Here is a 72,089-nt window from a genome sequence, read left to right on the forward strand (position 1 = left end):
AAATTTGCTACTCGGGGGTTTTTGGAGTCGCTGAACACGAATATCGCCACGGCAACCGTCTCCGAGGTACCTGGTGCTCAGGGTGGACAGTATCAACGTCTTCTCCTAGAGTTTTGGCGAAAATTGTGATCGAATTTGTGATTGAATTAAGAACAATATACTTTAATTGAGGTAAAAATGATAATACTCAAGATAATTCCAGAAAAAGACGTTGAAACGTTCACCCTGGGCACCACGTACCTCGGAGACGGTTGCCGTATCGATATTCGTATTCAGTGACCCCAAAAACCCCCAAGCAACGAGTTTCGACAAATTCGATCACAATTTTCGCCAAAACTCTAGGAGAAGACGTTGATACTGTCCACCCTGGGCACCAGGTACCTCGGAGACGGTTGCCGTGGCGATATTCGTGTTCAGCGACCCCAAAAACCCCCGAGTAGCAAATTTTTTATTTAGTGTCTCTTGGAAGTGCACTTGCAAAATGCATATTATTAATGCCATAATGCATTTTCAAAAAATTAATTAATCAATTTAGTTCACAAAGTTTGTAGGCGCTCTTACGAATCGAATGCAAAAAACCGCATTAAAATCCGTCTTACTGCTCAAAAAATCGACAGTTGGGCCGTTTTTAGTGCTTTATTTCCTCGACTAACAGGCGCGTATTTTCAGTTCGCTTCTGCAGGCTGGGCAACGAGAGGAGCGAAAAGCGGCGCCCTTCGGACAAACAACTGCGACAGCTGACCCACGCGCGTGCCGGGTTGACCCACACTTATGGTTCATCTGCTAACTGCGTTGCGGGAGCTCAGCGCCCCTCTTTTCCTAGATTTTTCCACTTTTCAATCCGCCTTCCTGCCCTCCACCCTGACACGGACCTTTTTTTTATTGCATTGTACTTCTTGGCACGTTCCAAGTTAGGTTAGGTTGGTTTGATTCAAGTTCATTTAGGTTAGGTTACCTGCCCTAGCGAATATCATTTTCACCGACCTTCGTAAATTTTTACAACGAATTTAATCGTGGCACATGATTTTCTGACGGTTGAAAAGATCTTACGAAATTTTTCTCACGTGTTCTCATTAAATTCGAAGGATTTTCTGGAAATGTCATCTTAATTTTTATATTTGCCGGAAATGATTTTCGGTAGATTTAGTCGAAAAACACGACGATTGATTGAAAATTACTGTATCAAAATATTCATAATTATGTTGTACTTTTGTTGTTCATGAGATTTTTCTACAGACGTATCCGAATCTTTTTAACTACATTTTGGAAAATTTAGCGTCATTTGGTTTTTAAAAAGGACTGGAAAACTTTCAATGCAATTTCATGTGACGTCAGACGATAATGTCAGAAAAACGCAGGTACAACAAAATTCTTACTTACTTACAACTTACTAAACAACAGATTATAGGTTTTGAAAAAATACAAGTTATTCGTATAAATTGGTTTGATTTTTATTTTTAACTCGACTTGGTCAGAAATAATCAGAACTAAATATTCTTGGAAAATTATCCTGTCCTCTTTATCGTAGAGAAATCGGTTTGTATCTAATTGCATATTTTTCCAATAAAGTCTTCATGAGTTGTTGCAGTCGTGCAAAACGATATTTTCCGTATAACAATCCAATTTTATCGAAAAATTGTATTTTTTTATTCGTGATAAATATTGACTGATTTTTTGTGTTTGACGAAAGTTGGAAAAGTGTGAAAGGTCGTTTCAATCAAGACAAGCTGTCTATTTCGCCTCATTTTTATTATCTGACACATTTTTGTCCGTCGAAAATTAGCGAGCGGAGCAGATTCAGATAAAATTTGGTTCATCCATTTGCTTTCAATGAATTTGATATTTTCACAAGATTAGGACCCAAGTCCATCGAACCACTTCTGGGTTATTTGTAAAAACGAAAATCCTATTGCCTAAGATTTTCGTTTCTTTAAATAAAAGTTTTGCACCTACATTTTTTGCCTCCTTGTTTTTATACATTACAATATTCGATATTCAGCGTCTTTAAGGTACCGTTTTCTCTTTTTTTTTACTCCCTCTTTTCCCTCATTCTCTGCTAGACGGGAGCGGCTAATTTTTTTCCGAGACTCCGTAAGGATTACAAGACTTTTTAGTTACGCCTGGTACAGAAGGTGCAGATAATTATCAAAAAATCGATAAAAAGAAGTGCAAAAAAAAACTCTAAAACATCGTAAGAGACCCTAAACCAACGTTTAGGAACGTTTATTCAAATCTGTTTTATTGGCCCACCCATAATATCTGACTGATTGCCGGAGACGATGAAGAAGAAATGGGTCGTAAAATTTTACCCACGGTACTTTTCTTTACATTTTTTGTTGCTTTTCGCTCATTCTTTTTTTGCGGTTTTTTGGGTTTTCCAAACACTTAATATTACCTATAATCTTATGTTACTGCCTGTGTAATTTCCGAAATACTTTCGATACATTTTCGCTGATCCCTTCTTTCCCGAATTGTTCGTTCGTTTTTTGTATTTTTTTCAATTTATTGTGTATTTCCTGTACAGCTTGAGGCACAAAGTAAAAATGTTGCTGTCTAATTGTAAATTCAAAAATTTCTCAGAGCCGAGTGTCTCAATTTTCTCCGTGACATTGGATGTGTGCGTAACAATTACATAATATTCGACTTTCTTCGTTTATACACACTTCAATACGTATACAATTGTATCTATTATTCGAAAGTAAGGATATTTTCGCGACTAGAAAATTGTAGAGGTGATACTTCGGTGAAATTTTGTACAAAAATTGGTTTTTCAATTACTACACGATTAAAAAAAGTCGTATAAAAAGACCTTCTCCCAATTCTTAGATTATGACGTTATATGTATTGAAAAAAGTTGCAACCACCCGCGATGAAAGTCTATCCGTAAGGAACCTTTCGAGAAAGATTCCACCCATCGCTGCGAAAAATTTCTTGCGTATATGTACTTTCATCGCGAGAGGTTGAAACTTTGTTTCACGGTCTATACTTCCAAAATTTGTAAATTGGTGAAAGGTTTTTTTTTCCACACGACTTCTAGTAACGATTTTTAAAATTTCACCGAAGTCTCGCCTTAAGAATAAAAATGATGTAACTTAAGACAGAAAAAAGAAGAATGAATAACTGATTGTAAGCAATCGCCGACCAAACTGTGAGTGAAAAATTAAAGCGCAACAATGTCCGAAGTTGAACTATAAAATTCTGTAACTAATTTTTTTCAATTCCCCAAGTTTTCACCCGAATTGTGACATAATTTCTTGCCCGTGTTCATTTTTCACAGTACCGTCTTTTTTTTCTTGCCAATTAACTTTCGATTTTTCGACTGCTTTTGTCGTACGTTGATATTTTTCTGGACTGAAAACGTATGTAGTTATACTTATGAAAAGTGTAAAATTAACCGTATGAAAATACAGATAACACAAGTAAACTCGCGTCTTTCCAGTGTGTGGAATTAGGTGTGAGTCAGTATTTCGTCAAACGGTCAAACCACAGTTTCGTTATCACCGATAGCAATCGTATATTATCCCATCCGATACTAAAATATACTTACTTCTTTTTCCAAATCGTCAGCAGGCCAACGAATGTCTTGAGTGTGAACAGCGAGAGAGAAAGAGCGAGCCTTGTACTTTTATCTATAAGACCAGAGTCTAACCCGCGGCAATCGTATAGGTTTGTGTTTTTCCCTCTAGGCGAGGACAAAAAAATGGACAACAAAAGTAATGAACAAGGAAAAACGACGAGAGGAAGAATAAAGAGTAAACTAAAAATAATTCAACAAGACTGTAATATCCAGATATAGAAATTTAATTGTAATTTTAGTGTAATGCAATTATTATTTTCCGGAAATAGTGAAAATATCGAAATTATTTATGGGGACTATATTTTAAACTTTTTTTATTCTACTCAAGATTGTTATCGTTGGATAAATTTCGATTCCCAGATGTTTCAGAATTTTTTCAGCTAATAGATGTTACTTTTTTTTCAAAAAAACCTGAGCATTCACCGAGTTTAAAAAATTAAGAAGGCTAAACTGAAATTAGGCTGTGAATTCCAGTTGTGCCGAATTGTGAAAAGTAAAATCATCGCGCAAATAATGACGTGTTGCTTCTCGAATGGTTCAAAGAAGTTTCTCCGTAATACGCATTCTTTTATTTCAAGTTTCGATGTTTTTCTTTCCTGTATAGATCATGTGTAATACTAAACACACTTTCAACCGATGTATGCAACCGTGCATCTACGGAAGTCGAGTAAATTTGAACAAGAAATCTAAGAATAACTTAAAGATAACTTCTTTAAACCGAATGTAAATTTATATTTTATCAATTGTTTATTCCAGCATTGACTTCTCCGGAAACAAGATAAAGAAAAAGAACGGCGTGCACAGTTTGTGTCAATTTCATAAAAAAACAAAAAAAGCCCGTACACACAAAGATTCACTGCATTTCGATATTAAATCTAGATCTAGATCTTGAAGATCCGTTTCGCGATGAATGCGAAATCATTTCCTTCCTTTGTTTCTGTTTTTTACATTGTTTCTCAACCTATGGGACTGAATGTCGATTTGGATTTGGTCGCAAACCGAGCTCCCTAAATTTCACGAGACTTTAACGTCAACTTGTTCCGGGTTAAAACTAATCAACGAGACTATCACTTTTTTCAGATCTGGAATCTTGGCATCATTTAGAGCGAAGGTGTGAAACTAGCCATTTAATTAGTCAAAACAAGGATATTTCGATACGTGTCGATACTTATCGGCCATTTATACAAAGTGAGAAAGAGGGGGCGCGTTGGTCATCCAGTTTCCCCCCCTGAATTAGGGTGCGAGTAGTTTTCGAGGCTGCAGCAGCTCCGAGCGAGTGAACGTAACCCGATAAATAAGAATCGCAGGGGTCACCGCGAGGCGAAGGGTCAGTTTTCCGAACAATGAAAATGGCCGGCCTTTGCTCCCCAGGTTAATATGCGGGCAACTAAACATTGCCGGGGACAATGCAAGATTTATAGTTTTCGCCAATCGAGCTTTGTCAGTCCTCCATGGTCAAGCGTCCGGCGAGCCGGCAGGCCGGTCAAATTTTACAAATATCAATCCTCGAGGAAGCAGTTGGCCCATTACGATATTCCGAATGGGTATCAGATTTTATTGTGTGAAATCCAAAGTCCCGCGATTCATCCCTCGCTATTTCCTCTCCCTCTCCCCCTCGTTCGATCCCTCTTATGCGTCTAAATCCGTAACGAAACGAAACGGACGAAATCCAGTTGCAAGGATTTTTCTCACCCTGCTCGATCCGTCCATTTTTAAATCGGCATTAAAACGCGACGCGGCAAAGACTTCGCGAGTCGTTTATTATTCATACGGCGGGGTCAGAATAGTGTTTTTAACGAATTGACGCGATACGATCAAAATTCCGAAAGTCTCGATAACAAGGTTAGCCGTTGAGTCTTCGTGACTGCGTGAAAAGAGCAGTAAAAAAAAAAAAAAATAAAGTTTAAATACCGAATTTTAACTAGTATTACCAAAATCAGAAGAATCACGCTGCTCTACCATTTTTCCAAGGAAAAAACCATTTTGCTAAAGGCCGATTTCGGTGAGACATAGTTCGTCTGATTCGTTAATGAATTATTCAGAAATCTTGACCAAAACGAATTTGAGTGAGTAAGTTTTTTCTTGACTAATTTTCAAAGAATTCATCAGTTTTGCGCCACAAATTTTTTCAGAAAATATCCGCAATGCTTGAAAAGAAAAACACGCGAATTAATAATTGATTCGGATATACTTTCGAATTTCACAATGGTTTGTCAATTTCTCGCAGTTACAGTGGGACATTTTTTTGTAATTCATCACGATTACATTCACGTTATAATAACGTTCGGTCATTACTCACTCCGAAAATATTCAGAATTCACACTTGATATGAATATACGCGTGTTCCGTAACTCGAAAGTAATAATTACAAGAAATGTATGGAAACAGCTGTACGAGTGACGATTTTAATTCCTGTGGATTGAATAGATTGAAAACATTTTTTGTGGTTCAAGTTATTCGAAGGCAACGAAGAAATCTGAACAGCAGGAGAAGAGAAGGAAAAATTTGAAGAATTAACTACACTCGAGCTGTTTCAACGTGAATACCGTTCAAAAAAATATCTGTTTCAATGATTTATAAATAATCTCTGAAAAAACCTCCATTTTGGAAACAAGCCTACATATCGGTCAAAAATGAAAATCTACGAATGCATTTACAGTGGACTCTCTAAAGCATTCCTTCCCCGCTTTCGTCTTGGTTTTTGTCTCCCACTGCCTGGCCCAAGTTTATTTCCGAAATACAACTTTCTCAATATGGCCGCGCAGCAAAACGCAATGGCTCTGTAATTTCTATTACCACACGAAGAAACTTATTTCCATCGAAGCACACAATCTTGCGGTATCTTTGAAGAGGTTACTCGCAAGTTTGGCCCAAACAAAATCCCACAAGAGTTCGTATTACAACGAATAATATTTATCAATGGATAATAGTCTTTTACATTTCTTCATATTCCGCGTCTCGTTACGAACTGACGCTGGTTGGTGTCGGTTAGGTATAGAAGATTGTTTATTTAGAGAGGACGTCCAACTTGTCCATCGAACCTTGGCCTGTGTACTTTTAATATTTCAATAATTCCGTTGTCGCTCTTTTTTGTTTTTTGTCACTGGTAGTCTAAATTCCAAATGGCGATCAAATCCGTCTTTCGCTTATGTCCGCCATTTTATATTTTATGAAAAACTTTTTTTCTTGAATAACTCGGCCGTTTTCAATTCAAAGCTTCAACTTTAAATTCAATTTCGTACAATTTTAGTCTTTACGAATTTTCGTTAAGATTGAAAATGGCCGAGTTAGTCAAGAATAACGGTTCTTCATCAAATTCAAAATGGCGGACGTAAGGGAAAGCCGGATTAGGTCGCCATTTTAAATGTAGACTACCAGTGACCCCCCCTCCTCCCCCCTCTTCGCTCAACGGTTAAAACAAGAAATAGCGACAACGAAATTATTGTTATTTCAGGTCGATTTTTTGGACATACTGACTGGGTTAAACTATTTTGGATTCAAACGTTTACATGAATGATTTTGTATAAAAAAAAAAAAACCGGATGTGTTGATGAAATATCGATACACAAGTATTTCGTGAGGCTTAAATAAAAGGAAATGAGTGTCTAACCGACGTAAACTTCAAAGGCTCATTCTGCCGAGAGAGTTTGCGACTCTTTCGTGACGCGACGTTCGCGGAAATGTGACTTTTTTGCCTTAAAATTTTTTTACGTTAAATTCGCGGGGGCCTCGGATTCCTGTAAAATCGTTTCCCCTCTTGTACTGTTGCTGCCCTATTGAGAGAATGCACTGTATTCGTAAGTAAATCGTAGGAATTCGTACAGAATGTAATATCGCGTCCGTTCAAAAAAGAAAATCGGCTTTCACTGGACACGGCACGCTAATTATAAACTTTTACTTACCCCGTTACAATGTTAAAGAATGCAACGAATTGCAGGAAATTGAATGTAATGTACTGCGGTAATTAGTCTCGACTTTAGGAACGGCTTTCGAGCTAACAGCTATACGTATTAGTACCTATAATGAGTTAATTTTTGGTAGAAAATCACTTTGACGAGCTAGATTTTTGCCTACGATGAATTTTTCTTTTAATTATGTATACAAGTCCGTTAATCCATTTGCACGACACTTATAAAAGTTCGAGTATCGGTTTACCGTTATTACTTATTTTGAGAATTGTATTAGATGGACATTTTTCTTTCCTCGACCGAAGACGGAGAATTTTAGGAATGTTATATTTGAAACCGACATTTATATCATGGTATTGGATCTTTGAAGAATCGAGAAAGCTTCTAACATACGCTTCAAAGTTTACTTACTAAAGTTTGTAATTCGAGGGATTACGTGGGTTTTGAACTTTCAAAAAATCCATTTTTCCTATAATTTAAAAAATATGTAATAAAAGAATTCTTTCAATCAAACGTACGGTATATGAAAGAACAATATTTCAACTAAGTTTCGTAAAAATTTTTACCCAAAAATCTGGCTTTCGGAAACCCAGTATTTCCGCGGTGGAGACGATAACTCGTGCTAGCTTCATGTGAAATCAAAAAACCAGATATTTTCTGTTGGTAGGTGAATTGATAGTTAGCGAATGAACGAAGGATTTTTTTTTCTTGGATCACAACTCATTTTACAAGGCAATTTACATGGTGTAAAGTGCATCGAAAATTGTACTTTTTTTGCAACAAGCTCCGCCAAAAATTCAAATTTCAGTTTTTTCAAAAATCCTTCTTTCCTTTACTAGCTATACTCACCTATTGACAGTAAATACTTAGTTTTTGGATTCAGAATCAGTAATCATTTGTAATCGGAACGTCTAAAATGCTCAAATTCTCCTGTCTTTTTATCCGATTCTGATATTTCACGGCTCATTATTGCGATTTTTCAGTCAGTTTATTCCTCTACTCCCAAGTTTAGATTCGTCAAAATTTGAGTTTGAGTTTAGAAAACCCCGTTCAGAAACTGCCAAAAATTCCCGGTATTGACAGCAGGCGCAATAACTGATCCCCGGTTCGCACGAAATGACTCATAATTCAAAGACGGTCACCTAAAGTCAGAGTGGTATAAAAACGGCACAGTTATTGAACAGAAGGTTTGATAAAAGTAAACGGCAACGCCGTTGTACCTTTGAACTGTCACTTGCCGGTAATTAAACGAAATATGAGATTCATTGTGCACAAAAACCCGCTCTGCTTAAGCAAAGCAATTCAGTAATCCGGTACCTCCTTCGAATGGAGTTAATTTGCTGAACGTAGGCGGGCGTCTAGTTCTATCCCTTAAAAGTTGAAACGCCGTGTAACTTTCCTCACGAACGCACTATACAAGGTACAGCGTACTCTTACCATGCTGAAATACCCTCCGACTCGCCATTGCTCTCCCGACGTAATCGTCATGTAGCGTTTTGGAGAAAGTTGCATTATAGCAGTAGGTCTATTCGAGAACGTTATCAACGTGGTATTTATATGTAGATAATCGTAGATTGAGCATTACATTGTCGTTTGTTCGTATGAGGCTGAGAAGGTCTCGTCGTAATTTAGACACTAATACGTTATTTTAGATCGTTTGAAGATTGTCAACGATCCACTCAAATCGTTAGATTTCATATCTTAGGACGTGCATATGTGTGTGATAAATTTTTTTCAATTACTTTGTTTTCAACCGACGCGGTTTTTTCAAATTTAGAACTGATTAGATTTTGGCTCTGATCGATTCGATACTTTTTCAATTATTTGAACAACAGAATACCAAAAAAAAATAATAATAATAATAATGGCGATATTCTGAGAATAGATAAACGAATTCGAATGAAAATTGGTACCCTCGAGTTTTTTTGGTGCTGATCACGAATCTAAAGTCAGATTTGCAAAATTTGGCGTATTCAATGTGCAGCAAAAGAAAAAAAAAGAAAACTAAAACCATTTGGATTTTGATGAAAATTCGTACTCAGAGGTTTATTGGGTCGCTAATGTCGAATTTGAAATCGGATTTACGAGTTCCAAAATGGTGAATCCAGTATGGTAAAAAAACAAAAAAATTAAAAATATTCGGATTTATCGGTCACCGATAAAAAATCGAAGGTCAGACTTCCAAGATTTGTAACGACAGATCCATTATGATCGTTCAAATTGAAAAAAACATCGTACTGTCATGTAACATGGTACCCGAGTGCTTTAGAATCGTTAATCAAGAATCGGACTATGTAATTTGAAATTCAAATTGAACAGCCATATTGTTTTTGTAGACTTGGAACCTGTAGCTTGGAAACGGGAAGTTTTTAGTCCTGAGCGGCTTGTTTCAGTTGAACAAGACCTTAAAATCATTTTATTCCTGCGTCATAATCGGTTCTGATGAGTAATGAAAATAGTTACGAGAAGCGTATCGACCGTAACTAGAAATTCGCAAATTCTTCGCAAATGGGCGTGTTCACATCAAATTCGCACATCGCATGGAGTTTTGGGATCCTCTGCAGACGTGCAGCAGGGATCTACGTGTCTTTGTGTGTGTGTGTGTGTGTGTGAAGCGTGGGGAGCAGGAAAACATCCCTTGCAATCACCCTCCGTTAGGGATTCCTGGCAGATTTAAAGGGTTGCTTGCCGACCGACCGCCTGCTTCTGCTACGCGTAGGTGTATTGACACGTCAATCTCTTGACAGCCAACCACCTGGCTCGTACCTTTCTCTTATAGGCGACGCCTAGCATTGAGCCAGGCAGCTAGGTGGGGCCGAAACAGGCCCTGACTGTTTTTCGGCATCAAGTTTCTTTTTTTCCGAATTACCACCAGTTTTTCCGGATTAATCTCGCTTTCACGAGTTTTACTGCATTACGTAGAGTTTTTTCAAATTAATTTCCATTTTCCACGTCAATTCTTAGCTGGAACACGCTACCAGAATGACGTAACTGCCACACTGGGGCGTTAAAGACCCCAACCACTGAAATGCATATCAAGAGTCAGTTAGTGGTTATTTTAATTTGCAAAAATTACCAACGAAATCTTCGTCGTATCTTTTAAAAGATCGTAGAGGTGAGTTTGAGAAAAAAATTAAAGACTCGAAAAAAAAAACAAAAAAATTACTATTTTTTTCTCCATCTTCGGCAAGGTCTCAAAAATTTCGAATGTCACAGGAAAATTACGGTAAAAGTTTAATAAAAATCGAAGGTGGCCTACGCCGTGGAAATCGCGATCTTCTACTGCGTTTGCAAAAAAATATACATTAATATATCAAATCTACGTGTATTAGGGAACGTGGTCTCATTTTGAAGAGTTAGTCAGTTTGTGACTTTGAGTCACGCATCATTATGCTGAGTCAACGCTTATAACAAGACAGTATTTTACGGTTATTAGGGTCGCTTACAAATCTGAAATCTAATTACAAAAATTCTAGTCGGTGGATCTAACGCGGTCGATCCAATGTGGCGGACAAAAATATCAAATTTGATTGAATCCGCTCAAACAATTCTATGCAGAATTTTTCAGGATCCTTGATTGGATTTGCCGTACTGAGTTTTCAAAATCTGATTTCAGATTTGTAGTCAGCGACGTCAAAAATCCCTGGACAGACTTTTTTCTCCGGATTCGTTCGAATTTGAACTTTTCGCCTGCTATATCGGGTCCGAAATCTTAAATTTCCTAAATCCGATTTCAGGTTCGTCATCAGCGACTTCAAAAACTTAAAACATGTGTATTCGCAGAGAGGTAACTATCTCGGAAACGAATGAATCCTTCAATTTTCACGGTGTTTCTAAATCGATTTGTTTCTAACAATAAGAATTTATATTACACCGCTGCAATTACACTCGAGTGTTTACAACTATGACTCAGAAGGTTTCTACCCGTTTACCAAAAAGGGAACAGTAACGAAACTCTCGAGCGAATCCCTAATTTAATGTAACTGTAAAAGTAATAAACAACGTGGACGCGGTGAGGCATGGAAGAATATTGGATTATTATGTGCAACGTAAAAGTCACGTCGGCACATTTTATTTTCTTTCCCTCGTTTTTTCCCCGTCTTTTTCCCGCTCGCCCGCTTTCGCCAGATTTTCAACGTCATTGCCGCACCATTCGAAGGAAAGGGTTGAGAGTTTTCATTTTTATTGTTATATGTTCTCCAATATTATCCGCAGAAGGTTTGTCCGCTGTCATCGGTCACTCAACTGGTCGGGTTCAAAGGCTTAAGCAGAATTCGTTGTTGCGGCGTCGAAGAGCCGAAACCAGAAATTTTCCCAAATTCACATGTTGCATAAACGACGTATCCAAAAATTTTACTGCGCTTGCCGTATTTTCGACGTTTTTTACGTACTTCAATGCGCAAAACTAGAATTTGCCTTGAGAAATTATACATCGAAAAATGTAAACAGTTCGCGATTGGGCCATATTTCGGAGAAAATTTCTGTTCCCCTTTTCTTTCGTCAATAATAAAGTACACTCGTGCATGTAAAATATTTTTGGTTCAATAAAAGTGCAATTCATCCCTCATTACCTGCCAACATTTCTATAGAATCTGAAGCAATTTCAGAAAAGGGGTCCTGTAAAGTTATATTGGGTAATTAAATACAAATCCCTTTTTTTGTTCGTTCGTCTAGAAAAATCTAAAAACAATTCATTACTCACATCTCAGAGTTTCGTCGGTACGATTGAAATCGTCGATATTCCAAACTTGGTTTTAGTTTTCGTTAGAATACGAACCTCATTTTTATTATTCAATAAAATTTGCCGTCCGACATATCTTTATAATTCTTATTCTATTCTTCTCATTCAATAAACTAATAAGAAATAGAACGGAAAATTTGACGAAACCCGCATTCTATAGACTTGTTCACTCTGATATTGTGAAACGGTTAATTGAACCGAATGCGCGGCTTTATAACTATTTATATAATATGAGCACATAAACTGTCGCTTAGAAAATAGAACCAACGGTTTAAGAACGGTGTAAAAAACTTCGAATCAAAGGACAAGATATCTGGTACATTAATATACATGTATATGACGTGTATGCGTACATTAAAATATTTATATAACTTTGGCATACTCTAACTTATTGGCTCGACCCTTATAGTATCGCACTGGGCGCATTTATAATCCTTTCGTTTTAAGACATCGCCGTTTCGATTTTATTCGGTAAAATGAATTCGCGGAAAGAAAAGAGTTAAGGGTGGCTTGGCAGACTTTTGCAGCTGCACGGTTAATTGCCGCTATATATACATGTACATATACATATGGTGATGTATATTCTGTGGGTATATATATATATATACATACATATAGTTCGATACGTAGACATACCGCAGCCATGAAAAAATGAGAGCGATCCTAGGCATTCTTCGTTTTGAAGCGAGGAATCCCGAAAAAAATCGATGCGACAGCCTTGCTCGAAAGACAAAAAGATCGGGACGTTTGGAACCTATAAAAGACGGCACTGAGAAAAATTTCATGCGTTATAGTAACTAGAAAAATTCAGTAAAACAGGTATCGTGAACAAAAACGTTTTAATATTGTTGGAATTACGAAAAACGAGGTACGCGTAACCATTTTGCGGTATTGTCGATCCTTTTTTGGTAATTGCAACGCAAAATCAGTTTTTTCGGTTTGCTCTAATTTTTTACTTAAATAAGGCTTTAACGTCAATTTATTGTTGCAAAAGCGTTAAATTTTCGCAACGGTTACAAGAAAGTATAGTAACAGTGATCGTAATGAGAAAGAATAGTAACGGATACTAAACTTTCCGGCAACAGCTACAAAACTAATTTTCATTTCGTACCTAGAACTATATTTTTCGACTGTGGTACGAATGAAAATAGTTAAGAACTGAGCGGTAAACGGAACTAAAAATTTCTCTCAATGCGGAACACGCATTACAAAAAATATTTTTTCGGTTTTGAGATGGTTGCTCGTGGTTTTTAAAGTCTAAAAACAAGCAGCCTGACGCGCGTTTAATTCTATCGAAAAATGCCGGACTTTGTAATTTCACCTTGAGTACTAGAAATTGTAGACAACGAATTGAATAGTTGTGCAATTATTTTTTCCTGAGTACATTCTATAGGTTTTACCATTACCAATTGTTTCTCTTAAAATTTTAACAGGTTTCTTTAACCGTACGACAAACGAAAATATTGGAGTCTCAGTGAAATAAAACAAAAAAAAAAAAATAGATACTGATGTTTCATTTGAAATCTCTTCAGATTTGTAAGAAAATAATATAGATTCGTTTTTTTTTTTTTTAAAGTTATTGAAACGCATCTAATTTTTTTCATTAATCGGTTCAATATTGCCATTTGTTGATCAGAATCGGCAGTATCGGTGCACTGTTGTAAATTTGAATGCTTGGCAGCGCCAGCAACTGAAGAAAGAAAAAAATTTATAGATTTCGATGATTTTGCAGAAGATAGTCTTCTGAATGAAATTAGCTATCGTAGAGTGAAATAGAACGAATTTCCAAATTTTCAATCGTAATCAAGCGAATTGAAATGAAGCACTGGTATCGATGCATTTGTTTATAATAGCGGTAGTTTCTATTTTTGTATGTTTACTAAAATCTCTGCAGCTTACAAATATAATAATTCGATAAATATTCATCTGTTAATAAAATAAATAAAAAGTATCCATATTTCGCCAAATTAACAAATAACTTATTCAGCATCAAAATCTGGTTAAAACTCTTTCTCAAGTTTTAACGATTCGTCACTCGGTCGGAAAAATTCGGATCAACATAAACCTCAACAAACTCAAAAAAAAAAAGAAAAAGTGAACAAGTTTGTACAATCAAGAATTCATTTCATAAAAATTCATAAAAAAAAATATCGCCAACGTTGTTATAATTGAAATCGAGCCGATCTGCAGAACAACTGTGCATAACAAAATATCCGCCTATCTATGAGAAAAATTTTTAGTTCCGGTTGCCGCTCAGTCCTTAACTACTTTAATTTTTTACCACAATCGAAAAATATAGTTCTAGGTAGAAAATGAAAATTAGTTTTCTAGCTGTTACCGGAAAGTCTAGTATCCGTTACTATTATTTCTTATTACGATCACTGTAGCTATATTTTCTTGTAACTGTTGCGAAAATTTAATGCTTGTGCAACAATAAATTGACGTTAAGGCCTTATTTAACTAAAAAAGTAGAGTAAACCGAAGAAACTGATTTTGCGTTGCAATTACCAAAAAAGGATCGACAATAGCGCAAAATGGTTAGGCGCACCTCGTTTTTCGTAATTCCAACAACATTCAAACAGTTCTTTCAACGATACCTATTTTACCGAATTTTCCTAGCTACTGTAACAAATGAAATTTTTCTCACTATAGAAGAGAAACCTGTTCAAACTCGCCAATGTCTCGTTTCATCAACACGTAATGCTGTACAATATCGCGCGTACACATGTGATAAGTTGAACTTGTAATATTATCGTAGACACTACAGAATTCCACGAAAACGTAGAAAAAAAAAATATATATATATATATATAAACCAAATAGATAAAGAGAAATAGAGAAAGAGGGAAATCGGAATACGTATAAATACGTAGAAAAATAAAAGGGCTCCGCTGTGCGCCGTCTGATGACTAAACGGAGTGTGTGAGTGTGAGAGAGAGAGAGAGAGAGAGATATGGAGGGGAGGAGAGTGAGAGAGACGGAGAGAGGGAAATAGCGAATCTCCCCCGCCATCGACGGGTCACCCTCTGCTAGTAGTGGGGCGAAGGGGCAGGGAGGGGGAGGGGAGAGATCCCGGTTGCCAAAAACATCTATGAATATACCGTCAATTGTCGGGCGGCGATTGGGCAGTTTTTGAGGGAGAGGGAGAGGGTGAGAACGGCCGGCATTGCCCCTTGGAAAGCCCAAAGTAAACCGATGCGGTATTCCAGTCCGAGACTTGGTCAAGTGACAGTCGCGCTTCTACGCTTTGCAGTAATCTGAAGTATCGGCTGAGCTCGGAAAGTGCGCGACAAGTCAAAGGAGGAGAATCAAAATAAGGCATACGTTTGTCAAAGTTCGACAGCGGTGGTAGACAATTTTTCACCACCGTACATTTCTCATTTCTTATACAATAAAATAACAATTATATTGTGATCAAAATTGCGATAGTTGTTCCGCGTCGATGTGCGTGAAAACAATAACGAACTGAAAATAAACTGAAAACTGTTGTTGTGTTTTTCTTTTTTCTTTTTTTTTCAAAATTTCCCAACTTTTCAACGAGGTTTCTTCGATCACGAAGTACTGCCGCTGGTGCTGCTGTTGCGCTGATCAAATCGAGTGAACGGATCGAAACAGGTAAGATTTACGATTTTTTTTTTAATATCCAATGTTGGGCATGCGGAACGTTTTTTTTTTTTTTACGCCGTGAAGCTTTCTTGATATTGCGTTTCACCGATTGGCACTGGTCACCTGGTTCGATTGTATAGTTAGCCTTGTTTTTGCCGGTCGCAACTTTGTGTTTTGTTTCTGTGTTTAAAACCGTTGATGGAACATGATTGTCGCTCTTGGCGAATTTTAAAATTTCTACATTCGTATTATAGGTAGGTATAGTTGTTTTTGCTAATACGAGCAACTCTTCTTTTTCTTCTTCTTTTTCTTCTCATTCGCGTTTATCATTGTTTCTTCTCTAATTCTTGTCCGTTTGGTACAACATATATACAAATATTCCACATTATACCTGTTCATATCAAAATAAACATAATCCGTGTGTGTGTTGTGTACTTTGCGTCTAGAGAGAAAGTGAGAAAGAGAGATAGAGAAAGAGTTTTTCGAAATGTATCCTTTATGTCACTCGTCGCGACCGTTGTTTCTGGACGAATTTAATTTATTTATTTCCAGAGTTCGTCGGGCGATTGTCCGACTTTTCGTTTCACGGTCCGAGTTTTTTTTTAGTTTGTTTCTTTATTGTTGTTGTTGTTGTTTTTTTTTTTTGTCTCTCTTTTTTTCTCCCCCGTCTCTGTAACCAAAATTTTCATCTTTGCAAATAAAAAAGTCGTTGGATACTTGTGCCGCGTTTAATACCGTGTGAAAATTGTATATATTATCGAGAAAACGAAGAGAGACGCGATCAAGTAATCGGAGACGAGAGAACAGAGTAGGAGAAAGACGGAGAGGGAGAAAAAACTGATGGTGGGAAAAAAATACAAACTTGGATGTGTGATTGCTGGTTTGATAAACACTTTTTTTTGGTCCCATTCGCTATGGATACTGTGGTGCCGGGAATTCTTGTATTGTGTCTTTCCAATTTTCGAATCGGTATACATATATATAAATATATATGCGTGTGTGTATGTGTATACATGTATGGAAGATGGTGTAATAATCATAATAACAATAATACGGCGGTTATAGTTAAAATAACATAAAGGATATAATGGTTGTTTTTTTTTTTTTTTTTCACTATGATCGTTGTAGTCACACTTTAATTAATTTTTTTATTGCAGTGTCAACTATTGTCGATTATTTGGAAAAAGGCAGCGTTACTATCTGTATTTTTTTTTTTTACGTTCTGTTTAGTTTTTACAAAAATATTCGTGTTCTACGTATTAACACTTTTATCTCCGGTTTTCTATGTAGATTTAATTAAACGCTGTACGAATTATTTTCCATTGAATTTTTGCGAATTTCTGGAAAAATTTTAATAATTTTATTTCTATAAACTACTCCGTTACTTTTTTTCAAAGATAAAAAAAAAAAAAAAAAAAAAAAACCGTTATACCCAAAACTTGGCGCAATATTTCGCTGAAATATTTTGACCGATGTATTTTTTCTTCGGGAATCGTTAATTTTCCTTAAGATCTTGAAGCGGCTGCAGTGAGAAAAAATGCTCATTTTGATGTTTGGAAAAAAAAATAAAAATAAATGTCTACGAAAAGGAAGAATCAAATTCATAGAATCGTATTATCTAGCACCGGTAGAAGTACAATATTTCATTACATTCAACCCGTAAAATCGGCAGCGGCAAGAGTTTGCTTTTCGGATACTAAAGATCTACCACACTTTCTAGAAAATCGAAAGCGAGGCGAAAGTTGAGTGTGAAAAATGACTTAATGATTGTTGGGAAAGTTTGGAAATACGACAGATCCTTGTAAAAATTATTCATTCGCAATGTGTTTCAATATCGTAGATATCGGCTCGTTTCGGGAAAGGTAAATTCTCATCGATGAAGAGAATGAGCATAAAAAAATGGACGAATTGAAATAAAATTTTTGGAAAGAATCGATATCGAATTCGATTCCAATGAATCAGTATGTAATTATTTTTTAGTAATTCGAGTAATTTCTCTCTGATTTCGCAATAATCACCGCAGTATTGAAAATTGAATAAAATGTTGAAATTTTGACTTAATACTTCAATTTTCGAGTAGTTATATTCATTTATGAGACTTAAAAAAATGATCGGACTTTCGTCAATTTTCATACACCTTGTGAATTGAATTCGAAGTTTTTTCTCACAATTCTCCGAGAATCTATTTCTATACACAAAGATTGGCGCTTTTTACAGATAGTTATTACACAATTTTCAAAGCGATAAAATTTCTGAACGCAGAACTCTCAACAAAATCTCGATAGCATCGTATGTTATACAGAAATTTCACGACTATTCCTAACCGTTCAATCACAGTGCAACAGTAGCAGCGGTTCTTGGAAATTTTCACGTTCTCTCATGCTTGACAAAAACAACCTTATATATAACATCTTGTTTTTATTGCCTTAATTGCCTTAATTGCCTAAAAATTGCTAAATCAAATATTCCAATTCTAACGATTTTCTCGCACCGACTATAAATATCAAACATTTTTTTATCTCTCAGTTTATCCCAAATTTTGAATAAGAATTATAATTTATATTTGCGCTAAGTTCGGTAGAAATGATTTTTATCAATTTTTCGTTTCATATGTTGGACAAGAAAATTTCCTACTTGTGCATTTTTAACAAATATTCTCGGTAATAAGGATTTTCAGCAATTCTTGTTACGTATATTATCTAATTTTATATTCATTCGTCTATACAATTTTATTCCTTCTGAAGTTTTTTCCCATGAATTTATTTCACGAGCTATATTTGCACCAGTGAGAGGAATATTTATTTAATTTATTTATAGATTGTATTTTTTAGAATCAGTGAAAGGATTTCGGCACTCTGAATTTTTCGCTTTGAAAAGGCGAAGAGACTTTTTACGAAAAGAAACTTATTCCTCATTCTTTCCGGGATTGCGCGAATTATCTTAGCTATGCACTTTTTGGCCCCTGAAATGCGGGAAATGTGGGAACACTAACACAAGTCAAAAAATCCGAAATGTCTTAACGATTTTCGGGATACGATTAGCTTTCTAAAATTCGCTACAAAAGAGCGACGCACCGTTGAAATTCGAACCCCTTCCGTTCATTTGTTCATTTAGTAAAGCAAGAAGCCGGGTGAGTTTGCTCGGTCGGTAAAGGTAGGAGTACTCCATGAATTTAAACGAAAATTTTCCGAGTCGCCGTTGGCAATACCGCGGACCATGTTGCTCAGCTCCGATTGTAACGAGAATGATTTATTTCCACGAATACAGTACAGTACAGGGCTGTATAATATCTAGGTCGATAATCCGTTAAGTCAATTTCCGAAAAACACATGGTCGCAGGCAGTTGCAGTTTCCTTAGTTATGTCGGGTCGTCGACTGGATTATATATTTGTAGGTACTTGCCCGCCCCGCGCGCCCTCCTCAAGTGCAAATTGCTCTGGTTCAGTAAATCAAAGACAACCCTGCCAGTAGGAAGAGTTTTACCACCCTGCTGCCAAGATTGTAATTCAGTAATCCTACTCGAGGTCGCGACTCCTTCCGAGGACGAGGTACAAGAAGGTGAAGAGGTAAAGAGAAAACGAGAGAGGCGATAGGGTAGTTAGAACCCGACCTGCGGACCCACGCACCCATTTCTCCGTACCGCATTGTTGGTAAGAGCCGCAGGCTTTGGGCCCATTTTGCCTCCCCCGTTACCCGCCCGCCCCCGTCTCAACCCTTTAGAAATTTGCCTGCGGGAGGCCCGTTTTTGCATACCGAACGGCCGCTGCTCAGGTATGCAAAGCGCCTTTCTTTCGACTTCCCCCTCTTCTTACTTTTGTAACCATGTATTAAAACTGGGTACGAAACATTGCTGGAAACAGTTCTCTTCTTGCAGCATTCCAAGGTAGATAAGCTTCCAGTTGTCGTTGTTACCGTGTACGGATCCTAACTATTTTCACTTTTTATCGCGAACGAAAAACTTATCACGCGTATAGTTCCAGGTTGAGAATGTAAATTAATATTGTAGCTTTTTATTTCAACTATCGGGATAATCTTAAGCCGATGTTAGGCAACTAAACAACTGTTATCAGATTTAACCCTGCGGTAATCAGAAAAATTAGTATTGAATATCATAATCACACTAAATATTAGTTACTGATTACATATTTTCTGGTAATTCTGACGATGTTTGAACCGTTGAATCTCAGCAATACCCGTCTCGCGATAACATCTAATAGTCACTGCCACAAATGAAATTTCTTCTCTGGAAAACCGGAAAATGTCGGGTAATCTTAATGAACATTTTGCAATGCAGTCGTTTTTGAATGTTTCGCGAAATAGGGTGATCAATTTTTTTTAACCATTACTAACAAATTGTACTACATATTCGGGTTTCCTCCTCGAAAATTCTTATTTCACGTGCTGCGCTCGCTCGATTATCGATAAGATCATTTACGAAGAAGGTAATGTTGTAACGAATAACAATGGGAATTAAATGTATCTAAATTTGAAATTTACTAGTACTTGACAAGATTTTTTTTTTTTTTGTTATCTAACTGTATTCAATTTCAACGTTTTTAAAAACAAACAGAAAAATCGGGAATAAAAATCGTTATTTCAGTCGTGGAAACTGGGAAAAGTCGGAAAATTTTCAAGGAATGAAATAAAAGTGCCAGCTCTGAGAATTTCTGCACTGCACACTTTCGTTTCGGCTCTATTTTTGTAGGCTTCTACTGCCGGTTGACGCATCAGCTGCAGTCTGCGTTTGCACCCTCTTGACTCGATCACGCTGCCGTAGCTCAGGAAAGTACATAGAAAATTGTCAGAATTTCTTACACCCTTTTTCACTTCCTGTGTGTTTGATAGACGAGCTCGTTCCTTTTTTTTTTTATACTCACGAGTATAAGTTTTCAGTTATTGGTTTGATTTATAATGTGTTTTGTATACCTACGCTTTGAACTTCGTCTCGCGTCATTGAAAATGACGAAGCTGCAGGGTTGAAAGAAAGTAAATGGAAAAAAACGGCTAGTTGAGCGGATCTGTATTTGGATTCTGCACAAATTTTTTGAAATTAGTAATTTTTCTGATTCTCCCATACCTATGTTTGAATTTTTAATCGATCAAAGCTTGATAGAAAAGTATAAAATTTACTACACCAATAGTGCGATTTGATGATGAATTTATGAATAGTGAATAAATATTGAAGTTCATCTATTCATTTGTTATTTAAACTATTTTCGATTAATCTTGACCGATCGAAACTCCGGTACACATTTTCCGCAGAACGAATTATCTAGACAAAGGCAAGTTTCATTCTAGATTATGAATTTCAGAATTTTCTAGAAATTCGTGATCGATTATACATTCAATGCGTATGAAAAATGTATAACTGATCGTACCTTAAAGACAATGAAGTATAGTACAATGGTATCGAAACTTGGAAATAAGATTGCCTTTTTTTAAACTGAAAATCGTAAATTTCTGTTTTTCTTCTGCTAACCTAATTGGTACGATTTTTAGTAAGAAAAAAGCATTATGGCGGCTGTCCGGTGGCTGTAAAATAAATACTAACAAATGTGTTGTTTTATAATAGCTACAAATTTGAACATATTCTCATTTGACACAAAACAGTATCTTGCTCACTCTTCCTTGTTTCAAATAAATAAAACGGTTATTTGTTTTTGCAAAACGCATCCCATATTTAGTCGATTTCTTTTCTCAAAGAAAACAATCAAATTACTCTTTCCGCGACTAAAAATCAGTCAAGTCAACTAATTATATTTATCTACGGTGAATGAATTTCACATTCCTCAGCCTGTGTTCGTACAGATTTAGTTGACACAATCGAAGCTTTTTCCGCAACTGAACATCAGTTAACTCAACAAATGTTCGGTTGCTGTGACTAGATTTATTATTCATCGGCCTGTGTTGGCGGATCAAGTTGAGATATCAATTATTATTTTTTTTCTTCTCACCACGGAAGTTGGGTTTCCTTTTTTCACAATTTTGAGCGAGTGTTTTTTGTTTATCTTCACTTAGCGGTCTGCATAGGTGTGCAAGATGAAAGGTAAACGGATCGTGGAAGACCCGGTCACGGGTCCTCCAGTTCATCAGCAGCAGAGAAACGGCGAGTTCAACTATTCGCCAACCACGCCCGCTTGGAACATCACCGACACAATCGTGGTGAGTAACCCCCGAGACGCCCCTGCATCATCCCCCTAATCAAGCCCCGCGATGCGAAGGAGAGGCCAGCCTCTCTGTAGCGAAATTCGTCATTTGCCGAGCCCCGCCATCACTGAGTTCCCCCTTTTTCCCGAACGAAACTTGCGATCGGTGCAATCGATACGCCCGCGCTCTTTTTTTTTATTTTTATGTTTTTTTTATTCTTTGTTTCATTTTTTTTCCTTGTTACCGTAATCTTTATTGCAATTATACATATATATATATGTAGATAAATAGATAAGAAGATGGAACGTGCAGAGTTGTATTATGTTTATTAACCTGCGTTTTGTATAAACTGAGTACCTAACATTTTATTTGTTGTTTATACTTATTGCAGAGACTTTCCAATTAAATTGGTATTCTTACGATTCGACAGGTCTGCAAATATTGCTTTGAATTGCAGAAAAATTTGATGCAAGTAACTATTTAATATTATATATTTAGTATTAACAGTATGTTGGATTTTTTGATTATGGTATGGTAGAAAACGCAGATTTCTTACGAATGTATAGTAACTATAAGTGTAAGACTTTGTTTCGGTGGAGAGCATGAGTAGAAAATTAGACAAGATTGAAGTTACCGCACTGAGAGAAATTTCATGCGTTATAGTAACTAGAAGAATTCAGTAAAACAGGTATCGTTAAAAAAACTGTTTGAATATTGTCGGAATTACGAAAAACGAAGTGCGCGTAACGATTTTGAGCTATTGTCGATCCTTTTTTGGTAACTGCAACGCAAAATCAGTTTGCTCGGTTTACTCTACTTTTTTTAGCTAAACAAGGGTTTAACGTCAATTCATTATTGCACAAGCGTTAAATTTTCGCAACAGTTACAAGAAAATATAGCAACAATGGTCGTAATGAGAAAGAATAGTAACGGATACTAGACTTTCTGGTAACAGCTTGAAAACTAATTTTCATTTTTTACCTAGAACTATATTTTTCGATTGTGGTAAAAAATAAAAATAGTTAAGGACTGAGCGGCAACCGGAACTAAAAATTTCTCTCAGTGTACAGTTAATCTAAAAAAACGTGAAATCCAAAATATCTTTTTCCAATTTTTCACTTCGATATTAAATAACTTTGACAGAGTTGGATTTTTAAAACGTTAGTAACATATGGCATGCTTTATTGGTGTTTATCGAATTCTGGACAAGACTGAAGTGTGCGAATCGCCGATTTTTTTCAAAAATCACATCGTTACATTAACGTCATTATGAAAGTCAACCTTACGAAAATATATCTTTCTTTTATTGGTGAATGCTGAATGTTTTCTGCTACGATGTTCGCAATTTTTTTAGTTCGCGGAAATCGAAAGTATAGTTGCGAGTTTAAGATTCGATGATTTTTTTTTTCATTCGTCAATCTCGCGGTCGTTTTGGAAATGTTAATTTTTATTTCTGCGATGAATCAATTCGGTATCAAATTGATTTACCTCTGATTTCAAAAATTTTCCTTTCACGTGAAAAAGTGTTTACGCACTGCAAAAAATCAGTTTTTCTCCGTTCATGTAGCTGCTATAACCTTATCTTTGAGTTCTTTTGAAGAAACGAGTTATTATTTCTTGAAATTAGTTTTCATACTTAGATTTCTTCGTATAAAATTATTAAATCAGTTTTTAAAGTTGAAATAGTTTTTTTTTCCTCAACACGTTGTTGGCTACTAAACAACATCTGAATCGTCTTCGTTAAATCACGGCAGAAATTGCACGGAAATCTAACAACATTTGTGCATGGAAACAATAGTACCGTACAAAAAAATCTGAATATTTTCCAAGACACGAAAAATGCGCAAAAGATTGACGTGAATTTTTGAATTTTAATTTTGGAACATTTTAGTACGGTAGATAAAAGTCCAACGTTCGAATTCAAACAACACACACAATTGGCAATGGTGACTTTCCGTTTGACAAACCTCTTTTCTTAATCTTGCAGTCAGGTTTTTTCCATATCCTTACATATTGTGACGAAAGTAAAGGTATTGTGTTTGCATTGTGTATGCCTGTGTAAATAAATATCTATATTTTATGCCTGCGATTGGTATGTATACATACATAGATGTATAGACAGATGGTATATACGTTAGGAGAGGGGTGGTCTACATAAGCTTTGTTTCATAAAGTATAACATGAAAAATATTTACATTTCAAATGACTCGTCGCCGGACTCGCTATCTTGGTAAATAAAAATTTTTCTACATTAACTGGCCTGGACATCCGAAGGTCGCCGGGTCCCTGATTAGCTGACAGCAAAAAATGGGAAAGAAGGATAATAATAAACGTTTCGAAAATTTCCATTTTACATAAGTCGAGTTAGCAAAATACGAGTCGAATACAATCGGTATTAAGTATAAACAAGGCTCGATAGGCCAAATATTGCGTAAATACGTCGCGTCCTTCGCCATCTTTTCTGTCCTACCCGTGCGTTCGATTGTTTCATTCCAGATCATCCACATTCCTACTCCGTTCCATTCGTTTCAATCCTGTTATACTGCCTGCGGTTCCAAAAAAAAATTAATCGAACTTTATTATAATTTACTAAATTTTGGACAATGCTAGTGTTCCCGAACAAAGAAATTTTCTGTAAAAAAATGCATCGTTACGATGACGTCACAAACTTCAAACTCGTGATATAGCTAACAGAAATATTAAACCCCGAAAGAGAACAAATAATAACCTTGAATAACCGTAAACATAACCCCGAATTAGGATGAAAATAACCCTGGGTATCGATGAACATAACTCCGAATAAGAATAAAAATGATCCTGAACGAGGATGAAAATAACTTTGAAGAACAATAACGTAGCTCTGGATAGAGGTGAAAACAACCTTGAATAACGACGAACGTAACCTCAAATAAGGATGAGAACAACTCCAAGGACAAAATTAGCTGGATAACCTTGATTTTCAGAAATCGGAGTCGCCGGAGGATACAAACAATGACTCCGGGGTGTCTCCGGGTCACTACACGAGCAACTCGGTGTCACCAAGTAGTCGGAGTTCGTCTTCAATGGCGAACGGAAGTCTGTCACCTGCGAGCGCGACGTCACAGGATTCGAGCGCTACGCTGTACGAATACAGCCCCCAGAGTGTATCCAATTCGAGTTATTCCGGCGTTGGTTTTCCCCACGCCAAAGGCGCAAGGTCGTCCAAGTCGTCCGCGGCCTACAAGCCCAAAACCAAGCAACGAAAGAAGAGCAGCGCGCGGGCTAAGCAACCCGTTGACATGGTGTCCAGCACCATGAAACCCGAGAACGATCAGCCACGCGTCATGCAGTGCCCGATTTGCCCCTTCGTTACCGTTAACAGGTGAGTTTATGACGTCATTATTGACGAATGGACTTGTAAGACAAACTTCATTTTTCACAAACTCGGAGTATGGACAATTTTTATGCGTGCTGTAAGTATTAAGTAATTAAGTAATTAAGTGTGTCAAACTTGGAGTTGAAATGTGTTGGGTTTCGATTTCATTCTTTTTTTTTTCGTCGTACCCGAAAAAAAAAAAACGCTTTGCCTTTATGAGGTACATTTTCTGCAGTTTAGTTTTGTAAAGACTGTCACTAAATTACGAACCTTTCTACTCTGTGGTGGTTAGATTACAATTTGTGGGTGGAACGACCTCTTCAAATATGACACAGCCTCAAAGCTTTAAACGCGTTTTACGACCAGTTTCTAGCCCGGTCAAGAGCAGACTTCACGAACCTTGTTCAATGCATTAATGCTGTAATTTTACATTGTAAACTAGCATTGTGAATTTGGTATGACCAATTCTTTGTAGACCTCAAAAATTCTGAACATTATACACAGAGGTAAAAATGTGCCGGATTCAAAGGACTATTCGACAGTCGCAATTTGTTTGAGTTAGAACCAAATATTTCACAGAGAGAAGTCATAATTTCGTCAATCCATCTGAAATTTTTTTTTCATTACCTAGTTACAAGCAAACGTTTATTTCGGTAAAATCAAATCGGGTTTTACAGTGGCTCATTTCATTCCAGAGAACAAATTTTTTCGCCTGGTAAGTCTGATACGCGGAAAATTGTCCACTTCGGGAATTGACGATTGTTTAAATTTCGAAGTAATTGAATGTTTAACTTCTTTATTTGTCGTTATCCAGTATGTCAAGTGCCGTACGGAACTTGACTTTTTCTTATCGAACACGAAGTATTCGTATCACAAATGAGTAAACACTACACAGAAGGATGTGAAGCTATTTTTGTGTGGCGATTAAGATGGTTTTCAGTTCTCTATACCATATACGAGGGGTTCTCCGTCAACTCGGTCATTTTTTTTCGACCATCTCAGATCTGCCCCATAATTGGTTATATCAAAGTACTACTAAAATGTACTACTAAAATGTGAATTTTTTCAGATTTTGCATAAAAAAATATTTTTTCAGAAATTCCTCTCAAAATCTAACCAAAAACTACAACTTTTATGTAGAGTCATTTTTTTTCAGTCACTTCAAGTTTCCGAGATATATTCATTTGAAAAAAACGAGAATTTCTCAAATAATGAATTAAAAAATCTGAAAAATCCACATAGAGTACCTTTTGGTAGTACTTTGATACAACCAATTATGGGGTAGATCTGAGATGGTCGAAAAAAAAATGGCCGAGTTGACGGAGAATCCCTCATATTCGTCTTACACTTTGCTACAATTTTAATACGTGTATTATATTACAATTTTATAATGGTTATATGAGAAAAGTATCTGTTTCGGACAGAAATGATTTTATCTTTTTGCAAAATTATTCAAACTCTCAAACATTCTGTGAAGTATTTTTAAACTCTTCGAAATTTCTGAAATCTTCGAAGTCGCGTCAAATCTCTGAAATTCTGTAAAATTCTATAAAATCCTTTGAACCTTCAGCTTAAAAACGTCTCTGAAATCACCTCACATCTCTAAAATTCTGTGAAATCTTTTAAAATCCTCTGGAATTTCTAAAATATTTGACGTGTCACGAAACCCCAGAAACTTCTGGGACCCCATGCGATATTTCCAAGTCTTTTGAAATCCTTTAAAATCTTATGACAAGTTACCGAAGCCTGTGAAATCATCCGAAACATTTGAAATCTTTGAAACCAAAAATACAAGCTCTGAAATTCATTGAAATCCTTGGATTATTTTATATCACGATGAAACCAATCTCGAAATTCGGTGTTGGTACAGGAAAAGTAAATAGTCGTTAACCCCTGACACGATCTTTCTTTAGCGATTGGATCGATTGTATACAACAAGGTGACTCAAAGTACCCCAAAAAACATGGCTCTCACGACCTGTCAAATTCCTTCCAGATTGCACTTCACCGAACACCTGACAACCCACTCTTCATCAAAATCCAGCACGCCGGAGGTTCCCAACACTTCGTCTTACGCACCCACGAGTTCAGTATCCGAGGACGGTGCGCGAGCTTCTCCAAGTCAGGGCGAACGGTCCGAGCAAGAGTCTGACGAGGTTGAAGAGCCAGGCATGCGAGTGCCGCGAATAAACTGCCAAGGCAAGGTGAAGACTTTCAGATGCAAGCAGTGTAACTACGTGGCGATAACGAAGCTCGAATTTTGGGATCACAGCAGGGGCCACATTAAGGCCGAGAAGTTGCTGACCTGCCCGAAGTGTCCCTTCGTAACGGAGTACAAACACCACCTCGAGTATCACCTCAGGAACCATTTTGGCTCAAAGCCGTTCAAGTGCGACAAGTGCCCGTATTCCTGTGTCAACAAGTCGATGCTCAACAGCCATCTCAAGTCCCACTCAAACATCTATCAGTACCGATGCGCCGAGTGTTCATACGCCAGTAAATACTGCCACTCGCTGAAGCTCCACCTGCGAAAGTATGCCCACCAACCGGCAATGGTTCTGAACCCTGACGGTTCTCCGAATCCGCTGCCCATAATCGATATCTACGGAACTAGACGTGGACCGAAACAGAAGGCTTCGAAGACGGCGGGCAGCTCTGGGAAGAAAATGGCCGGCGTAAGCTCAGCACAGATTCAGGTAAATCCGTTCGTCGTTGAGCAGCATCGTCATCAGCAGGTGCAGATGGGACTGCAGCAGTTGAATTACGGGCAGTTGCTCTCGGCTGTTAATCTGCCGGTCAACTTCCTCCAGCAGTTCCACGGCAACAAAAACGAGATGCTGAAATCGGAGGGGTTAAAACCCTTCGAATTTTTCGCCCGGGACAACCAGCAAAATTTCGGAGCTCAGAGGGACGCGATGGTGATCTCACCGAGCAGTTCTTCCGCCGGGAGTTCGACGAGCCCCGAGCCTCCGGCGGAAGAGGCTCCTCTGGATCTCAGCAAACCGGAAGTGGCACAGAGTTCAAAGACAAAGCCTGCCAAAAACGGACGCACCAGCAGGCGCAAGGGGAAGGCCTTTAAATTGGACAAATTGATGGTCGCTGACGAGTCGGACGGTGAGTCTTCCGACTCCGTTTCAAATCCTGCGATCGAATCACCAGTAGATCCGATTCTCAACGCTCAGCAGCCGATGGTCAGTCAGGAAAACACTTTAGGTGGCGCTGCTTTGGAATGCTATTGCCCGTATTGCGAACTCGGCTTTGGCAATGTCGTTATGTACACGGTGCACATGGGATATCATGGTTACAAGAATCCCTACGAGTGCAACCTGTGCGGATACGAATGCTTCGACAAGGTTTCGTTCTTTTTGCACATCGCGAAATCTTCCCACTTGTAAATGTCGCTCGAAATCATTGCCTTCTCTTCTCGAATGTTCCTTTTTTTTTTTTTTTTATTTCGTTCCATTTTCATTTGAATTTTTTTGGTGTTTTTTTTTCTTCCTTCTTCCATTTGTTTATTTACTGTCGCGTGTATCTAATCAGAGCAAGTTTCGTGTCTGAATGTTAATTAAAAATACCTGCCTTGAAGAAAAACATGTGTTCCCAAATTTAAATCGACCGAAACGTCATCTGAAAATAATGGCGAAGAAAACTTTTTAAACGATCATTGTGTCCGAGTGAATAACGATTGGTTTACACTCAACTATTGCATTGTCCGAAACTAGCTTGACTTTGATTCTCTAAAATTTCAAATTGTCTTCAAAGTACAGAACCACAAGGAACCTAAAACGAAGAGCAAGAAACAAACAGCGAATGAATGAAGGAATAAATGATTGATAATATTGTTCTACATGATTATGTATGTAGAACTTTGGTGAAATCATAAAATAATAGCACAGAGTTCAACGCGTGTGATCTATGAGAAAAACTTACACCTTAGAGCTGAAAGATTGGGTTGAAAATTGAGATATACGTCATAAACTGTGACAGAAATTAATTCAAAATCCTAAAAAAAAGTACCAAGAAACAAACAGCGAATGAATGAATGATTGATGATATCGTTCTACATGATGATGCGTGTATACATGTTTAATTGTTCTACATGATTATTTCTGTATACATGTTTAAATGATGAATGAAAAACATGAGTATGAACACTTATAATGAGTTCATAATATTGCAAGAGATATTTAAATGTTGAGAGTAAGTTTAATTATCTGAGATCAAATATCTCAAAATGAAAATCTCTATAGTTTTGTACACTTATATATAATAATCTTAATATATACGATCAGTGAAAAAAATTTAACATAAAGAGGAGAACCACTAACAGAAAATGCCTTGCACAATAGTAATGATCAAAATTAAGGTATCCAATGATTCCTTTCTTATCAGTTTGCGTTCATTTTTTTTTTCTCTTATCCAAAGACTATTCGGAATTATATTACATAAAAGAAATATATTATATCATATCTATCATACATGTACTATAAGAAGACTGACAAAACGTGATAACTATCATCCTACATATGGGAATTGAAAAAATAAAGTCCATAATTCGCGGCGTCGTTTCAAAAACGTTATGTATCGACAATCTGGATAACAAGTTACAATACAATTATTGTAAACGCGGGATTGACAAATCCATAAAACATGTTTAATAATATTTATTCACTTGATTATGCGCGTTTATTACTTTGCTTTATCAACGTAAAACATTTACACACATAGCTTAAAGTTTATTTACTTTTCCCTCTTTCTTTTCATTTTCTAGTTTTTAATTTCATCGACTTGGATTTGAAGTCATAATGATATTTTATTTATTATCTCGCAATATTAGTTTTTTTTTTTTTGTTTTTGTTCGCGTCTTAAATAAAACGTGACTGACATGTTTCGTTAACGGTAAACAGACGGTTTTGAATAGACGCGTTTGGACTAAAGTATAAATACAACTATATTTTATAATATTCTTATAATAGTAACATTTGATTGCAATTACGTCTATATATAATAGTATTATTTATCATTCGAAAAAATCAATGTGGAACAATGTGATTTTTTTTTCTAATTTTTCCTTGTATTTCCAAGATGTGTACATTATAAATATTTGTGTTATCAACATGGACATGATGATATATATAAAAAATTCTTTTGCTACAATTTAATTATGGTAATGATAACTGACATTCCATTCTGTATGGAGCATTCCACGTCAAATTAGTAGCCCATGTACCTCACCCACTATGATTTTAATCATTTTTTAGTATGATGTTCTTACCGACTCAAGTGAATCTCAGAAATTTTATCAGATATTTTTAGCCACCGGTGAAATTTGAAAAAATGAAAAAACAATTCCGAACACACTATTTTTGAAAATCATCAGCTGCTAATTTGATGTGGAATGCCCCATATAAATATTATATGTATAATCTTGAAAATATATAAGTTATTTATGTGCAAATATTCAATCTTTGAATTATTCTTCGATCAATTTTTCGCATGTTTTCTTCCATTGAAGCAACCTGGTGTAAAAAACGTTTTTTCCAGTCATTTTTTCCCCTACATAACCATTAGTATCTTGATTAAAGATTCAAAAAAGGCATGTTATTTTTAAGAAAAGAGCCTTCAGGTGTCTGAAAATTTTTAACCCCGCGATGCCAAAATCTTGGTGAATTTTTTTGATAAATATCAGACACTCGTTATAAGTATGACAATTGAAGCGATGTTATTGAAGTAAGATCATTAATGAAAATTACTCGCAAGCTTCTCGCCTGTTGTTAAAGGTAATACGAAAGGTTTTAACCTTCACAATCAGTTAAAAAATGCAAGGTAAGTTGACATCGCAATAAAACAAAGCATATTTAACGTATCGACGCGAGTATTGAGTGTCTGGTTTCAAAAACAGAGCAAACAAATATATACACAGCAATAAGAATAATCGTATAGTGTGTATTAAAACGAAAAAAACTCGTGCTTCCAGGAGAACGTTGGAGAAATCCTAGCAAAGTTAGCTATCAGGAAGAAAACAGCCCCAGATGGAGGGCTGAATTTTTCGCCCCAGTTTTCAAAGAGATAACGCAAAGCTTACCAGAGGCAAGTTTTTTCATTTATCCACGTTGGGTAACAGATTGCAAATCGAGTACCCATTGAGAAATCAATGCAATATTTTTGACAGAAGATACAAAAATTTCTGAAACAGCGACGAACTCGCGTTGATTCGCAGATTAAGGTACTCGGAGTGTATCGTAATAATACCAATATACTTACTTAAAAACTGTCGAATGGATTGCATAGTTACGAATTGAAATTATTTCGGAACGTGAAATATCCTTTCAAGCATTTCAAACCTTGGACATTTTTTGAAAAAAATCTTGCTATTTGCCAGATAATTTTAAGCTCGACAAATATTTTGGATTCACGTCAAAGTTTTAACAGAAAACATGAAACTATTGAGATACTTAGAAAGTATTACCTAAAATTTTTGCGATTCTTGCAATTTCATTAAATCTATCGACATCGTATGGGAACCTCCTGAACGCTTTTAAGATTTTTCGAGATAGGTAAAATTTTCTGAAAATATTCGGTTTGAAATATCTGAGATTGTGTAAAACATTTAGCGACATCTAAGTTCTATCAAATTGGCTGTTTTTTAATGAAATGTTTGTAACTCTTTTCAAGCCAGGAACAAGAACTTTCAGGAAAATACGTTAAAATTATTGAAAATTCGGAAACGATATGAAATCCTTAAAAATCTAGAAATCCGGTTTGACTACAAATAGAGCAGTACGTACGGGTTGACTGTAAAATAACTCTTAAGGGAATACTATACACGATTTTTACATGGACTGAGTTATCTCTTAATATCCGGTGCACGGATCATGAACACAAAAAAATTAATATCAACCGGATTTTATATGCAATTCGGAATAATAACACACCAAAAATGATGATTTTGCGCAAAAATAAAGGTATGACATGAAAAATACTTAACCATGATCGAAATTTCTTATTGTTTCATACTGGGGTAAAAATAAAATGAATAGGTGTGTTTTTGTTCAGAATTGTATTTAGAATACGGTTTTTATACCCCTTTTACGTTGCGATACGTAGCCTTTGATAATTATAATCGGACACAATATAAGACGTTTGACGCCGTCGTGTTAGGACTAATTACAGCAAACGTGATATTTTGCTTCAATAATGAGTTCTAAAAATCTAAAAAAGTATCCAGGTATTGTTTAAGGATCGCAGAAGAAGCTCGCAGTTTTTCCAACCTAAATTGATTATTTAAATATTGTAAAACATCGGTAAAGCTAAAGAAAGTGCCAAATGTGTCAAAACAAAGACTTTATTTCACATGAAGAATGGTGCCCAGAGGCCCATTTCCACGATCAAAGGACTCTACGAGCAGTTTGAAAAATGTTCAAGGTGAAATTCGAGCTCAGTGACTCATTAGCGTTAAAGGCAATTTCTTCTTCCGAATCGAGTGTTAATTTTTAGTTCTGAGTTATTTATTAGCAGCGAACTAATTTTCAAGTAACCATTCACAGGTAATGGAGATTCAGTCGCAAAACAGACGGATTAGACTCCTGGCAACAATGGTGCCTGATAAATTGGTGAATACAGCCAATCTTCTTAAAAAGGATCCCAGGACATTTATCGGGATAGTTTTGTTGGCTGATGTTTCCGGTTAGTTTAAAGAGGTTGGTTCGCCAAACATCCGTACTTTTCATCAATTTTATCATAAGACACTTTTACATAACATATTTATTAAACTAATGTATTCGTTATTTGCGGAGATATCTTTGTAAATCAAGAAACGAAAGTATTGGAATTATAAACAAAGGCTTAGATATCGATAATTTGTTTCAAATCGCTTCAAAATTGCTTGAAAAAAAAACTAGCAGATTCGTTTGATTTCAGTTTTTGAACAATTTTGAAGCACTTGGAAATGAAGCATCGATATCAAAGCCTTTGTTCATAATTTCAGGATTTTCTATGACTCTATTTTGGAAGAGATCTCGGTAGATCACGAATATGACATTAATTTGATGAATTACATTCAACGTACGACGATCTTATAATAAAATTCATAAAAATTATTGATGTTTAACCAATCAATCTATCGAAAATCCGACCCTTATTGTTTTCATCGATTTATATGATACAGTACTGATTTTTTAATTATTCAGGATTGACGATGCTTTGTGAAATGTATAAACACGCTGGCCAAGGTGGCTCCATCAGTCTAAACGCAACTCTAAATGCCTACTTCGGTTACATTGTCCAAGCTGTTTATTCCTACGGCGGTGATGTCATCAAAATTACAGGTGAATTGTGGAAAATGAGTTTGACGTATAGATGTTAGTAAATCTACCGAACTTGTTCATATTCTCAAAGAAAGTGAGTTGTGGAAATTGTCCAAACGCATATAGACACGTACAGAAACTGTGTTAAAAACCGTTAGAAAACAGGCAGAATCGGTTTTCTGTCTGTTTTTTCACTGTTTTGATACATTTTTTGTGCGTATCTATTCGCGTCGAACGGAATTCTTGTCAGGGATAATATTAGCGAAATATTACGACCTTTTAGTCTTTGTATTCTAAGGTGATTTAAACCTATGTCATAACATTTTCGCTGTTGCACTACATTTTACGACATTCCCGATCCTATATCCTTCAATTTGAAAAATGATAAGTAAATATCGCTTAGTTTACCGTGAAGTTATAAGCGAATAATCCAAGCGTGAAATACTACCGTCAACCATTATTTCGAAACTATTCAGTCCTGGCACTTTTTCAATTGGCCTGTGGACTTGAAAATCTACTGAAAGTCGACGTCAAGATTAGAGTTTCCACTTGATTTATCTTTAATTTCATTTTTTGTATCAATCTGCGTGAAAGTCCGCACCCTTTTATTATATGAACTCAGAGCCTTCCTTGAACAGGAACCGGACTATTGGCAATCTGGAGTGTACGAAAGGATCAATTGATATTCAACATCCTGCACGAGGTTATAACCTGCGGTTTGAGGATCCAGGAAGCAGTCGGGAATTTCCAGACAGTCGTAAACGTTACTCTGAAACGTCAGTGCTTTTTCGTCTTATTCGATCTAAATCATTTCTTTAATTATCGATGTCAATTTCTCTTTGTTGTATTTCTTTTATTTTCATTGGTATACCAGTGAGGTTTACTGTCTCCGCTGGAAACCTGACTTTCATGGTAATCGGCGGGAATGGCAGTTATCACTATCTTTTGGCTGGTCCACCGCTGGAAGAAGTCAAACTGGCTAAAAAGGTTTGCCTTCCTGGCGATCTGGTGCTGGCTGGAAGTGCCTGGGGACATTGCAATCCTTCAACCTACGAATACGTGATTAAGGACACTTACAACGTGAAGGTAACGCTTACATTTTCCAATGGAAAGCGTTGAAACTTACCAGACTGAGTCACCTACTGCGCATGGGCAAAATGAATGGGTTCTATTGAAACGTGAGATCGTGGCGCGGTAACATTTTCATCTCTATCGCAGGGGAGCCAACTTACTCGAAACGAGACATGAGATGTCAAACTTACCATCACTTATTAGTCAGTTCACAATACAAAATTGCCAAGCATTCGCGAATAAATAAATCTACTATTCCAGGTCTGTTTAACCTGAAAACAATAGCATCGCCCATATAACCTCTGCAAGCTGCGTTTGACGACTAAAGTTTAAGGTGGCCAGCCTGCATAAAAATCTGACACAGCTTGCGCATGCGGAGTTGAATGTTGAATTTGACAAATTTTACCATTTCATTTAGACATCTGTAATATAAATGCAAAACGCATACTTCCGAATCCTGCCGATCAGGAGATATGCTGCAGTTACTAATTATTAAAATTTCAGTAGTTGTGCTTATTAAAATGTTCCGCAAAAACTTGATGTAACTATGAAACTTGCAGTTTGACGCTGAATCGAAGTAAAATGAAGTTCTTGCAAGTTTATAGATTCTAATAAATCAGCTGAATGTTTACTTCATTGAAGTGAAAGCACGGGCTGATTGTAAGAAAAAATGCGTGAATATTACGTTAATACATTTTTAGATACTCAAACTAAAATATTTTAAACTTGACATATCTCTTGATATATAAATAAATTTCAGTCAAATTCGAGTTCTTTTTATCACTGACCGTAGAATTAAATTTTTAAAGTTGTGAGAATGCATTCACGTCTGTCTCGTAATTACATACAATAGTTGTTTTTTGGGCCTACTTCTAGATACAGAGTTTAAAAACGTCTGCCAGGCAAGCTGCGAAAAGAACAACCATACTTGGGAAATCGGACAGCTCAACGAGGACGAAATTGTTTACAGTTGACGAGAATTTTTCGGTATATTGGGAGAGAATCGATCCTTACGACGATTTGATCATTGGTGAGATTTTTACAATTAATAGCAATTACTAGATTAAATGACAACAGAAAAATATATTACTAAATCCTACAAATTATTGTCTAATAATTTCAGCTGCTCGGCCGGCGATCACCGAGGCCGTACTTCGTCAAATTGGTAAACAGCTAAGGACATTCGTCGTCGAATCAGTACTTCGTCTGGTGAGATTAAATAAACCAGTGCACTGTGAATAATACATAACACCGTGTCACAAAACCATAAATCATTATTGTAATAGGATATTTTAATCTCTTTACCTCAATTATTTCAGACAGATACTGATCAGCCCTTGGAATATTTGACAGAATTTCGCCAAGTAACAGCGATGTACGTAAATGTTATACCGATGAAATGTTCTGTTCAAGATCTACTTAGATTGGTCGATGACATCTTTGTACACTTAGTTGGGTGAGAATACGGTTTTCCCATTCTGGACAATTTGCCTTGTTGATGCTTAAAAGCGCTGTACGTCCTTGCATGCTGAATAGAGATTCCAGGGCGACCAACCGTCATCAATTTAGACAGCATTTCGCCGCGATGTATGTACCGGGACAATCTCTTGAAACTTGAAAATCAACCGCGCATGCGCGAGTTTTATCGGCTGTTCGTGCAGGCTGACCATCCCGAGTTTTCAGCTGTCAAACTGTTTCTGCCGGCGATGTAGTTGATACGAAATTTCGAGGTTAGAATCTCAAATAATTAACGTAGTGACTCGGAAAGGTTTGGGAAGCATTTGGTATTGGGTCGAAAAGTTGATTCTTCAAAGAACGGTCGGAATTTAATGCTTACGCTCTTTGAAAATTCAAGCGTACACATATTGCGTACGTTGGCCGGCCTGCATCGCAGACAAGAATGTCGCTGCGGGAAGATTTCGCCGACCAATAAGATTGAATTATTTGGCGCATGCGAAGTTGATTTTCAAGTTTCAAGAGATTGTTCCGGTATGTAACCTCAAAAATTTTAACCTCTGTCGGTGTTCAATACAACTACCAGCGACAACTGTCAAATTTTTGAGGTTACGTTCACGACGGTTGGTCCCCCTGGCAAATAATTGCTGTTCGATAGTAGCGCATGCGCATTATTCTGTAGTACACAACGGATCACTCTATCGTTAGGATCGTTAGCACGGTCATCAACACAGGTCCGAACACTCCGTCTCTAAAAGCGTGACCTGAAAATGTGGCAGATGCCGCTAGTGACGGGGAGGCTTTTATATATTCCTCTTTCTCGCACGCCCCGCACACCCCGGCCGCCGGGATTGCAGCGTTTTCAGTATAATACGGTCACGACCGTGATTCTTAGGAATTCACCATGTATAATAAGGCTGTATATCGGTCGATAACGTAGCGCTCAAGGTCGGCTTAATCATTCAACAAGTTCACTTACTGTTTATTGGTAATTGATACCGACAGTGAAAAGCTGTTGTGAAATTACTCTAATTAAGCTGAAAATTGATTTGGCATAATTTTAATCAATTTCAAAACTTTGAAAAGTGTTACTTACAAGACTGGCACTTATTCTATATTCGTTTTTCTTTTTCGTCTTTGTATACGTAAATAAAATTTTGCTGCTGTTTTTGTTTCAAATTCTCTAGCTGACTCAGAATTTGAACAAGAGAAAATATACACTCGATATTTAGAGTTGCTGAAGACGATGCTGTTGCTTAATATTTGTAGCATGATCAAGGATCGGGGAGGATGCGTAATCAGAGTGTGGTTATTTCACAAGGACATCAGTTTTCTCACTGTGTTCGGGCTCGAGAAAAATTCGAATGAATCCGTTAGCAAGACTGCTTTGCAAACTGGTGTCGAAGTGCGAAATTTAATAAAAAATTTCTACGGTGTGCAAAAAGTTTCCGTCAGCATTACAACCGGTAAGATGACATAGTGGAAACCAAATTGTCTATAAGTATAACCATGATTTATCCTTTTAAAGGACCCCGCAGAATCCTTGTGGAAATTGGCTTTCGATTGAATTTGCTTGAATTTCAGTATATTTATGGTACATGTCCTCTCGATTAAAAATTCTCCCGGACACAAGTACAAAAAATCAGTAGTTTCCGAGATATAGGCTTTGGAAGAGGGATGTATGGATTTTTTTAATATCTGTGGATTACGTGATTTTTACGAATTACGAAGCTTTAAGGGGGATTTAAAATTAAATATATCATTCAAAAACTACACAGCCGATTCGCAGAGGCTCCGCACAAGGACAAGTCGATTATTGCAAGAGTCGCAGGGTCTCGTTTTTCACGCGAAATCTGACGTGCACCTTTTTCCAGTAAACCAGCGAGTTCATGGATCGAATCAATGTGTTGATCAAATTAATCACAGCTTCCTGCCTATATTTGAGAATCGATCGTGCGATTCCTTGAGTGATTTGTTAGATTTCAAGCCTCCTTGAAGCTTTGTAGTTCATGAAAATCACAAAATCCATAAATATCAAAAAATCTTTCTTCCGAAGTCTGTATCTCGGAAACTACTGATTTTTGGGACTTGCGTCCATGAGAGCTTTTGATTGGGAGGATATATACTATAACATACTGAAAATCCAGCCGATTTCACCGGAAGCCAATTTCTATTAGGATTCTGCGGGGTCCATTACTGATTTTATTTTTGATAACTCACGTACGTCATGTTTAATTTTCATGATTTTTGATCCTGTTATCGAAATACTTTGCGACGTATGTTATTGTGATACAGGAATGGCGCACTGCGGAATCGTTGGACACACCTTACGGCGCGAATATATCGTGATCGGTTCACCTTTGCAGAAAGCGATGGAGCTGGGAACCACGTGCATAGAAAAGGTGAAAGATATTCCTACTTTTTGCCGTATTGTTTCATGAAAATTTTTGACACCATTTTGTATAATTCTCTTTCATTGTCTTGAATTCATTTTGAGATTAAGTTTAAGATCTCGATTTCCTATTTTTTCTCCATATTAGGATAAAACGATAATATTCTTATAAACAAACAGGTCCTCAAGTGAAAAGCCAAACTGTAAAACATTATCAATTTTCCCAATGAAGTTAAAGTTGAACAAAAATCGGCCTGCAAACTTCAGAAGTGAAAAGTTCTGTTAATCAATGAGTGTTACAGATTCTGGATTTTTTTCATTTTTTCTTATTGACAGCACAGGTCACCTGTGATCTGACAACATTACTGCGCAGCGACTTGCCGTGGGACAGATTCATTCAGCAAGACAGCAAGATGCTTAAGGGTGTCGGATTTAGCGTAATCTACGAATATATCGATGATGTCGCGTAAGAATGCATAAATATGTAACACTTTAATAACGTACAAATAACAATAATAATAATAATAATAATCTCGGTTTAAATCTATCTTAGAAATTTCTCGAAGCTTGCGCGTTTCAGAAGTTCAGTTTTCTGTATAATATAACCCAACATTAATTTCATGATGAGAATCGAAGATGAATTACTGATTATATGACGTTTTGAAGAATTCAGATGTTCAGGTTTTCGGGAAATTTGGTACTGTTGTTCAGTTTCAGATCCAAAATCAATTTTTATCAACAATTTTCGCATGTTGATTTATTTTTGCAGATAATTGTTAGTATAATATATAGTCAAATAAAAAATTTGTTTGGTTATGAAATTCAAAATGGCAGACGCAACATAGTGAATTTGTATATGTATTAGGAAGGAATTAAGAAATCCTTCGATCTTCTTTACAGATTGTTAAGTACACTGAGAAAAATTTCATTTGTTGTAGTAACTAGAAAAATTCAGTAAAACCGGTATTGTTAAACAAACTGTTTGAATGTTGTTGGGATTACACAAAACGAGGTACACGTAACCATTTTGCGATATTGTCGATCCTTTTTTGGTACTTGCAACGCAAAATCAGTTTGTTCGGTTTACTCTACTTTTACACTTAAATTATTTTACTACAAATTACCCGTATCCTGATCATAACAGTTATGGATACTCTAACTGACTCCTTTAGCGAAATATATTGAGACCCCGAGTTCCATAAAACCACGTTTCGCAATAAGCAAATATTCGGAAAAACTTTAATATAGTCAATTGTGAGACCATTACTGGATAATGTGAAATTGGTACAGGAATTTCGGGAAAACGGACCCCGAGCTGCTTACCGGATACCCGATTTTAGGCCGGAAAGTCGAGATGAATATTCTGAGTCTCTCATTGGACGACATCGGGCTAGCAAACCGGGAACATGCTGGAATTTTGGTGAAAGTATAAACGGTTATATTTAAAGTTTTAGTAGCACAGTAATATTCGGGTTAAGTCAGGCGACAAAGAAATAATTATGAAGTGATAAGATCCTTTTATGAGAGCTCTGAGTTCATTCTCTATTCTTTAAGTTGTTTGAATCGATGTGGAACGGATTTATTTTTTTTCACACTTTGTAAATTACGATTTTTTCGGTATCACCAATTTGAAAAGCCACTTTTTCGAGTGATTCAGGCTAACACAAAATCTTCCAAGTATTTTAGACGATTTTTGGAAAAGTCATCGTTCCTTATATTTTTCATAATAAACACATAAGTCAGCGAGGTTTCTGCAATGAATACAAATTTTTTGAAAAAGCTCAAAAAATCGGATAGCGGGTCTGGTTCTCGATGCGACAATCGATGTCTTTACGGAATTGATCTAGAATCCAAAAACTGATTTGGCCTGCATCTAATTTACGTGTCACATTATAGTTACAATTTTATTTATCTGGGAGATGAATTTTCGAGACAATTTTAGGATCCCATTCGAAAATTTTTAAACAAACAGATAATAAACGCTGGGTAACGCTATTCGCAGGGTCAAAGTGGCAGTGGAAAATCAAGGCTCCTCGACGGATTCGTGACCCTGATCAAATCCAGAGATATAGCCACGGTCACACTAACTCTGACTCCAGAGTTCGCGATCGAACCTTATTCCGTGATCTATCCCATACTTACCGAGGTAAGTGATCTGTCTCTGATGAACATGTTATTTTATTTTTTTTTTTTTTTCAAATCTTCATATCAACCTTTGAACTCTAAGAAATTTCAAGTAACATGCCGTTTATTCCAAAGATTGTTCCAAAAAGTGCAGCTGTACCATTTCCAAATGTGACAAAATTGTTTTACAATTTAATATTGATTTCTTTATGAGTTTTATCACATAATTTAGTACTTTGTCGTTTTTTTCTAATCATCTCTAATGACCACCAATAATTCCCAAATTTTCTGTGCTTTTCGTAAAAAATTTCGGTCTTAAATTGAAAAGATCTTAACAATCTTTTCTCTTAATTCAATCAGATTGTGAAATGCAATATTAACCACAACTCCAGTACCTGAATTAGAATCTGTTGAACCTGATAATAAAATTTCGACATTTATAAGAATACATAACTCGATCTTCCAAGTTAAAATTTAAATATCCGCACACCTTGATGATCTTATTTGTCATACAGATCCTCGATATCCATGAATACTGTTCGGTTGAAGTGAGAGAGCAAAAGATGGTGAAACAATTAGGTAATGTAGTTTCACTAGAGGAATTTTGTTACCTAAACGAAATCATGAGGGTGAGATTCCCTATTTCGAAGCGATGTACTTCAGAACCCGAATTTGAGCGACAGGCACAGACTGTCAAGATCTTGAAGGGGATTTTTGCTATGGTAAATAATCGATAACTTTGAAATTAAAATCGATTGTCTTTATAGTGAAAAAAAAAAAAAAAGATATGCAATGGATTGTCTCGGATGAAAACTAGTTTCTAAAACACTAAACTTATAATTCTCTTTAGCATTTTTGTAATTCGAAAAATAAATGTGATCAATAGTAAAAATTTTACTTGTAAGTAAACTCATTCAAAATCCGTAATTCATCACAATTTTTTTTTTTTGCTTCCAAATGAAATAATTTTGTTAATTGTGACCCATATTTGCATCGGTCTTATTACAATTTACAAATATCGATGTCAAATTCAGAATTGGACCCGATTTTCAAGCTTTGAACGAAATTATTTTCGTGAAAAAATGCCAAGGTTTTGAAATTCGTATTAACTCGGGAATGTTTCAGGATTACGATCGTTTCTTTCTACCAATCTCGTTTTTTTAGCCAAAAGTGAGGCGGTGCATACTGATCGACAATGTACAAAACATGGACCTCGAGTCTTGGCAGCTGCTCTCCCTTATCCTGGACGTGAAACATATACTACTTATCGCATCGATTGAAATACCGCTTGATGATCTCGTGCCTAAAGCGGTTTCCGCAATTTACGCGGATAAAAGAATAGCGCATCTGACTCTTGAGAGAATAAATCCACAGTGCTTAACTGCTCTCGCCTGCCAAATACTCAACGTACAAGCCATACCGGAATTCCTTGAAAGGTGATCTGAATCTCATATTCTTTACTTTTGCCACGTTAACTCAAACGTGGTATTATTATCAGGATATTTATTGCCATTTGGAGTCGTATCTTAGCAGATCATGTTTCGTTGATAATAGTCAAAATTATCTGTGAGATATTCGTAAAACAAATCAGTATTACAGATATTATTCATAACCTTTTTTGTTTCATGAGATATGAATAGAATGAGGAAAGTTTACAATAGAATTTAACGATGATGATCTATGTAAATATGAGATGAAAAATTTTGTCTTTCGTACCAAATTAGATGGTTACATTTTTCATGAACTGAGGAAGCCCTCATTTCAAGATATAGACAAAACAATGTTTCACATCGGATTCAACTGTTTCAAGCTTATTATCAAATGTTAGTCACCAACAATATTTACTAACAAAACTGATTTCAAATTTTGTACTCTTTCGAAAAATAGACTATCTTCATATTGCCGTTCATTACAAAGACCTAATTTTAAAACACAACGAAATTGTACCAAAAATTATATGTTCTCAGGCAGATGTATGGATTTTTTCAATAGCACAAGTATCTAGCTAAAAAGCTTACTGCAGTTTTATTTATGATCATACATGATTTGACAGATCGAGTTTTGAAATGGCCAGAAACGAAATGAAAAATAATAGGCATAATTTTTACTGTACATTTATAACTTTGTTGGAATTAGTGTGTCGTTGGTTTCTATTGTAACACCAAGTTTGCAAATGAGAATTTATTGAAAATTATTTCATTTCTTGAAAATAAGTACTGATTTGAAAAAAATGTATTTCTCCTATACGCGTCAGAAAAATGTTCTGAAACACTATTTTCCCGATTGAAATCAAAGAATCGCACGTATATTAATTCGATTCGGCTGATCGCCGTCACGAATGAATTCAGATGTTCAGACATTTTGAAAGTCGAAGAGTGGAATTAACGACGAATATTCGTGTGTTCAGGCAACTGCATTCGAAACCGAATAAAAATCCGAGCTACTGTCAGGCGCTTCTCACTGCAGCCCTGAGCCACGGAGGCCTTCAACGTGTCGAAATGACCCCCAAGAAGGCCACCGAGTACAAGCTTATGTTCTCACCGGTCCATATGCTAACCAAAATACCGTTGTGCGCTCTTCCCGAGGATGTGGCACCCGCTCTTCCTTGGGAACGTCGGCTCAAGATCCACGCTTGCCTCATCAGCAACTATCATCAATTTGAATCCAGTTGTCAAAGCCTTGAAACCAACGGTAAGTAGACTTTTGAATTAATTCCTCTGGGTAATAAATTTCAAGGATCCAGGAGAAATTTTTTCCAATATTTTCTTACAATTAGACTGAACCGTTTACATAACTGATGTAGACAGGCTCTGTAACTATCGATACATTATAGCATATAAAATAGACTCGGTTATCCAGCGAGCTGCGAGACTGCTTATGAGTCATTGGTAATGATTACAAACACAATCAAGTTATAAACTGAATAGGAAAACGAAACCGATTAACTGTAGGATTTTGACTTCCAACAACACGTAGAATATTTTCAGACTTCCTAAAATCTTTGTGTAACTTATCGAATAAATTTTTCGAATTACCGTAGGAATATTTCCGTTCAACCTAATGCTCAACCTAATCAGGTTTGTTCTCCTATTAAAACAACCAAAGTGTACAGTAGTTCATCCAGCGGCTATGATCCATAGAAAGTGGCTTAAGGGGGGAGCCTGCTTTAGAGGCTTCACAAAATCGATTTTTTCAAGGATTTTTTTGGAAGGAAAGAAATATCCGATTGAAACGAAACTGCCAGGTTTTATTGTTATATATTTCAGCAGTTTTCTTAAGTTTTTTCATTAAGATATATGTCATATTATGCCTGGTACAAGCATTTCACCGAGGCGTCTCGAGTGTGCATTTGTCGTGGGGCGGGAAAGGTGCAGGTCGCAATTTCCATCTGAAACAAAGAACCCAAAAAAATTTTTACTTCTCAATAGTATAGCTTCTAGTTAAACCAAGAAAATTCAACAAAAAGTGAAAAATTCAACAATTTTTCGCAAATTGAAAAAAAAATTCACTTTAGATTGTTTAAAAAGTGGATTAATTTTAACTTTCTTAAGGTTTTTTAAGTTCAACTAGAAGAGAATTTAATCCCGAGTACAATGCAATTTGTTTCGTTTCGATAGGACGTTTAGTTTTTTCCCTATCTTTCCCGCCAATTAGGAAAAGTCGTAAAAATGAAAAACCGAGAAATCGTGCGTCAAAGTTTTCGTATATAAAAAATCGTAATTTTCTTGAACTCACCGCATTAATATGCTAATCAGCGATTCCTGGTCCATAGAGTTGCCCTTCAGAGTTTTCAAAAAACTGGTTCAAAACTTCAAAAAACTGGTTCAGAGTGTTCAGACTCTTCAAAAAACTGGTTGAAAACTTCAAAAAACCGCTAGTATACCTGCTCGACCCTTGCTCACTATTTCTTCTGTAACTCCGAAAGTATTTCGAATTTGTGTCTGAAATCTTAGGGACACATTCTTGGATAGTTTGGGAAGACATTTATGCAAAAAAAAAAAAAAAATAGATTTTTTGAAGCCTCTAAAGCAGGCTCCCCCCTTAAGCCCGGATTAGGCTGACATTACGGTTGCGGAGACGCAATAAAATGCACGTTTACTCGTAATATGCATGAGTTATTACTCTGTAAAAATTAATTGACATACAGTGTAAAATATTTTCTCGATATTGTACAACAAGGGTTTAAGAGAGTGTCCTGGTCCATTTCAACGTATACGTATGTCCCCAAATATCGATATCTACGTGTCTTCAAACCAAAAAATGCTCCATAACCCCATTCTATACGCAATTCTGAACCGAAACATTTCAAAACGGTTTCATTTAACGCAAAAACAAAGAAATGGCATAAATTCTAGGGATTTACCATTGCGATTTCGTAGAATCCATACCATTTCTTTATTTTTGTGCTTAACGAAAATTCTTTGGAGTGTTTCTGTTCAGAATTGCATATGGAAAGCGGCTATTAAGCGCTTTTTGCGTATGAAGTACATGGATTTCGATATTTGGAGATTTATACGCAAACGCTGAAATGGACTAGAGCACCCCCTTAACCTTAGGCGATTTGCTGGGATGGATAAATTCCTCAGCGCGTTACAGCAAACAATATCTCCAAAGAATATGATAATAGTAGCACAATTCTGCACTTAAACCGATTATATGATCGTGCAGGTACTTCTCTCAAATTCTCGTTCCAGTTTTTGCTTTTTTATTTTATTGAAAAAGAAAGAATTTTTCGCATCGCAAAAAATCTAGTGCTTAGCAAGTAACTTCTATTTTGGTCTTTAGGTGGTTATCTTAAGTACAGCTGCAATATACGAATAAACCAAAAGTACTATTTATTTATAGCATTTTTTCTGATAGTTGTTTCGTAATGAATTAGTCCGAATTAATTACATTTATTTCTTGTTGGCACATTTCTTAAAATCTGATTGTGACGTTATTCATTATTTATACTCATTTCGTTAAAGATTAGTTGAGATTACAATTTCATCCAAATTTGATTACAACTATTATTGTGCAGTTTAACGGGCTAATTTTTTTATTTTCCAAATCTGCGCTATCTTTGTACAAACGAATGAAAACAATTGAAAATGTTTTTACAGCATTTTAAATTCGACGATAAAACACAGTGAGTCCATGAGTTCTTAATAAAAAAAAGATGCAAATAAAATGTTGTACCATTAGCTGCTTCTGTATTGACAACATTTGTTTGTGTGTACAATAGCACAATTGTTAAAGTTTGCCCAGCTGATTTTCAACACCAGCGAGGCCATGTATATTATTTGTAACTGCATAGCTCACTAACAAGGATTTTTCGCAAGTTATGCACCACAATTCATGTACCAGTGTTGAAAGTTCAACGATTTTGCATCCTTCGAGGTTAGGGTTATCGGGAGTATATTTGTTTGACCAAGTTTTGTTTTATTATCTGTAACCTGGAAATGGTACATTATGTAGAAGGGAATAATGAGCTTTGTTCCTGTGTTGCATATAAAATGTTATTCCCGTCTTGACTGTGACCACTTTATTGACTTGAAAAGTAGTTACCTCATTATCTGGAAAAAGTACTACTTTTTTGATTGTCAGTACAATGGTTATAATATTGCAAAGCGGCTACGTTCAGCTCGGCGGCTCACTTCACAAGATTCAGAACGCGTATTTTGAACATGTGTTGTGGAAAATATCGTGTGCGCCATCTAAGGGAAGCGTTTTTATCTCAAACGCTGTTTGCAGCAGTGTTGCCGAAGTGAGCTATCGTGTTTATTTCATATTTCAAATTAAATAGAGTATATTAAAATCTCCTGTTTGTAGCGTGTACGTATGAGTCACAGCTTTGATTTATAAAACTGTATAGTAAAACAATACTTTTTATATTCTCTTATATATTTTTAACTTGATTTACGGAAAATTCGTCGAAAACAATTAATCGAAAAACAATTTGTCGAATAACAGTTCGTCTAACCCAACACAACACAAACTAACAAACGCGAATCCAGAACAACCCAACACAACTCAACCCACTAAATTGTCATTCAATGAATTGGTTTGTTTGACTTTGTTATTAAATGCATTATTTTTTTTTTCCACAAAATCAACGCAACAATCTTCAGACTTCAGGTGACGTGAGAGTCGGGAGTTCATTTTTCCGTTTGAGGATCATGAATTAGGGGTTTCACTCGTTTTTTGGGTCGTTTTTGTATTCGGCTACTGAAATGAGAAGACGTACTAGATTGAAGAAAGGGGTACTGACGTACTGAATATACTTACAAAGGTACTATATTTAGTACGATTGTAGGGGCTACTAAACTGGCAACGCTGGTTTGCAGTCTTCGGGCTCGCACGCCTTTGACGCGCTCGATCTATAACTCATTCTGGAAACATCGCGATCAACTAAAAGCACCTACTTCTCTCCCTAGATGCACAATATACTATTTTCCCACATACGTGGGAAGCAAGTTTTTGGGGAAACAAGTAGAAGAAAGTATCACATGCTACTTTTGTTCCGCTTTTCAGTTCAATAAAGTGGTCATTACAGCTGAATTGGGAATAAAATATCATACCTCATACATTATATCATATATAGTATTGAAGTTCGGAACCAAAGTTTGGATGTTCGGATGTTCAGAAAGTGACGTCACCCAAAATTTTGTTTCTCTTGACGTCATCGATCTATTGTAATCGTCGACGACCAAAATCAGCTAGCCGAATTCCTCAGTCTGGAAACAACCGCGCAGTAGAGAGGACGTATGAAAATCGCGCTCCGCAGATTTCGAGTACCGGGTTCTCTATCTCCTGTATCCTGAGCTCCGGGTCCGCTTCCTGGTGTAACTCAAGTTCCAAGACAAGCGCTCCGTAGTTTCTACGCCCCAAGTCCGCTACCTGGTGAAACTCGATTTTCAGGACAAGCTCTCCGTAGTTTCTGCGCTCAAGGTCCACTACCTGGAAAAACTCGACTTCAGGGACAAGCGCTCCGTAGTTCCTGCGCTCCAGGTCCACTACCTGGTGAAACTTGACTTCCGGGACAAGCGCTCCGTGGTTCCTGCACTCCAGGTACGCTACCTGGTAAAACTCGACTCCAAGAACAAGCGCTCCGTAGTTTCTGCGCTCCAGATCCGCTTCCTAGTGAAACTCGACTTCAGGGATAAGCGCTCCGTAGTTTCAGCGCTCCACGTCCGCTACCTGGTGAAACTCGACTTCTAGGACAAGCGCTCCGTATTATCGGCGCTCAAGGTCCACTTCCTGGTGCACCTCAAGTTCCAGGACAAGCGCTCCAAAGTTTCTACGCTCCAGGTTCGCTACCTGGTAGAACGCGACTTTCAGGACAAGCGTTCCGTATTTTCGGCGCTCCAGGTCCACTACCTGGTGAAACTCGACTTCCAGGACAAGCGCTCCGTGGCTCCTGCGCTCCAGGTCCGCTACCTGGTGAATCGCGACTCTCGGAGGACGAGGAAGACGAGGAGAACAAGGTGGATAAGGAGGACGAGAATTTCTACACGGTAAGTGTAACATTTTTATAATATTTAATGGCAATTATATTCTATCTAAAATTTTATGAACTTTTCATGTTTACAATAGATTATTTCAATTCATTTTTCGCACAAGCCCAAATTCAGTAGCTATCATTGTGCTAATAATATTTCTATAATTTTTTATAATTTTCTCAATCTTCTTGGTGAAATGTGTCAGTAAAAAAATAATATTAATCCTTACACAATATTTCTGATGTGTTTTAATACTGCAAATATTTATTAGTATTCGAGGTGTAACCCGTGGTGGTTAGCGGTTGTCATTGGAGGTGGTTGACGGTGGTTGGAGGTTGTCAGATGTGGTTAGGGGTGGTTGCGGGTAATAGTGGTGGACGAGGAGCAGGGCGAGGAGGAGGACGAGAAAGACGAGGAGTACAAGGTGGACGAGGAGGACGAGGATTTTTGCTTGGTGAGTTTGACATTTTTATAATATTTAATGGCGATTGTAAATATTTTTATTCCAGAATTTTTTAAACTTGTCATGTTTACAATAAATTATTTCAATTCATTTTTCGCGCAAGCAGAAATTCGGTAGCTATATATGCGCTAATGAAATTCATTATATTATTAATTAATTAATCGATTACATTAATCCTTACACAATATTTTTGATGTGTCTAATACTGAAAATATTCAATAGGATTCGAGGTATAACCCGTGGTGGTTAGCGGTGGTCGTTGGAGGTGGATGTCGGTGATTGAAGGTGGTTGGAGAAGGAGGAGAAGGCGGAGGAAGAGGACGATAAGGATGAGGACAACGACGAGGCGGAGGACTAGGTAAACGAGAACGACAGACGTAGTCGCAGGTAGTAGGAGGTGGTAGGGAGTGGTAGGCAGGAGTAGGAGTAGGAGTTGTAGGAGTAGTAGGAGTAGAAGTTGTAGGAGTTGTAGGAGTTAGAGTTAGAGTAGGAGTAGGAGTAGGAGTTAGAGTGAGAGTAAGAGTAAGTAGGTGTAGTAGAAGTAGGAGTAGTAGGAGTAGTAGGAGTAGGAGTAGTAGGAGTAGGAGTAGTGGAAGTTAGAGTTGAAGTAGTAGTAGCAGTAGTAGGGGTAGGAGCAGGAGTAGGGTGGTAGAGAGTGACCTGCCCTACCCTACCCTACCGTATCGTACCCTACCTCACCCTACACTATACGCTACCCTACCCCATCCTACCCTACCCTACCCTACCCTACCCTACCCCACCCTACCCTACCCCACCCTACCCTACCCTACGCCTCGCCCCTCCCCGCCCCGCCCCGCTCCCACTACTCCTACTACTCCACCTACTCCTATTCCTACTCCAACTTCTACAACTCCTACTCCTATTCTAACTCCACAACTCCTACTCCTACTTCTGCTACTCTAACTCCTACAACTCCTAATCCTACTACTCCTACTTCTACTACTCTAACTCCTACAACTCCTAATCCTACTACTCCTACAATTTCTACTCCTACTCCTGCCTACGACCCCCTGCCACCTCCTACTACCTTCGACCACGTCCGTCGTTCTCGTTTGCCTAGTCCTCCGCGTCGTCGTTGTCCTCATCCTTATCGTCCTCTTCCTGCGCCTTCTCTTCCTTCTTCAATCACCTTCAATCACCGCCAACCACCTCCAACGACCACCACTAACCACCACGGGTTATACCTCGCATCCTAATAAATATATTCAGTATTAGAACGCATGAAAAATGTTGTGTAAGGATTGATATAATCGATGAATCAATTGATAATATAATAAATTTCATTAGCGCATTTATAGCTACTGAATTACTGCTTGCGCCGAAAATAGATTGAAATCATTCATTCTAAACATGACAAGTTTAAAAAATTCTGGAATTACTTCGAGCACTATTCCGACGTAATTTTGGGAGAAAAATCGATTGGGCGCAGTCCTAATACGCTGCGATCAACGCATCTGAAGTGACAGCCGAAAAACGAGATCCTGTGTTTGCGACATTTTTCAGTAGGTGCTTTTTCGATCGCCGTTTCTCTCCTGTTGGTCCTACGCTCTTTTCGCTGCGTTTTCTGAGTTCCCGAGGGTCCAATTGGTCAGGTGAGGGTCGTTTACATCAAATCTGAGACCAAAAACTTTGGGCTCCAAAAATGAAGGAAAAGAAAGGCTGACCCCTTTGTATTTTTGGCGAAAATTTTCACGATTTTGAAATGTGCCGGGATAAATTCGTTCAAGCACTATTTCGACGTGATCCTGCGAGAGAAATTCATTGGGCGCTGTCCCAATACGCTGCGATCAACGCATCTGAAGTTACGGCCGAAAAACGAGAACCTGTGTTTTCGACATTTTTCAGCAGGTGCTTTTTCGCTCGCCGTTTCTCTCCTGTTGGTCCTACGCTCTTTTCGCTGCGTTTTCTGAGTTCCTGGGGGTCCAATTGGTCGGGGAAGAGTCGTACAGATCAATTATGGGACGGAAGATTTTTCGGTCAAAAAAAAGGAAGGTTAACCCCTTTGTATTTTTGGCGAAAATTTTCGCCATTTTGAAAAATGCTGGAATAAATTCTTTCTGGCACTAGTCCGACGTAATTTTGCGAGAGAAATCGATTGGGCGCAGTCCAGATAGGCTGCGATAAACGGATCAAAAAATACAGCCAAAAAACGAGAACCTGTGTTTTCGACATTTTTCAGCTGGTGCTTTTTCGCTCGCCATTTCTCTCCTGTTGGTCCCACGCTCTTTTCGCTGCGTTCACTGAGTTCCTGGGGGTCCAATTGGTCGGGAAAAGGTCATACAAATCAATTCTCAGACGGAAGATTTTTCGGTCAAAAAAAAAGGAAGGTTAACCCATTTGTATTTTTAACGAAAATTTTCGCCATTTTGAAAAATGCTGGAATAAATTCTTTCTGGCACTGGTCCGACGTAATTTTGCGAGAGAAATCGATTGGGCGCAGTCCCAATAGGCTGCGATCAACGGATCAAATGTTACAGCCAAAAAACGAGAACCTGTGTTTTCGACATTTTTCAGCTGGTGCTTTTTCGCTCGCCATTTCTCTCCTGTTGGTCCCACGCTCTTTTCGCTGCGTTTTCTGAGTTTCTGGGGGTCCAATTGGTCGGGAAAGGGTCATACAAATCAATTCTGAGACGAAAGATTTTTTGGTCAAAAAAAAAGGAAGGTGTTACGCCCCGACGTACCGCCTTGGCGTACCTTTTTCAAAATTCCATTTCATTTAATTTCTTTAATTTTTTCGATGCACAGATATCATTTCATCAAAATCTCATATTCTAATAACGGCGAGCTCCACCCCTCCTGGCAAAAGTCACGTAGAGACCAACGATGATCCCTAGTATAAGGTTTAACTTTATTCTATTTAACTGGTACCAAGAACTGAGATAGGAGACTGCTGAATTAGCATCAGTAGCGCTCAGCCTGGAAATATCCCTCTTTTTAAGTTAAAACTATAATCAATAACTAGGATAAACCACTACCTTTAGAACCACCAAATTAAAATAGATTACTTATTGGAATGTATGAATGAATGTGTGAACATTGCATGTAAATATATTTTGTTCATATCTTCAATGTGTCACCGACGAGATTGAGAATCGTCGGAACACCGTCGAAGAGCGAGAAGCAACGCTGACCACGTGGATTTGGGCGCCAGGAGGACGCCCTCGCACCTCATTGGCTAATTACCGTTGTAACTAATTACAACTGCAGCTCCTTGGACCCTCGGGCCCAAGAAGCCGCGTCTTTCGTCTGTCAAGTCGCGAAGTGCGTGGATGTAAACCCGGATTAGCCCTCTCGAGCAAGAGTAGCGTTTGGAAAATCTTAGTTGTGACCGACCTAAAGTCTCGCGCTAATTCGTCAAATTCGAGCATTCAGTTATTCTGTTAGCTGCAAAAGACTCACTATCTTCTACATTTCCATCTTTTCTGTTCTTTACTAAATCTCATCATTTCGCGAATAGACATTTTTATGCAGTTCCATTTTCCATAATTAAACTGAGTTCGGCCCTGATTCAATCGAATCAGGTAATCTTAAGTAATAATAATGATAATTACACTATCGTTTTTAGTAAATAATCGTTCCAATCAATTTCATCATACATTAAAATCAGAAAGATGACACTTTCAACTATAACTTTCGGTAACAAGATATCATTCTAAATTCACAAAGACTAAGTGACCGGCGTTCAACATCATTCGATTCATCAACTCTTCCAAATTTGAGGTGAGGCCCCTGGTCCAGCATTCTACCGACGCAGACCGACACGATCCGACGGCTCTCAATCTCGTCGACCGATTCACCTAAAGCTAAGTTAATTCGAGTGTTAATCTTCGAAATTAGACGAATTCTTGTTTCACCTTGATAATCAAAAACTACTTCAGTAAATTCACAAAAACCAAGTCTAGAATTGGTGGCTAGCTTCACTACCCCCAATTAAATTGTACTTATTGTTTCCAAGAATTAACGAATAAGACTTAACAATTATATATATATAATCGATTTAAGATAATCTAAAAAGAGAGATACCATACAATAATCATGACCAGCTAGTTATAACCATCGTTCAGAGTAGATGTTCCTGGTACCAAATAATAATATCCTCTAGAATAGTATAACACACGATTTTTATAAACTTGAACACTTTATAAATTGTTACTTTCGGCTCTTATATCATTATCACCATTGATTGTTACCAGACATTTCAATCACCAAACGAAACAGAATATACTTCAGCTTTTACCAGTTAAATCATATTAAACCATTTATTTTGAACGACCTTTTTCCCATTTTCATCATTATAAAATTGCCTCAACAATTTAAACAAACCTCACAGACCTGTACAGGTCTATGGCTACACGATCCTACAAATTACCGGCTTATCGAGAGGTAAGTCTTTCTCTTAGTTTTAATAATTATTCATTGTCGTTACGTGGGAGCTTGATTATTCAGTTAATCATTAACTACCACCGCTCAGTACACCCTCACCCCCACGTAACAAAGGTTAACCCCTTTGTATTTTTGGCGAAAATTTTCGCGATTTTGAAAAGTGCTGGAATGAATTCTTTCTGGCACTCGTCCGACGTAATTTTGCGAGAGAAATCGATTGGGCGCAGTCCCAATAGGCTGCGATCAACGGATCAAAAGTTACAGCCGAAAAACGAGAACCTGTGTTTTCGACATTTTTCAGCTGGTGCTTTTTCGCTCGCCATTTCTCTCCTGTTGGTCCCACGCTCTTTTCGCTGCGTTTTCTGAGTTCCTGGGGGTCTAATTGGTCGGGAAAGGGTCATACAAATCAATTCTCAGACGGAAGATTTTTCGGTCAAAAAAAAAGGAAGGTTAACCCCTTTGTATTTTTGGCGAAAATTTTCGCGATTTTGAAAAGTGCTGTAACAAATTCTTTCTGGCACTGGTCCGACGTAATTTCGCGAGAGAAAACGATTAGGCGCAGTTTTAATAGGCTGCGATCAACGGATCAAATGTTACAGCCAAAAAACGAGAACCTGTGTTTTCGACATTTTTCAGCTGGTGCTTTTTCGCTCGCCATTTCTCTCCTGTTGGTCCAACGCTCTTTTCGCTGCGTTTTCTGAGTTCCTGGGGGTCCAATTGGTCGAAAATGGGTCATACACATTGATTCTGAGACAAAGGATTTTTTGGTCAAAAAAAAAGGAAGGTTAACCCCTTTGTATTTTTGGCGAAAATTTTTGCCATTTTGAAAAATGCTGGAATGAATTCTTTTTGGCACTAGTCCGACGTAATTTTGAGAGAGAAATCGATTGGGCGCAGTCCCAATAGGCTGCGATAAACGGATCAAAAACTACAGCCAAAAAACGAGAACCTGTGTTTTCGACATTTTTCAGCTGGTGCTTTTTCGCTCGCTTTTTCTCTCCTGTTGGTCCCACGCTCTTTTCGCTGCGTTTTCTGAGTTCCTGGGGGTCCAATTGGTCGGGAATAGGTCATACAAATCAATTCTGAGACAAAGGATTTTTTGGTCAAAAAAAAAGGAAGGTTAACCCCTTTGTATTTTTGGCGAAAATTTTTGCCATTTTGAAAAATGCTGGAATGAATTCTTTTTGGCACTAGTCCGACGTAATTTTGCGAGAGAAATCGATTGGGCGCAGTCCCAATAGGCTGCGATAAACGGATCAAAAACTACAGCCAAAAAACGAGAACCTGTGTTTTCGACATTTTTCAGCTGGTGCTTTTTCGCTCGCCATTTCTCTCCTGTTGGTCCCACGCTCTTTTCGCTGCGTTTTCTGAGTTCCTGGGGGTCCAATTGGTCGGGAAAGGGTCATACAAATCAATTCTCAGACGGAAGATTTTTCGGTCAAGAAAAAAGGAAGGTTAACCCCTTTGTATTTTTGGCGAAAATTTTCGCGATTTTGAAAAGTGCTGTAACAAATTCTTTCTGGCACTGGTCCGACGTAATTTCGCGAGAGAAAACGATTAGGCGCAGTTTTAATAGGCTGCGATCAACGGATCAAATGTTACAGCCAAAAAACGAGAACCTGTGTTTTCGACATTTTTCAGCTGGTGCTTTTTCGCTCGCCATTTCTCTCCTGTTGGTCCAACGCTCTTTTCGCTGCGTTTTCTGAGTTCCTGGGGGTCCAATTGGTCGAAAATGGGTCATACACATTGATTCTGAGACAAAGGATTTTTTGGTCAAAAAAAAAGGAAGGTTAACCCCTTTGTATTTTTGGCGAAAATTTTTGCCATTTTGAAAAATGCTGGAATGAATTCTTTTTGGCACTAGTCCGACGTAATTTTGAGAGAGAAATCGATTGGGCGCAGTCCCAATAGGCTGCGATAAACGAATCAAAAACTACAGCCAAAAAACGAGAACCTGTGTTTTCGACATTTTTCAGCTGGTGCTTTTTCGCTCGCCTTTTCTCTCCTCTTGGTCCCACGCTCTTTTCGCTGCGTTTTCTGAGTTCCTGGAGGTCCAATTGGTCGGGAATGGGTCATACAAATCAATTCTCAGACGGAAGATTTTTCGGTCAAAAAAAAAGAAAGCTTGACCCCTTTGTATTTTTCGCGAAAATTTTCGCAATTTTGAAAAGTGCTGGAATAAATTCTTTATGGCTCTAGTCCGACGTAATTTCGCGAGAGAAAACGATTGGGCGCAGTCTCAATAGGCTGCGATCAACGGATCAAATGTGACAGCCAAAAAACGAGAACCTGTGTTTTCGACATTCTTCAGCTGGTGCTTTTTCGCTCGCCATTTCTCTCCTGTTGGTCCCACGCTCTTTTCGCTGCGTTTTCTGAGTTCCTGGGGGTCCAATTAGTCGGGAATGGGTCATACAAATCAATTCTGAGACAAAGGATTTTTTGGTCAAAAAAAAAGGAAGGTTAACCCCTTTGTATTTTTGGCGAAAATTTTTGCCATTTTGAAAAATGCTGGAATGAATTCTTTCTGGCACTAGTCCGACGTAATTTTGCGAGAGAAATCGATTGGGCGCAGTCCCAATAGGCTGCGATAAACGGATCAAAAAATACAGCCAAAAAACGAGAACCTGTGTTTTCGACATTTTTCAGCTGGTGCTTTTTCGCTCGCCATTTCTCTCCTGTTGGTCCCACGCTCCTTTCGCTGCGTTTTCTGAGTTCCTGGAGGTCCAATTGGTCGGGAATGGGTCATACAAATCAATTCTCAGACGGAAGATTTTTCGGTCAAAAAAAAGAAAGGTTGACCCCTTTGTATTTTTCGCGAAAATTTTCGCGAATTTGAAAAGTGCTGGAATAAATTCTTTATGGCACTAGTCCGACGTAATTTCGCGAGAAAAAACGATTGGGCGCAGTCTCAATAGGCTGCGATCAACGGATCAAATGTGACAGCCAAAAAACGAGAACCTGTGTTTTCGACATTTTTCAGCTGGTGCTTTTTCGCTCGCCATTTCTCTCCTGTTGGTCCCACGCTCCTTTCGCTGCGTTTTCTGAGTTCCTAGGGGTCCAATTGGTCGGGAATGGGTCATACAATTCAATTCTGAGACAAAGGATTTTTTGGTCAAAAAAAAAGGAAGGTTAACCCCTTTGTATTTTTGGCGAAAATTTTTGCCATTTTGAAAAATGCTGGAATGAATTCTTTCTGGCACTAGTCCGACGTATTTTCGCGAGAGAAAACGATTAGGCGCAGTTTTAATAGGCTGCGATCAACGGATCAAATGTTACAGCCAAAAAACGAGAACCTGTGTTTTCGACATTTTTCAGCTGGTGCTTTTTCGCTCGCCTTTTCTCTCCTCTTGGTCCCACGCTCTTTTCGCTGCGTTTTCTGAGTTCCTGGAGGTCCAATTGGTCGGGAATAGGTCATACAAATCAATTCTCAGACGAAAGATTTTTCGGTCAAAAAAAAAGAAAGGTTGACCCCTTTGTATTTTTCGCGAAAATTTTCGCGATTTTGAAAAGTGCTGAAATGAATTCTTTATGGCACTAGTCCGACGTAATTTCGCGAGAGAAAACGATTGGGCGCAGTCTCAATAGGCTGCGATCAACGGATCAAATGTGACAGCCAAAAAACGAGAACCTGTGTTTTCGACATTTTTCAGCTGGTGCTTTTTCGCTCGCCATTTCTCTCCTGTTGGTCCCACGCTCTTTTCGCTGCGTTTTCTGAGTTCCTGGGGGTCCAATTGGTCGGGAATGGGTCATACAAATCAATTCTGAGACAAAGGATTTTTTGCTCAAAAAAAAAGGAAGGTTAACCCCTTTGTATTTTTGGCGAAAATTTTTGCCATTTTGAAAAATGCTGGAATGAATTCTTTTTGGCACTAGTCCGACGTAATTTTGAGAGAGAAATCGATTGGGCGCAGTCCCAATAGGCTGCGATAAACGAATCAAAAACTACAGCCAAAAAACGAGAACCTGTGTTTTCGACATTTTTCAGCTGGTGCTTTTTCGCTCGCCTTTTCTCTCCTCTTGGTCCCACGCTCTTTTCGCTGCGTTTTCTGAGTTCCTGGAGGTCCAATTGGTCGGGAATGGGTCATACAAATCAATTCTCAGACGGAAGATTTTTCGGTCAAAAAAAAAGAAAGCTTGACCCCTTTGTATTTTTCGCGAAAATTTTCGCGATTTTGAAAAGTGCTGGAATAAATTCTTTATGGCACTAGTCCGACGTAATTTCGCGAGAGAAAACGATTGGGCGCAGTCTCAATAGGCTGCGATCAACGGATCAAATGTGACAGCCAAAAAACGAGAACCTGTGTTTTCGACATTCTTCAGCTGGTGCTTTTTCGCTCGCCATTTCTCTCCTGTTGGTCCCACGCTCTTCTCGCTGCGTTTTCTGAGTTCCTGGGGGTCCAATTGGTCGGGAATGGGTCATACAAATCAATTCTGAGACAAAGGATTCTTTGGTCAAAAAAAAAGGAAGGTTAACCCCTTTGTATTTTTGGCGAAAATTTTTGCCATTTTGAAAAATGCTGGAATGAATTCTTGCTGGCACTAGTCCGACGTAATTTTGCGAGAGAAATCGATTGGGCGCAGTCCCAATAGGCTGCGATAAACGGATCAAAAAATACAGCCAAAAAACGAGAACCTGTGTTTTCGACATTTTTCAGCTGGTGCTTTTTCGCTCGCCATTTCTCTCCTGTTGGTCCCACGCTCCTTTCGCTGCGTTTTCTGAGTTCCTGGGGGTCCAATTGGTCGGGAATGGGTCATACAATTCAATTCTGAGACAAAGGATTTTTTGGTCAAAAAAAAAGGAAGGTTAACCCCTTTGTATTTTTGGCGAAAATTTTTGCCATTTTGAAAAATGCTGGAATGAATTCTTTCTGGCACTAGTCCGACGTAATTTCGCGAGAGAAAACGATTGGGCGCAGTCTCAATAGGCTGCGATCAACGGATCAAATGTGACAGCCAAAAAACGAGAACCTGTGTTTTCGACATTTTTCAGCTGGTGCTTTTTCGCTCGCCATTTCTCTCCTGTTGGTCCCACGCTCTTCTCGCTGCGTTTTCTGAGTTCCTGGGGGTCCAATTGGTCGGGAATGGGTCATACAAATCAATTTTGAGACAAAGGATTTCTTGGTCAAAAAAAAAGGAAGGTTAACCCCTTTGTATTTTTGGCGAAAATTTTTGCCATTTTGAAAAATGCTGGAATGAATTCTTTCTGGCACTAGTCCGACGTAATTTTGCGAGAGAAATCGATTGGGCGCAGTCCCAATAGGCTGCGATAAACGGATCAAAAAATACAGCCAAAAAACGAGAACCTGTGTATTCGACATTTTTCAGCTGGTGCTTTTTCGCTTGCCATTTCTCTCCTGTTGGTCCCACGCTCTTTTCGCTGCGTTTTCTGAGTTCCTGAAGGTCCAATTGGTTGGGAATGGGTCATACAAATCAATTCTCAGACGGAAGATTTTTCGGTCAGAAAAAAAGAAAGGTTGACCCTTTTGTATTTTTCGCGAAAATTTTCGCGATTTTGAAAAGTGCTGGAATAAATTCTTTATGGCACTAGTCCGACGTAATTTCGCGAGAGAAATCGATTGGGCGCAGTCCCAATAGGCTGCGATAAACGGATCAAAAAATACAGCCAAAAAACGAGAACCTGTGTTTTCGACATTTTTCAGCTGGTGCTTTTTCGCTCGCCATTTCTCCCCTGTTGGTCCCACGCTCCTTTCGCTGCGTTTTCTGAGTTCCTGGGGGTCCAATTGGTCGGGAATGGGTCATACAAATCAATTCTGAGACAAAGGATTTTTTGGTCACAAAATAAGGAAGGTTAACCCCTTTGTATTTTTGGCGAAAATTTTTGCCATTTTGAAAAATGCTGGAATGAATTCTTTCTGGCACTAGTCCGACGTGATTTTGCGAGAGAAATCGATTGGGCGCAGTCCCAATAGGTTGCGATAAACGGATCAAAAAATACAGCCAAAAAACGAGAACCTGTGTTTTCGACATTTTTCAGCTGGTGCTTTTTCGCTCGCCATTTCTCTCCTGTTGGTCCCACGCTCTTTTCGCTGCGTTTTCTGAGTTCCTGGGGGTCCAATTGGTCGGGAAAGGGTCATACAAATCAATTCTCAGACGGAAGATTTTTCGGTCAAGAAAAAAGGAAGGTTAACCCCTTTGTATTTTTGGCGAAAATTTTCGCGATTTTGAAAAGTGCTGTAACAAATTCTTTCTGGCACTAGTCCGACGTAATTTCGCGAGAGAAAACGATTAGGCGCAGTTTTAATAGGCTGCGATCAACGGATCAAATGTTACAGCCAAAAAACGAGAACCTGTGTTTTCGACATTTTTCAGCTGGTGCTTTTTCGCTCGCCATTTCTCTCCTGTTGGTCCAACGCTCTTTTCGCTGCGTTTTCTGAGTTCCAGGGGGTCCAATTGGTCGAAAATGGGTCATACAAATCAATTCTGAGACAAAGGATTTTTTGGTCAAAAAAAAAGGAAGGTTAACCCCTTTGTATTTTTGGCGAAAATTTTTGCCATTTTGAAAAATGCTGGAATGAATTCTTTTTGGCACTAGTCCGACGTAATTTTGAGAGAGAAATCGATTGGGCGCAGTCCCAATAGGCTGCGATAAACGAATCAAAAACTACAGCCAAAAAACGAGAACCTGTGTTTTCGACATTTTTCAGCTGGTGCTTTTTCGCTCGCCTTTTCTCTCCTCTTGGTCCCACGCTCTTTTCGCTGCGTTTTCTGAGTTCCTGGAGGTCCAATTGGTCGGGAATGGGTCATACAAATCAATTCTCAGACGGAAGATTTTTCGGTCAAAAAAAAAGAAAGCTTGACCCCTTTGTATTTTTCGCGAAAATTTTCGCGATTTTGAAAAGTGCCGGAATAAATTCTTTATGGCTCTAGTCCGACGTAATTTCGCGAGAGAAAACGATTGGGCGCAGTCTCAATAGGCTGCGATCAACGGATCAAATGTGACAGCCAAAAAACGAGAACCTGTGTTTTCGACATTCTTCAGCTGGTGCTTTTTCGCTCGCCATTTCTCTCCTGTTGGTCCCACGCTCTTTTCGCTGCGTTTTCTGAGTTCCTGGGGGTCCAATTAGTCGGGAATGGGTCATACAAATCAATTCTGAGACAAAGGATTTTTTGGTCAAAAAAAAAGGAAGGTTAACCCCTTTGTATTTTTGGCGAAAATTTTTGCCATTTTGAAAAATGCTGGAATGAATTCTTTCTGGCACTAGTCCGACGTAATTTTGCGAGAGAAATCGATTGGGCGCAGTCCCAATAGGCTGCGATAAACGGATCAAAAAATACAGCCAAAAAACGAGAACCTGTGTTTTCGACATTTTTCAGCTGGTGCTTTTTCGCTCGCCATTTCTCTCCTGTTGGTCCCACGCTCCTTTCGCTGCGTTTTCTGAGTTCCTGGAGGTCCAATTGGTCGGGAATGGGTCATACAAATCAATTCTCAGACGGAAGATTTTTCGGTCAAAAAAAAGAAAGGTTGACCCCTTTGTATTTTTCGCGAAAATTTTCGCGAATTTGAAAAGTGCTGGAATAAATTCTTTATGGCACTAGTCCGACGTAATTTCGCGAGAAAAAACGATTGGGCGCAGTCTCAATAGGCTGCGATCAACGGATCAAATGTGACAGCCAAAAAACGAGAACCTGTGTTTTCGACATTTTTCAGCTGGTGCTTTTTCGCTCGCCATTTCTCTCCTGTTGGTCCCACGCTCTTTTCGCTGCGTTTTCTGAGTTCCTGGGGGTCCAATTGGTCGGGAATGGGTCATACAAATCAATTCTGAGACAAAGGATTTTTTGGTCAAAAAAAAAGGAAGGTTAACCCCTTTGTATTTTTGGCAAAAATTTTTGCCATTTTGAAAAATGCTGGAATGAATTCTTTCTGGCACTAGTCCGACGTAATTTTGCGAGAGAAATCGATTGGGCGCAGTCCCAATAGGCTGCGATAAACGGATCAAAAAATACAGCCAAAAAACGAGAACCTGTGTTTTCGACATTTTTCAGCTGGTGCTTTTTCGCTCGCCATTTCTCTCCTGTTGGTCCCACGCTCCTTTCGCTGCGTTTTCTGAGTTCCTGGGGGTCCAATTGGTCGGGAATGGGTCATACAAATCAATTCTGAGACAAAGGATTTTTTGGTCACAAAAAAAGGAAGGTTAACCCCTTTGTATTTTTGGCGAAAATTTTTGCCATTTTGAAAAATGCTGGAATGAATTCTTTCTGGCACTAGTCCGACGTATTTTCGCGAGAGAAAACGATTAGGCGCAGTTTTAATAGGCTGCGATCAACGGATCAAATGTTACAGCCAAAAAACGAGAACCTGTGTTTTCGACATTTTTCAGCTGGTGCTTTTTCGCTCGCCTTTTCTCTCCTCTTGGTCCCACGCTCTTTTCGCTGCGTTTTCTGAGTTCCTGGAGGTCCAATTGGTCGGGAATAGGTCATACAAATCAATTCTCAGACGAAAGATTTTTCGGTCAAAAAAAAAGAAAGGTTGACCCCTTTGTATTTTTCGCGAAAATTTTCGCGATTTTGAAAAGTGCTGAAATGAATTCTTTATGGCACTAGTCCGACGTAATTTCGCGAGAGAAAACGATTGGGCGCAGTCTCAATAGGCTGCGATCAACGGATCAAATGTGACAGCCAAAAAACGAGAACCTGTGTTTTCGACATTTTTCAGCTGGTGCTTTTTCGCTCGCCATTTCTCTCCTGTTGGTCCCACGCTCTTTTCGCTGCGTTTTCTGAGTTCCTGGGGGTCCAATTGGTCGGGAATAGGTCATACAAATCAATTCTCAGACGAAAGATTTTTCGGTCAAAAAAAAAGGAAGGTTGACCCCTTTGTATTTTTCGCGAAAATTTTCGCGATTTTGAAAAGTGCTGAAATGAATTCTTTATGGCACTAGTCCGACGTAATTTCGCGAGAGAAAACGATTGGGCGCAGTCTCAATAGGCTGCGATCAACGGATCAAATGTGACAGCCAAAAAACGAGAACCTGTGTTTTCGACATTTTTCAGCTGGTGCTTTTTCGCTCGCCATTTCTCTCCTGTTGGTCCCACGCTCTTTTCGCTGCGTTTTCTGAGTTCCTGGGGGTCCAATTGGTCGGGAATGGGTCATACAAATCAATTCTGAGACAAAGGATTTTTTGCTCAAAAAAAAAGGAAGGTTAACCCCTTTGTATTTTTGGCGAAAATTTTTGCCATTTTGAAAAATGCTGGAATGAATTCTTTTTGGCACTAGTCCGACGTAATTTTGAGAGAGAAATCGATTGGGCGCAGTCCCAATAGGCTGCGATAAACGAATCAAAAACTACAGCCAAAAAACGAGAACCTGTGTTTTCGACATTTTTCAGCTGGTGCTTTTTCGCTCGCCTTTTCTCTCCTCTTGGTCCCACGCTCTTTTCGCTGCGTTTTCTGAGTTCCTGGAGGTCCAATTGGTCGGGAATGGGTCATACAAATCAATTCTCAGACGGAAGATTTTTCGGTCAAAAAAAAAGAAAGCTTGACCCCTTTGTATTTTTCGCGAAAATTTTCGCGATTTTGAAAAGTGCTGGAATAAATTCTTTATGGCACTAGTCCGACGTAATTTCGCGAGAGAAAACGATTGGGCGCAGTCTCAATAGGCTGCGATCAACGGATCAAAAACTACAGCCAAAAAACGAGAACCTGTGTTTTCGACATTTTTCAGCTGGTGCTTTTTCGCTCGCCATTTCTCTCCTGTTGGTCCCACGCTTTTTCCGCTGCGTTTTCTGAGTTCCTGGGGGTTTAATTGGTCGGGAATGGGTCATACAAATCAATTCTGAGACAAAGGATTTTTTGGTCAAAAAAAAAGGAAGGTTGACCCCTTTGTATTTTTTGCGAAAATTTTTGCCATTTTGAAAAATGCTGGAATGAATTCTTTCTGGCACTAGTCCGACGTATTTTCGCGAGAGAAAACGATTAGGCGCAGTTTTAATAGGCTGCGATCAACGGATCAAATGTTACAGCCAAAAAACGAGAACCTGTGTTTTCGACATTTTTCAGCTGGTGCTTTTTCGCTCGCCTTTTCTCTCCTCTTGGTCCCACGCTCTTTTCGCTGCGTTTTCTGTGTTCCTGGAGGTCCAATTGGTCGGGAATAGGTCATACAAATCAATTCTCAGACGAAAGATTTTTCGGTCAAAAAAAAAGAAAGGTTGACCCCTTTGTATTTTTCGCGAAAATTTTCGCGATTTTGAAAAGTGCTGAAATAAATTCTTTATGGCACTAGTCCGACGTAATTTTGAGAGAGAAATCGATTAGGCGCAGTCCCAATAGGCTGCGATCAACGGATCAAATGTGACAGCCAAAAAACGAGAACCTGTGTTTTCGACATTTTTCAGCTGGTGCTTTTTCGCTCGCCATTTCTCTCCTGTTGGTCCCACGCTCTTCTCGCTGCGTTTTCTGAGTTCCTGGGGGTCCAATTGGTCGGGAATGGGTCATACAAATCAATTTTGAGACAAAGGATTTCTTGGTCAAAAAAAAAGGAAGGTTAACCCCTTTGTATTTTTGGCGAAAATTTTTGCCATTTTGAAAAATGCTGGAATGAATTCTTTCTGGCACTAGTCCGACGTAATTTTGCGAGAGAAATCGATTGGGCGCAGTCCCAATAGGCTGCGATAAACGGATCAAAAAATACAGCCAAACAACGAGAACCTGTGTATTCGACATTTTTCAGCTGGTGCTTTTTCGCTTGCCATTTCTCTCCTGTTGGTCCCACGCTCTTTTCGCTGCGTTTTCTGAGTTCCTGAAGGTCCAATTGGTTGGGAATGGGTCATACAAATCAATTCTCAGACGGAAGATTTTTCGGTCAGAAAAAAAGAAAGGTTGACCCTTTTGTATTTTTCGCGAAAATTTTCGCGATTTTGAAAAGTGCTGGAATAAATTCTTTATGGCACTAGTCCGACGTAATTTCGCGAGAGAAATCGATTGGGCGCAGTCCCAATAGGCTGCGATAAACGGATCAAAAAATACAGCTAAAAAACGAGAACCTGTGTTTTCGACATTTTTCAGCTGGTGCTTTTTCGCTCGCCATTTCTCCCCTGTTGGTCCCACGCTCCTTTCGCTGCGTTTTCTGAGTTCCTGGGGGTCCAATTGGTCGGGAATGGGTCATACAAATCAATTCTGAGACAAAGGATTTTTTGGTCACAAAATAAGGAAGGTTAACCCCTTTGTATTTTTGGCGAAAATTTTTGCCATTTTGAAAAATGCTGGAATGAATCCTTTTTGGCACTAGTCCGACGTAATTTTGAGAGAGAAATCGATTGGGCGCAGTCCCAATAGGCTGCGATAAACGGATCAAAAACTACAGCCAAAAAACGAGAACCTGTGTTTTCGACATTTTTCAGCTGGTGCTTTTTCGCTCGCCATTTCTCTCCTGTTGGTCCCACGCTCTTTTCGCTGCGTTTTCTGAGTTCCTGGAGGTCCAATTGGTCGGGAATTGGTCATACAAATGAATTCTCAGACGGAAGATTTTTCGGTCAGAAAAAAAGAAAGGTTGACCCTTTTGTATTTTTCGCGAAAATTTTCGCGATTTTGAAAAGTGCTGGAATAAATTCTTTATGGCACTAGTCCGACGTAATTTCGCGAGAGAAATCAATTGGGCGCAGTCCCAATAGGCTGCGATAAACGGATCAAGAAATACAGCCAAAAAACGAGAACCTGTGTTTTCGACATTTTTCAGCTGGTGCTTTTTCGCTCGCCATTTCTCTCCTGTTGGTCCCACGCTCCTTTCGCTGCGTTTTCTGAGTTCCTGGGGGTCCAATTGGTCGGGAATGGGTCATACAAATCAATTCTGAGACAAAGGATTTTTTGGTCACAAAATAAGGAAGGTTAACCCCTTTGTATTTTTGGCGAAAATTTTCGCCATTTTGAAAAATGCTGAAATGAATTCTTTCAGGCACTAGTCCGACGTGATTTTGCGAGAGAAATCGATTGGGCGCAGTCCCAATAGGCTGCGATAAACGGATCAAAAAATACAGCCAAAAAACGAGAACCTGTGTTTTCGACATTTTTCAGCTGGTGCTTTTTCGCTCGCCTTTTCTCTCCTCTTGGTCCCACGCTCTTTTCGCTGCGTTTTCTGAGTTCCTGAAGGTCCAATTGGTTGGGAATGGGTCATACAAATAAATTCTCAGACGGAAGATTTTTCGGTCAAAAAAAAAGAAAGGTAGACCCCTTTGTATTTTTCGCGAAAATTTTCGCGATTTTGAAAAGTGCTGGAATAAATTCTTTATGGCACTAGTCCGACGTAATTTTGAGAGAGAAATCGATTGGGCGCAGTCCCAATAGGCTGCGATGAACGGATCAAAAACTACAGCCAAAAAACGAGAACCTGTGTTTTCGACATTTTTCAGCTGGTGCTTTTTCGCTCGCCTTTTCTCTCCTCTTGGTCCCACGCTCTTTTCGCTGCGTTTTCTGAGTTCCTGGAGGTCCAATTGGTCGGGAATGGGTCATACAAATCAATTCTCAGACGGAAGATTTTTCGGTCAAAAAAAAAGAAAGGTTGACCCCTTTGTATTTTTCGCGAAAATTTTCGCGATTTTGAAAAGTGCTGGAATAAATTCTTTGTGGCACTAGTCCGACGTAATTTCGCGAGAGAAAACGATTGGGCGCAGTCTCAATAGGCTGCGATCAACGGATCAAATGTGACAGCCAAAAAACGAGAACCTGTGTTTTCGACATTTTTCAGCTGGTGCTATTTCGCTCGCCATTTCTCTCCCGTTGGTCCCACGCTCTTTTCGCTGCGTTTTCTGAGTTCCTGGGGGTCCAATTGGTCGGGAATGGGTCATACAAATCAATTCTGAGACAAAGGATTTTTTGGTCAAAAAAAAAGGAAGGTTAACCCCTTTGTATTTTTGGCGAAAATTTTTGCCATTTTGAAAAATGCTGGAATGAATTCTTTCTGGCACTAGTCCGACGTAATTTTGCGAGAGAAATCGATTGGGCGCAGTCCCAATAGGCTGCGATAAACGGATCAAAAAATACAGCCAAAAAACGAGAACCTGTGTTTTCGACATTTTTCAGCTGGTGCTTTTTCGCTCGCCATTTCTCTCCTGTTGGTCCCACGCTCCTTTCGCTGCGTTTTCTGACTTCCTGGGGGTATAATTGGTCGGGAATGGGTCATACAAATCAATTCTGAGACAAAGGATTTTTTGGTCACAAAATAAGGAAGGTTAACCCCTTTGTATTTTTGGCGAAAATTTTTGCCATTTTGAAAAATGCTGGAATGAATTCTTTCTGGCACTAGTCCGACGTGATTTTGCGAGAGAAATCGATTGGGCGCAGTCCCAATAGGCTGCGATAAACGGATCAAAAAATACAGCCAAAAAACGAGAACCTGTGTTTTCGACATTTTTCAGCTGGTGCTTTTTCGCTCGCCATTTCTCGCCTGTTGGTCCCACGCTCCTTTCGCTGCGTTTTCTGAGTTCCTGGGGGTCCAATTGGTCGGGAATGGGTCATACAAATCAATTCTGAGACAAAGGATTTTTTGGTCACAAAATAAGGAAGGTTAACCCCTTTGTATTTTTGGCGAAAATTTTTGCCATTTTGAAAAATGCTGGAATGAATTCTTTCTGGCACTAGTCCGACGTGATTTTGCGAGAGAAATCGATTGGGCGCAGTCCCAATAGGCTGCGATAAACGGATCAAAAAATACAGCCAAAAAACGAGAACCTGTGTTTTCGACATTTTTCAGCTGGTGCTTTTTCGCTCGCCATTTCTCTCCTGTTGGTCTTACGCTCTTTTCGCTGCGTTTTCTGAGTTCCTGGAGGTCCAATTGGTCGGGAATGGGTCATACAACTCAATTCTCAGACGGAAGATTTTTCGGTCAAAAAAAAAGAAAGGTTGACCCCTTTGTATTTTTCGCGAAAATTTTCGCGATTTTGAAAAGTGCTGGAATAAATTCTTTATGGCACTAGTCCGACGTAATTTTGAGAGAGAAATCGATTAGGCGCAGTCCCAATAGGCTGCGATAAACGGATCAAAAACTACAGCCAAAAAACGAGAACCTGTGTTTTCGACATTTTTCAGCTGGTGCTTTTTCGCTCGCCTTTTCTCTCCTCTTGGTCCCACGCTCTTTTTGCTGCGTTTTCTGAGTTCCTGGAGGTCCAATTGGTCGGGAATGGGTCATACAAATCAATTCTCAGACAGAAGATTTTTCGGTCAAAAAAAAAGAAAGGTTGACCCCTTTGTATTTTTCGCGAAAATTTTCGCGATTTTGAAAAGTGCTGGAATAAATTCTTTATGGCACTAGTCCGACGTAATTTCGCAAGAGAAAACGATTGGGCGCAGTCTCAATAGGCTGCGATCAACGGATCAAATGTGACAGCCAAAAAACGAGAACCTGTGTTTTCGACATTTTTCAGCTGGTGCTTTTTCGCTCGCCATTTCTCTCCTGTTGGTCCCACGCTCCTTTCGCTGCGTTTTCTGAGTTCCTGGGGGTATAATTGGTCGGGAATGGGTCATACAAATCAATTCTGAGACAAAGGATTTTTTGGTCACAAAATAAGGAAGGTTAACCCCTTTGTATTTTTGGCGAAAATTTTTGCCATTTTGAAAAATGCTGGAATGAATTCTTTCTGGCACTAGTCCGACGTGATTTTGCGAGAGAAATCGATTGGGCGCAGTCCCAATAGGCTGCGATAAACGGATCAAAAAATACAGCCAAAAAACGAGAACCTGTATTTTCGACATTTTTCAGCTGGTGCTTTTTCGCTCGCCATTTCTCTCCTGTTGGTCCCACGCTCCTTTCGCTGCGTTTTCTGAGTACCTGGGGGTATAATTGGTCGGGAATGGGTCATACAAATCAATTCTGAGACAAAGGATTTTTTGGTCACAAAATAAGGAAGGTTAACCCCTTTGTATTTTTGGCGAAAATTTTTGCCATTTTGAAAAATGCTGGAATGAATTCTTTCTGGCACTAGTCCGACGTGATTTTGCGAGAGAAATCGATTGGGCGCAGTCCCAATAGGCTGCGATAAACGGATCAAAAAATACAGCCAAAAAACGAGAACCTGTGTTTTCGACATTTTTCAGCTGGTGCTTTTTCGCTCGCCATTTCTCACCTGTTGGTCCCACGCTCTTTTCGCTGCGTTTTCTGAGTTCCTGGAGGTCCAATTGGTCGGGAATGGGTCATACAAATCAATTCTCAGACGGAAGATTTTTCGGTCAAAAAAAAAGAAAGGTTGACCCCTTTGTATTTTTCGCGAAAATTTTCGCGATTTTGAAAAGTGCTGGAATAAATTCTTTATGGCACTAGTCCGACGTAATTTCGCGAGAGAAAACGATTGGGCGCAGTCTCAATAGGCTGCGATCAACGGATCAAATGTGACAGCCAAAAAACGAGAACCTGTGTTTTCGACATTTTTCAGCTGGTGCTTTTTCGCTCGCCATTTCTCTCCTGTTGGTCCCACGCTCTTTTCGCTGCGTTTTCTGAGTTCCTGGGGGTCCAATTGGTCGGGAATGGGTCATACAAATCAATTCTGAGACAAAGGATTTTTTGGTCAAAAAAAAAGGAAGGTTAACCCCTTCGTATTTTTGGCGAAAATTTGCTATTTTGAAAAATGCTGGAATGAATTCTTTCTGGCACTAGTCCGACGTAATTTTGCGAGAGAAATCGATTGGGCGCAGTCCCAATAGGCTGCGATAAACGGATCAAAAAATACAGCCAAAAAACGAGAACCTGTGTTTTCGACATTTTTCAGCTGGTGCTTTTTCGCTCGCCATTTCTCTCCTGTTGGTCCCACGCTCCTTTCGCTGCGTTTTCTGAGTTCCTGGGGGTCCAATTGGTCGGGAATGGGTCATACAAATCAATTCTGAGACAAAGGATTTTTTGGTCACAAAATAAGGAAGGTTAACCCCTTTGTATTTTTGGCGAAAATTTTTGCCATTTTGAAAAATGCTGGAATGAATTCTTTCTGGCACTAGTCCGACGTGATTTTGCGAGAGAAATCGATTGGGCGCAGTCCCAATAGGCTGCGATAAACGGATCAAAAAATACAGCCAAAAAACGAGAACCTGTGTTTTCGACATTTTTCAGCTGGTGCTTTTTCGCTCGCCATTTCTCTCCTGTTGGTCCCACGCTCTTTTCGCTGCGTTTTCTGAGTTCCTGGAGGTCCAATTGGTCGGGAATGGGTCATACAACTCAATTCTCAGACGGAAGATTTTTCGGTCAAAAAAAAAGAAAGGTTGACCCCTTTGTATTTTTCGCGAAAATTTTCGCGATTTTGAAAAGTGCTGGAATAAATTCTTTATGGCACTAGTCCGACGTAATTTTGAGAGAGAAATCGATTAGGCGCAGTCCCAATAGGCTGCGATAAACGGATCAAAAACTACAGCCAAAAAACGAGAACCTGTGTTTTCGACATTTTTCAGCTGGTGCTTTTTCGCTCGCCTTTTCTCTCCTCTTGGTCCCACGCTCTTTTTGCTGCGTATTCTGAGTTCCTGGAGGTCCAATTGGTCGGGAATGGGTCATACAAATCAATTCTCAGACGGAAGATTTTTCGGTCAACAAAAAAGAAAGGTTGACCCCTTTGTATTTTTCGCGAAAATTTTCGCGATTTTGAAAAGTGCTGGAATAAATTCTTTATGGCACTAGTCCGACGTAATTTCGCGAGAGAAAACGATTGGGCGCAGTCTCAATAGGCTGCGATCAACGGATCAAATGTGACAGCCAAAAAACGAGAACCTGTGTTTTCGACATTTTTCAGCTGGTGCTTTTTCGCTCGCCATTTCTCTCCTGTTGGTCCCACGCTCTTTTCGCTGCGTTTTCTGAGTTCCTGGGGGTCCAATTGGTCGGGAATGGGTCATACAAATCAATTCTGAGACAAAGGATTTTTTGGTCAAAAAAAAAGGAAGGTTAACCCCTTCGTATTTTTGGCGAAAATTTGCTATTTTGAAAAATGCTGGAATGAATTCTTTCTGGCACTAGTCCGACGTAATCTTGCGAGAGAAATCGATTGGGCGCAGTCCCAATAGGCTGCGATAAACGGATCAAAAAATACAGCCAAAAAACGAGAACCTGTGTTTTCGACATTTTTCAGCTGGTGCTTTTTCGCTCGCCATTTCTCTCCTGTTGGTCCCACGCTCCTTTCGCTGCGTTTTCTGAGTTCCTGGGGGTATAATTGGTCGGGAATGGGTCATACAAATCAATTTTGAGACAAAGGATTTTTTGGTCACAAAATAAGGAAGGTTAACCCCTTTGTATTTTTGGCGAAAATTTTTGCCATTTTGAAAAATGCTGGAATGAATTCTTTCTGGCACTAGTCCGACGTGATTTTGCGAGAGAAATCGATTGGGCGCAGTCCCAATAGGCTGCGATAAACGGATCAAAAAATACAGCCAAAAAACGAGAACCTGTATTTTCGACATTTTTCAGCTGGTGCTTTTTCGCTCGCCATTTCTCTCCTGTTGGTCCCACGCTCCTTTCGCTGCGTTTTCTGAGTACCTGGGGGTATAATTGGTCGGGAATGGGTCATACAAATCAATTCTGAGACAAAGGATTTTTTGGTCACAAAATAAGGAAGGTTAACCCCTTTGTATTTTTGGCGAAAATTTTTGCCATTTTGAAAAATGCTGGAATGAATTCTTTCTGGCACTAGTCCGACGTGATTTTGCGAGAGAAATCGATTGGGCGCAGTCCCAATAGGCTGCGATAAACGGATCAAAAAATACAGCCAAAAAACGAGAACCTGTGTTTTCGACATTTTTCAGCTGGTGCTTTTTCGCTCGCCATTTCTCACCTGTTGGTCCCACGCTCTTTTCGCTGCGTTTTCTGAGTTCCTGGAGGTCCAATTGGTCGGGAATGGGTCATACAAATCAATTCTCAGACGGAAGATTTTTCGGTCAAAAAAAAAGAAAGGTTGACCCCTTTGTATTTTTCGCGAAAATTTTCGCGATTTTGAAAAGTGCTGGAATAAATTCTTTATGGCACTAGTCCGACGTAATTTCGCGAGAGAAAACGATTGGGCGCAGTCTCAATAGGCTGCGATCAACGGATCAAATGTGACAGCCAAAAAACGAGAACCTGTGTTTTCGACATTTTTCAGCTGGTGCTTTTTCGCTCGCCATTTCTCTCCTGTTGGTCCCACGCTCTTTCCGCTGCGTTTTCTGAGTTCCTGGGGGTCCAATTGGTCGGGAATGGGTCATACAAATCAATTCTGAGACGAAGGATTTTTTGGTCAAAAAAAAAGGAAGGTTAACCCCTTTGTATTTTTGGCGAAAATTTTTGCCATTTTGAAAAATGCTGGAATGAATTCTTTCTGGCACTAGTCCGACGTAATTTCGCGAGAGAAAACGATTAGGCGCAGTCCCAATAGGCTGCGATCAACGGATCAAATGTTACAGCCAAAAAACGAGAACCTGTGTTTTCGACATTTTTCAGCTGGTGCTTCTTCGCTCGCCATTTCTCTCCTGTTGGTCCCACGCTTTTTTCGCTGCGTTTTCTGAGTTCCTGGGGGTCCAATTGGTCGGGAATGGGTCATACAAATCAATTCTCAGACGGAAGATTTTTCGGTCAAAAAAAAAGAAAGGTTGACCCCTTTGTATTTTTGGCGAAAATTTTTGCCATTTTGAAAAATGCTGGAATGAATTCTTTCTGGCACTAGTCCGACGTAATTTTGCGAGAGAAATCGATTGGGCGCAGTCCCAATAGGCTGCGATCAACGGATCAAATGTGACAGCCAAAAAACGAGAACCTGTGTTTTCGACATTTTTCAGCTGGTGCTATTTCGCTCGCCATTTCTTTCCTGTTGGTCCCACGCTCTTTTCGCTGCGTTTTCTGAGTTCCTGGGGGTATAATTGGTCGGGAATGGGTCATACAAATCAATTCTGAGACAAAGGATTTTTTGGTCACAAAATAAGGAAGGTTAACCCCTTTGTATTTTTGGCGAAAATTTTTGCCATTTTGAAAAATGCTGGAATGAATTCTTTCTGGCACTAGTCCGACGTGATTTTGCGAGAGAAATCGATTGGGCGCAGTCCCAATAGGCTGCGATAAACGGATCAAAAAATACAGCCAAAAAACGAGAACCTGTGTTTTCGACATTTTTCAGCTGGT

General features: G+C 38.5%; 2 protein-coding genes across 2 annotated transcripts; both read left to right on the forward strand.

The window, feature by feature from the left end:
* Positions 1-15,441: 15,441 nt before the first annotated feature.
* Positions 15,442-30,770, forward strand: Hb (hunchback). Its single transcript, XM_046627251.2, has 4 exons — positions 15,442-15,841; positions 21,851-21,994; positions 24,943-25,340; positions 27,330-30,770. Exons 2-4 carry the CDS (start codon positions 21,872-21,874, stop codon positions 28,726-28,728), a joined length of 1,920 nt encoding a protein of 639 aa, XP_046483207.1. The 5' UTR covers positions 15,442-15,841; positions 21,851-21,871; the 3' UTR covers positions 28,729-30,770.
* A 382-nt stretch (positions 30,771-31,152) lies between these two features.
* Positions 31,153-43,821, forward strand: LOC138191041 (adenylate cyclase type 10). The gene is made up of 17 exons (XM_069136505.1): positions 31,153-31,159; positions 31,311-31,423; positions 32,881-33,019; positions 33,523-33,660; positions 34,514-34,725; positions 35,587-35,740; positions 35,834-35,919; positions 36,030-36,166; positions 37,435-37,631; positions 38,894-39,023; positions 39,848-39,983; positions 40,560-40,703; positions 41,197-41,403; positions 41,846-42,117; positions 43,089-43,372; positions 43,515-43,569; positions 43,722-43,821. Exons 1-17 carry the CDS (start codon positions 31,153-31,155, stop codon positions 43,819-43,821), a joined length of 2,511 nt encoding a protein of 836 aa, XP_068992606.1.
* The last annotated feature ends 28,268 nt before the right edge of the window (positions 43,822-72,089 follow it).

This window comes from Neodiprion pinetum, chromosome 5, assembly GCF_021155775.2.
Source record: "Neodiprion pinetum isolate iyNeoPine1 chromosome 5, iyNeoPine1.2, whole genome shotgun sequence".
Classification (NCBI taxonomy): domain Eukaryota; kingdom Metazoa; phylum Arthropoda; class Insecta; order Hymenoptera; family Diprionidae; genus Neodiprion; species Neodiprion pinetum.

Coding starts and splice junctions, on each gene's coding strand:
- LOC138191041 (XM_069136505.1), top strand. Junction 39,984..40,559: donor ATGCTGGAATTTTGGTGAAA/GTATAAACGGTT, acceptor CGCTATTCGCAG/GGTCAAAGTGGCAGTGGAAA. Junction 43,570..43,721: donor AGACTGCTTATGAGTCATTG/GTAATGATTACA, acceptor GAATTACCGTAG/GAATATTTCCGTTCAACCTA.
- Hb (XM_046627251.2), top strand. CDS start 21,872: ATGAAAGGTAAACGGATCGTGGAAGACCCGGTCACGGGTCCTCCAGTT. Junction 21,995..24,942: donor ACATCACCGACACAATCGTG/GTGAGTAACCCC, acceptor CTTGATTTTCAG/AAATCGGAGTCGCCGGAGGA. Junction 25,341..27,329: donor CCCTTCGTTACCGTTAACAG/GTGAGTTTATGA, acceptor AATTCCTTCCAG/ATTGCACTTCACCGAACACC.